The sequence below is a fragment of the Tiliqua scincoides genome, chromosome 11 (genome assembly GCF_035046505.1).
Source record: "Tiliqua scincoides isolate rTilSci1 chromosome 11, rTilSci1.hap2, whole genome shotgun sequence".
Taxonomy (NCBI): domain Eukaryota; kingdom Metazoa; phylum Chordata; class Lepidosauria; order Squamata; family Scincidae; genus Tiliqua; species Tiliqua scincoides.
This window is the reverse complement of record NC_089831.1, coordinates 10,362,615-10,425,246: the sequence shown is the minus strand read 5'-3', so window position 1 is coordinate 10,425,246 and position 62,632 is coordinate 10,362,615. Positions and strand designations below refer to the sequence as shown.

The 62,632-nt window shown below is 46.6% G+C and overlaps 1 pseudogene; it reads right to left on the bottom strand.

The window, feature by feature from the left end:
• Nucleotides 1–26,520: 26,520 nt before the first annotated feature.
• LOC136662810 (5S ribosomal RNA) lies at nucleotides 26,521–26,637 on the bottom strand (annotated as a pseudogene).
• Between the last annotated feature and the right edge of the window lie 35,995 nt (nucleotides 26,638–62,632).

Below are 62,632 nucleotides of genomic sequence, written 5' to 3'. Positions count from 1 at the left end.
GTCAAGGGGGTGGAGACTCAGGACTCAACTCAAGACTCAAGAAATTAGTCTGGCACATCCCTGTGGATAATGAGGTCCGACTGTGTAACATCAATTTCCATGTCCTTTACATACCTGAGTGGTACAGTTGTAGTACCTGAGCCTTGCTGCCATAAAGTGTGGTTCCAGGCTCCACAGGGGTGAGGCAGCCTCTCTACATGACATCATTATTGAAGCATGGCACATGGATGGTGCAGTGGAAACAATGCTTCGTCTCCACTGGTCATCACAGAAGAAAGGCGACAATCTTCAGTTATGAGAAGCCCACATGATTTTGTTTTCTGGATAAAAGCAGGTGGAAAAGCATCAAAGCAGAATCATATTTTTCCATCGTGGAGGGATTTGTCATGCAAAATGTGGATCACGGCTGAGTTCCTGTGCCATAATTTCTCGAAAGAAGAGGCTTTTTATGCTTCTTCGGTTTGTCTGTGCATGATTCAATATTTTACGTGATCGTGACACGTCTTTCCAGCTCACGCAAGGTCTGGAGCATATCACCACCACTGACAGCTGTTTGCAATGTTTCTGCACAAACCCATAGCTAATTACGCTTTTAAAAAGCCAGCATGTAATGCTTAACGGGTGGGGGAGCCATTTGAGCGGCTCTAAGTAATAGCAAGTCACCGTTTGAGGAAACCAGCCTAGATGACGGGGTGGGGGATGGAGGAGAAAAAAAGATAGCTATACTTCAGATTATTACCCTTTTCCCCATGTTCAAAGATGTTGAGGAACAAGGAACAGATGTTCAGAAAAGAACCGATTCCTCTCCCTAATTTAAGTATAAGTCTCTCTGGAAAGAAATTCACTAAGGGCCAATTAACACAAGTTCATTTTTTGTTGTTGTTGTTGTTGTGGTTGCCATGTGAGTTATCTGGACCTTTCCCAGCTCGATTGCTTATATAGTGGAATGCAATTTTGGAACCAATGGCTCTCTGATCTAACCCGCAGCAATTTGTCTGATCTGCATAGCTTTTTCGCATTTCACAGGCAAAGAAATGGTAGGGAAACTCACGTCCCATATTCTCATAGCAACAATGACTGCCCCAGCCACCTCGTCCCTCATTAAATGTTGCTGGAAGACTGATTCTGGGTCCTCTGCGCCGAATGCCTTTATTCCACAGTTGCTTGACCTGAACCGTTTGGAAGACCAAGAAGTCATCTCATGTTTAGGACAGGGCCGGCCCATCTAGAAGGCCAACTGAAGCTGCTGCCTCAGGGATCTGATTGGTGAAGGGTGCTCTTTTCTGCTCACCTTCATGCCTCCACTGCTTCTCCTTCTACTTCCACAACCCCACCCCCAAGTTAGAAAGGAAGGGATGGGTGGAGAGAAAGAGGAAGCATGGAGAGGAGAGAGCACTGAGCTGGAACCTCAGAAAGTGGGAGGAGGAGAGGCTGGCACTGGTGGCATGTCTTACTGCCCCAATACTCGGAGCCATGATGTCACAGTGTCATGCAATGTCATGATGTCACTTCTAGGTTCTCCCTGAAGGATGGACTTCTTACTGAGGCCTTTCATGTCCCACTGCTTCTCCTGTGAAGACTCCCCTTGAAGCCACCAGTGCCTCCTCCTCCTCCCTCATTAGTAGTAGTAGTTGGCAACCTTCAGTCTCGAAAGACTATGGTATCGCGCTCTGAATGGTGGTTCTGGAACAGCATCTAGTGTGGCTGAAAAGGCCGATTCGGGAGTGACAATCCCTTCCACACTGGGAGAAAGTGCAGTCTGTCCCTGGTCTGTCTCCCTGGCTATGGGCCTTCCTTCTTGGCCTCTTGGCCTCAGTCTGTTGACCAAGTGTCTCTTCAAACTGGGAAAGGCCATGCTGCACAGCCTGCCTCCAAGCAGGCAGCTCAGAGGCCAGGGTTTCCCACTTGTTGAGGTCCACTCCTAAGGCCTTCAGATCCCTCTTGCAGATGTCCTTGTATCGCAGCTGTGGTCTACCTGTAGGGCGCTTTCCTTGCACGAGTTCTCCATAGAGGAGATCCTTTGGGATCCGGCCATCATCCATTCTCACAACATGACCGAGCCAACGCAGGCGTCTCTGTTTCAGCAATTCATACATGCTAGGGATTCCAACTCATTCCAGGACTCTGTTTTGTGACTGCCTTGTGCCACTTGCAATGCAAGCAGTCTCTTTTGGGTTCTTTCCATAGGAGACGGTGCTCACCTAAACAGGAGCGTCCACAGGAGACAATTAAACAGACAGCAAAGGTCTCCAGAACGCCTCTGATTTTTTCTTCTGTACGGTGGTTTTGCCTCTTGGCCTGGGTGCTTAGTGCTGAATGGTAGCTTGTGAGCAAGCATCAGTATCAGTGTAGTGGTTCTGAGGTTAGACCTGGAAGACCCTGGTTCAAATCTCCTCTCAGCCACAATGTTTTGTGGGTGACCTTGGGCCAGTCACTCTCTCTCAGCCTCACCTACCTCACAGGGTTGTTGTAGGGACCCAAGGAGGGAAGGAACCATGTACATCGCCCTGGGCTCCTTAGGGGAAGGGTGGTTATAAAAAAAAGGTAAACAATTTACATTCTTAAATTGCTATCATGCCCTTTTGCACAAACCTTCTCCTATGAGCATTTTGAGTCTCCATGTACAAGTGCACATGGGTTCAAGTTACACCCCTTAGACCAAAATGGGTCACAGGGACTACTATCTTCTCGCGGTAGTCCACTCCTCTGTTTTTCATTCCTTCTGAGTCTGACCGCCTCAGTTCTACTTGCTGGTGAATTCTACCAGGTGAATGCAAAGCTGTCGGCGCTTGGATGGCTTTTGCCATCAGTCAAAATAATTTCACGATATTGACAGCAAAGGCAAGCTATCTTCTATGCATCCAAATATGTTAGCAAAGGTTACAGAAACATTTTTGACCATCTTTGAATGCTTGACCATCTTTGAATGCTCGTATAATCCGGTGGTTCCCAAATGTTTTAGTACCAAGACCCACTTTTTATAAATGACACTCTATCAGGACCTACCTAGCTTTACGAGACTTAAAAAAGAGTTTCACTTTACTAGCTACTCAAGCCTCTGTTTTTATCCTTTTTACTATGGTGGGGAGGTTCCTTCTGGAGCATTTGTTGAGCTCCACGTTCATTGGATCAAGACCATTCTGGTGGCCTTGCGTTTCCCTTTGTCTGGCCTTCGATAAAAACCGAGAAACGGTTGCCTACTCACGAGTGAACACACTAGTGTGGCTCAGTTTTGCTTTCTGTAGGGCTCAATACATTTTCCTTGTCAACTTGGAGGGGCCTGTGTTCGTCAGATTGGGGCCATTCTTGTGACATTGCATTCTCTCCCCGGCCTGCCTTTTGAAGTGGCAAATTTGCCTACGCATGAGTAAACGTAAATGTGTTGCTCCATTTCACTTTCCATAGGACACAATACATTTTCCTTGTCAGCTCTCACCTTGTCAGTTTTGAGACTTACCCCCCCCCCCCACAAAAAAGGGTCATGAAGCATTGGTGGGACCCACAGTTTGGGAATCACTGCTGTCTTCTCTACTTCAATGTCTGTTACAGTCCAGAAAAAGTGTGAACGCTCTTATTATAATAAATAAGGAATCTCTCGACTTGGACCCCCAACTAGACCATTTTGCATTTCGCTGCAGGAGTGTAATACATTGTGTTAACGTACTGAGCGAGAGCAGTTCAGTCTCTGTTCATGTCCTGATTTCCCCTCCACTCTCAAGTAATTATTTCCTCCCAAATGAGATTTATCTAGTTGATCTTCAGAGTCACTGGGCTGTAGGATGGGCCTAAGCAGAAGAGACATCTCATATGCTAGCACATTTCCTTGGAGGAGATCTCCCATTAAACTTTGATAAGAACAGCTTGTTGACATGGTTAGCCACTCTGAGGAGTGAGGATTCTGCTATCAAATGCTGCAGTCACCTTCACCAGGGTAAGGGATGATTTTTCACAACAGAATGAGGATAGTCTGTTAGGGAATGTGTCCCATCAAAACCTTTCTTTAGAGATCTTCTGCCCGCTTTAGATTAATTATCCTCCCTTCCTCCTCCCAAAATAGCCCTAGTTATGTGAAAGGTACATCTGGACCCCGCCACCGGGGTAGCTCACCTGTTCAAACTACAGAGGACCTTCTTCCTCCCTGCTCCAGTCAGCATCTTCTCCAGCCACAGCAGCAATATCTCAGCTCTCAGGAACTCCTGGGCAAGGCAGCCACACACCAGTCCATCCATCCATCCATCCATCCATCCATCCATCCATCCATCCATCCATCTAGTCAGTCTGTCAGTCCTTTCGTCTGTCCAACCTTTCTCCTTCTACTCCCAGCGTTCTCTGGCAATGATTCTTTCACCTTTATCCTCAAGGTCCTCATTCTCCCTACAAGGCTGCAACTGTGAGCCACACTCATGTCAAGCCAAAGTTTTAACCCTATACTTTCCAGACCTGTCAACACAAGGGGCCCCTCCTGACACCACACACTATCTCCTTGAGGGATTTCTTCCACATTTCCACTACAGAATGGTACGCCTGCATCGTAGCACAGGAATATGAGATTTGGGGAAGGTGAAAGGAGCAGAACATCACAAGAGCAGAAGAACATGCCCTTAGCAAAGAGCTACCTCTGCTTTCAGGATCGCCAACTCTCCAGGATCATCCACTATGTAGCACATGGATCAAGCAGCAACATGGGCACATACATTATGTGGAGGGACCCAAAGCAGTTAATAACCTCATAGTCTTTAATCCAATATGTACAAAAAACCTGACATGTACAAAACATGACATGAACAAAAAGTTCATGTCTTCTGGAAAGTTCAGAGCCATTCATTTATTACCATATCATTTATATCCCTAAAACCAGGGATATCAAACTCGTTTCATACAAAGAGTCGAAGAAAGCATTCATGGTGCCTGCTGAGGGTCAGAAGTGACATCATTAAGCAGGAAGTGACATCATTAAGCAGATGGTGACTAGAAATAAGCACTTTATTCTCTCATAGAAACTCATTAGCAGATGAACAGCTGACAGAAGAAGAATTGTGCAAATCTTGTTCATATTTTCAAGATATGAGAGAGCCAATTATCATGCTGGGAGAGCCCAGTTATGACAGGGGTTGGATAAATTGCTTCTGAGGGCCACATTCGGCCCATGGGACTTATTGACACCACTGCCCTAATGTGTTAGGGACCAGAATATTTGAAGGAACATCAGTCCCCATATGAAACTCCCCTCCCACTTCATAAAACATCTGAAGCCCTGATCTGTGTTGCTCTTCCATCTGAGGCACCATTGAAAGGGGGCCACATGGACAGGGCCTTTTCAGTTGCAGCCCCCAGACTGTGAAATCCCCTCCCTTTGAGACCACTCTGGCTCCCTTATTGGTGATTTTTGGCAGCTTGCTGAGACTTGTCTGTTTAAACCAGGGGTATCAAACATAAGACCCGGGGGCCGGATGTGGCCTGCAGAAGCTTTTTATCTGGCCCTCAGGATCTCAGCTGCTGAGCAGTGCTGAGATGTTACTGCTGTAAGGGCAGCCCACATGAAAATTGGGCTCATCCATATCTTGAAATATGATCAAGATTGGTGTATTTTCTCTTCTGTCATTTGCAGCTAATGAGTTCCTAAGTGAGAATAAGTGGTTATTTTTGATTATGACCTGTTCAATGACATCACTTCTTGCCTAATAACATCACTTTTGGCCCTCAGCAGGTATCATGAATGCTGTTCTGTCCTAGGTATGAAACAAGTTTGACACCCCTGGTTTAAACCATCATTCTGGTTGGCTTCTTGCCCAGGATTTTGATTGGATTATGCTCCCATTTTCACTTGCCTCATTTGTTGTTTTGTAGCTCTTGTTTGGTTTCGTAAATATCAAAATGTTTTTAATCATGTTTTTAGATACTGCTATGTAGTGAGGTGTCTTGGGTAGCTTTAGGGAGAAGAAAACCAGGATATAAATCCAGAGAGAGAGAGAGAGAGAGAGAGAGAGAGAGAGAGAGAGAGAGAGAGAGAGAGAGAGAGAGTTTTTGATATCTTTTTGTTCCTACATATAAGAGATATTGCTCTGATGACACTTAAAATAGTCATTGAATCATTCAGCCTACCCTGGAAAGAAAACTGTCCAAAAATTTCCATATTATAGCTTTTGAATACATTTTAAAAATTGGCTTTCGAGTCTAAAGCCAGTGGGAGACATGGTTCTCTGTGGAATCATTTTTGCATGTATTTGCAAGTTGAGTGAATTCACCCTCCCCCTTTTAAATTTCTCTAAACTAAGAATGACACTAGAGAGTCCTCCCTCCCATCATGACTGAAGCTGGCATTTAAAGTAGTATGAGCATCTGTGGCATATTAAAAAATATTATACAAGAGCATTAGTGTCTAATAACCTATGAGAGCCATTTCTCCCTAGATTATAAATTAGAGCGATCACAGAAAGGAACGTGCAATAAACCTGAGGAGACGTTTGTAGATTGCACGAAATGAGCAGCGGGACCATGAATTACATCAAAATGGTCACCAGTGGCTATAGTCTTCACAAGGAGAGCTGCTCGCAGAATAAGCGATTCATAAATTTGAGGGCAGGGTAGGCATCAGCCAGGATAGGGATTGAATATTTTCAATGAAGGGTGTTTTCTGTGGTTCATTGACAAGGCCAGAGGTGCTGGGCTTAAATCATAAGAAAATAAGAAGATCCCTGCTGGATCAGTCCAAAGGCCCATCTAGTTCATCTTCCTATATCTCACAGCAGCGCACCAGATGACTACAGGGAGCACACAAGACCATAAGATACTTCCATCTCGCTGCCATTCCCCTGCATCTGTCATTCTATTTACCCTTGCACCCCATTTGTTGACACTCAGTGGTGGATAACTGAAACAGGCTTGCCCTTTCATGATAGGACATTTCCAAAACATCTGGCCCCAGCCAGAGCTCAGCTCCTGTGACATCACAGAGTGTTATCGAACATTCTGATTGAAAATAGGTTTGCCATATGTCATGTAGAAAATTGACCCAGTGCACTCCTGGGCAAGGTGGAAAAGTTAAGCAGGATCTGCTTGGGTCTTGCCGTGGATGAGTAACTAGAAGTCGCTGGCAAGAGATGAAGGTTTGTGGAGGAGTGTGGAATGTGGAGGAGTCAGCTGGCAAGGAATGGATTACAACCTGAGAACTGGCCTGAGGCATGTTTTGCAGCTGCTTCTGGAAGCTTGGAAAGTGCACGAGCTGTGCAGCCAGGACAACATCTGCACTATGAAGGTAAACATCTGGAGAAAGGGAGGGTTCTATGAGCTTCTCTCACTGAATAACACTTGTAAGAACCCCATCTGAAGAAAGAAAGAAAAAAGGTTTATGGTCAGCCTGCCTGTGTAAACCTCCTTGATTCTGCAAGACTCAAGCCTATGAATCTAGGACAGGGGTGTCCAAACTTTTTGGCAGGAGGGCCACATCACCTCTCTGACACTGTGTCGGGGGCCAGGGAAAAAAAGAATTAATTTACTTTTTAAATTTAAATAAATTTACATAAGTTTACATAAATAAATATATTAAAGATGAACTTGTATGAATGAATGAGGGTCTTGCAATAGATCTATAAAAGGTCTTGCACAAAGCAAGGCTGGCCTTTCCTTTGCTTCTGCTACTGCATCACAGACGTGAAACAGCAAGCAGGAGGAAGCCCTCATTCCACAGCTCATGCAAGAGGTCAAACAGCCACCCTTACGCTGAGAGCAGTTGCGTCGGGCCAGTGCAGGCTCCAACAAATTTCCAGAGGGCCAGAGGCTCATTGGAGACTGGGGGCTCCCTGAGGGCCGCATTGAGAGGCCTCGAGGGCTGCATGTGGCCCCAGGGCCAGGGTTTGGGCACCCCTGGTCTAGGAGAAAGGCAGGAGACAGGCATCCTGAGATATCCACAGATTTGTTACCCAAGAAATGCAGAATTGCAATATCCCTTTAACATCTCAGTCAATATGAACTGTTTTGGGGACAATGGAAATTGATGTACCATTGTGTACCACTGAGCTCAAAAAGAGTTGGATTTTCCCTGCTTATAAATGTTTCAATTTATGCCCAGGGAAAATACAGCCGGACAAGGGATGGATGGCAGCCACTTGAACATGTTGACAATCTCAGATTTATTTATTTATAACAGTGCAGGCATCTCCCACTATCTGGGGGGACGATGACGCATTCTTGGTCCCCCTGCAGATACCGGAAGCCATGGATAAGGGGTAACTCTATCTGCTTGCTATCTCCATGCCTCCCCCAGCTCCGCTACATTTGTTTATGTTGATTACCTTTTTCAAAGAAAGAATGCGACTTGCTTTAAACAAACATTATAAGCACAAAGCTTATAGCAAGCAGAGTAGGCAGGCATACTGCAGCCTAGAAGGGATACTAAGAGTGAAAGTTAACTTCCCGCTCCCTGTTTGCTCAGGTTGATGTCCTGGAGCACAATGTCCTGATATCCTGTAGCGCTCAGGCTGATGTTGCTCAGAGTCATGTCCTGGCAATGCAACGGGAGCAACTGTTTTTGAATTTAGACTATCAACAAGAATGTGGATGGGAGTGGACCTGTAGACAGTATAAATTTGGATCTGCCTACTTAGACAAAATGTATACAGCACAATGGTGCCTCTGAACATGAGCAGAGTGCATTTTCTTCACCATCGAGTATTCCCTGACTATCCTTGCAGCTAGGGGATTGGAGTCAGAGCTTTCAGATCAAATCAGAAGATCTCTCTTGCAAAATAAATTGCATGCAGCACCTCTCATTTCACAATTAGAAATTCATTTCCAAGGGACCGTTTGTTCTTGATGAGAGGGAGACCGTGACAAAACTGAGGTTTCTCAGAGGGAGAAAAGAGGACTTCGTTTCACCATGAGATTGCTCAGAACTGCCAGTCAAATTTTGATCTAAGAGGGGTATAACCTGGGGTTGAGGGGGACACTCCCAGCTCCTTGAAATCACACAATTAAATTCTTTTTGGCTTTCCTTCGATAGCTTTTAAGCTCCGTAAAAGAACATAAAGTTAAAAATTTAATGGCATTTCTTCAGCGCCGTTCTGAATTTTGTATTAGATCTCAATTTAGCCCCGGGTAAAGCTTTTTAGAAGCAAAAGGGGGAAAAAAAAGGAAAAAAAAGTTCTGATGGTTGAGAACGTAATAATCATACAGGAACCTTCCAAAGCCAGCATCAAATAGAATAAGATATATTTTATTAATGATACAATTCACAAAATTACCACTTCTGCCACTCTGTGCCCGCCAGAGACACGGACTGCCCTCCTCCTTTTGTTTCAGGGATATCAGCCAGTAGAGATTCTTCTGTTTGGTTTAACCTTCTGCCTGAAATGGTTACCGAGTGGGCAATTCACTAATGATCAGGCTCTGGCCATCATCTGGACACACCCACCAAGAATCAGTGATGCAAACTTGAATGGGGCAAGAGCTGGCAACATGAAGGATACCAGTGTGGTCTACTGAAGCTAGAGAAGGAAGGAGTGGCCATGTGCACCTGTGACAGACAACATTAGCAGTGCTTCAATTTATCCCCTGCTTCAACAACATGGTGTTCACCTTGCTACTCTGAGTAGCCTGATCTCTGCCTCCAAAGGTGCCTCTGAATTTCAAGTTTGCAATGGCAGTGAGATGCTAAGCACGTTTACTCAGAAGTTATGGTCCAACCCTCTTGGGTCGTCACACTGCTGGAATGTGCTGTTATGTTGTTGGTGCCAGGCTACATTCATCCACTTGACTTTTCCTGCTAAAAAAAGGGGGGGGGATTTTGTAAAACTTAAAATGTTGGTAAGGGGAAGTAGATGGAAAGATGGCAGGAAGCCAGGCTAGAGACCAGAGGACACAGCTGACAGACAATAGGTGGATGTGAGGATAAGATGCCAGATTGTCCCTGTCAATCTAAGGGTGCAATCCTAACCCCTTATGTCAGCACTGGCATAGCAGTGCCAATAGGACAAGTGCTGCATCCTTCAGTTGGGTGTCACTCACGGAGGCCTCCTCAAAGTAAGGGAATGTTTGTTCCCTGATCTCAGAGCTGCATTGCCCTTATGTCAGTGCTGGAAAGCACTGACATAAGGGGTTAGGATTGTGCCCTCATTCTCCTTACGATCTAAATCAGGGGTGTCACACTCATTTTATATAGAGAGCCAAATAACATTCATGATGCCTACTGAGAGCAGGAAGTGATGTCGTAAAGCAGAAAGTGATGTCATTCATCAGGTCATTAATGACCAGAAATAAGCACTTTTTTCTCACTTGGGTCCTCATTAGTTGCAAATGACGGAAGAGAAAATATGCAAATCTTGACCATATTTTCAAGATATGAGAGAGCCTGATTATTATGAGGGCTGCCTTTTCAACAGTGACAGCACAGCTCAGCAGCTGAAAGCAGCTGATGATACTGGGAGAGTCCAAGAACCAAATAACGAGCTTCTGGGGGCCACATTCGGCCCGTGGGCCGTATGTTTGACACTTCTGAGCTAAACTCTCACAGCAGAATTTGCTGTCTTCAAATTTGTTCTTCCATTTATTTTATGTAATGTATTTATACCCAGCTTCTCAGCCATGATTGGCTCCAAAAACTTCTTAAAATTAAAAGGCATATGGCAATGTGATAGAGAGCTATGGGCAGGATGCCCTGATGTCATAGCCCCAAAAGAGGACAAGACACCCCAAAATGTAGGACATCCAAGAAAAATGTAGGACATGATAAAATTAAAGCTAGAAACACTCACGTATACTGATTTCATGTGGTTTAATTTAAACACTATATTACTCATTAAATTTAAAACTATATTACATACAATTTATTAATTACAAGAAGACTATGCGCTGCCTGCAGAGGCCCACTTACAGGGAAAAGGAGGACATTTAAGTTATTTTCCAAGACACAAGGCTAAAAAGGAGGACATGACCTGGAAAAAGAGGATGTCTGGTCACCCTGGCTATTGGAGGACAACAACACGTTGCAGAGTGCTCTGATTTCTGACAGTCAATGGCACACTCCAGGTTCTTCTCTCTAGAACAGTCATTTTCAACCACTGTGCCATGGCACACTGGTGTGCCGCAAATGGTCTCCAAGGAATTTGGGAGAGGGTCATTTATCAATAGGACCATTGGGGTTGTGAGCCCCCATAGACAGCACAGTGTGCCTTGTCAATTGTCAAAAAGCTGTTGGTATGCCTTGACCATTTTAGTGCCTTGCCAGTGTGCCGTGAGATGAAAAAGGTTGAAAATCACTGCTCTAGAAAATGAAGGCAGGACAGAGTCAGGCAGTGCCTGATGGCCAAGATTCCAGTCCACAGAAAGGATCTCTTTATCTTCAGGTCCTGCAGCTGTTGCTGCTCAGGAGAGAAAGACAAATTGCTTGTCCTCTTGAGAATTGTGGATGCCTCTTTGTGACGTAAATAAGAACATAAGAACAGCCCCACTGGATCAGGCCATAGGCCCATCTAGTCCAGCTTCCTGTATCTCACAGCCGCCCACCAAATGCCCCAGGGAGCACACCAGATAACAAGAGACCTCATCCTGGTGCCCTCCCTTGCATTTGGCATTCTGACATAACCCATTTCTAAAATCAGGAGGTTGCGCATACACATCATGGCTTGTACCCCGTAATGGATTTTTCCTCCAGAAACTTGTCCAATCCCCTTTTAAAGGTGTCCAGGCCAGTCGCCATCACCACATCCTGTGGCAAAGAGTTCCACAGACCAACCATACGCTGAGTCAAGTAATATTTTCTTTTGTCTGTTCTAACTCTCCCAACACTCAATTTTAGTGGATGTCCCCTGGTTTTGGTATTACGTGAGAGTGTAAAGAGCATCTCTCTATCCACTCTGTCCATCCCCTGCATAATTTTGTATGTCTCAATTATGTCCCCCCTCAGGCATCTCTTTTCTAGGCTGAAGAGGCCCAAACGCCGTAGCCTTTCCTCATAAGGAAGGTGCCCCAGCCCCGTAATCAACTTAGTCGCTCTCTTTTGCACCTTTTCCATTTCCACTATGTCTTTTTTGAGATAGTCCCTGAGTTTGGGGAGAGGTTGCTTCTCAGTGCTTATTCCCTGGTGAGCGAGGCACACGTTCCTTCACACGGGCCTGTTCGAGTGGTTTGCAGCAAGGGATCCGCAACCGGTACAGGGAATATTCCAAAGAAAGAAAAGAGAGTTGATCGGTCATGGTGCTGAAGATCTGATGTTGGACCTGACCCAAATGGCATCTTTACAGCGACCTTCAAAGCTCATGCTGCTTGCTTTGAAGTGCATCGTGCTACTGTATCAAATAGCGCTTTTTCTATTGAGCAGAGGAAAGAGGACATGCTCCATGATCAAATCTGCACTGGTGATCACAAATGGCAGTGGCTAACCTGGCACAAAAGCATCAAGAAGGGCATGCAGGAAACCATTGTTTTTGTCCTGTCAGCTGGGGAGGATAGCCCTTGCTTTCCCAGTAGCAAAGTGGCACAGGAGCGCAGGAAGACAGCACAAGAAGCCGGTGATCCCAAACAGAGCCAAAGGAGCAGACACAGGCTTGTTTGTTGCAGAAGCAGGTATTGGTAAAAGGAGCAGGCAGAAGAGTAGTCAGTCAAATGGTCCAGAAGTCAGGGATACAGCAGGTCACAGTCACGAGAAGGCAGTCCAAATCAGTACACTAACCAGCAGCACGTCACGCGGAAACTCCACCACAACAACCCACACCTTGGTGTCTGTGCTTGCCCCATATATACCGGGGCCAGCCAATCAGAGTAGGGTGACCTCATAGTCACAAGACAGTCTTGCGACCCTCTCTGATTGGCTGTCCAGTGGTGCCTTGCACCACTCCACCATAGCCTACATGACTCTACTCACATCTCTCCCCAAGTCACGTGACTCCCACCTGCAACAGGTGCAGCTGATTGCCAATCAGCATACATAGACACAGTGCTGCTGTCTCTTTTAATTTTTATTTCACACCAGGCCTGGACATCAAGGCCCCTCCTGCCTCATCCTGGGATGCCAAAGGCCTGACAGTTTTGATTCATGGCCTCCCACAGCCACAGGCCCTGACACATGCTTCCAAACTCCGTCGCGAATCCCAGCAAGCACGGAGGAAGCTTCAGCCTCACCATTCGACCCCATGGCGATCCATGTTGACATGGAAGTGCCAAAGCACTGCATCAGGTGCCTCGGTTTCAAGGCTGATGCATTTGGAACAAGGCCTACGGACTTCAAAATGACAGCTCCTACCTGCCCGGCATCTGTCACATGCACCTTGTCCTCCAAGGCTAGGTCAGCGTTCCAGAATAAATGGATCTCACACTGAGTTGTACTGCCACATAAATGGCATATTCTATATTGGAAGCCGTCCACCCCGAGAGTTTTGATTTAATTATCAGGATGAACACTGACTGAATCCCAGTTGTTTGGGGAAATGACTTCACAGCAGTGCCGGATTCGCTATGAGACACTCGCAGCCTCAGCAATAGGCTTGATCTCAAGGTGTCTCCCTCCCCCCTTCCCCCCCCCGACGCACAATTGCTTGCCTGCCATGGGAAGCTTTCCAGGCATCTCGGAAAAATAACTGGCGCTAATCACAAAGCACATGGTGCGCTTCAAGTAAAACAGAATCAGACTTTTAGTAGCGCAGAAAGTCTGTCATTAGCAGCGGCATCTGGGTGCCACTGACTTGCCAGGTATTAGTTTTGCATCTGGTATGGTTTTTGACAACCCTTCAGCGCATCCCTGATTTGGTAACCAGATTAAAAAGCATTGTGATCTGTTGCGCCTTTACATGAATATTTGTTCCAACAGACAAGGGCAGCCTTTTTAGATATTGCTCCCAGCTACTGGGATTCAGTGGCATACAGAAACTGAAGGTTCTGTTAAGCCATCACAACCAGCAGGCATTTGCCATAGAGGGGCATTCATAGTTGGCCTTGCAGGTCAGGCACTGACCAGGGTCCCATGTACATCAGAGGGCTCCACCAGCTAACTTTGGAACCCCACACCACAGCATTGATAGCAGTGATGGTGTGACTTGACCGAACGACTTGTGCTGCTACTGCACTCGGCACCCTTATTTATGAAAATGAGCATGCCCCAAGCCCCCTGTGGGATCTCAACAGCAAAGTTCTTCAACCTGTGGGGTCACTCTCCCAATGGGGTCACGGCCACTTTTCAGAGCCTTTGCAAGAGAGGGCTTGCACCTAATCCAGTCACGGTACTTACTGCCTTAGCAAAGCTGAGTTCTTGATATAATCCTACAGGTGACGCATTGGGCTCCCACACAGGGGAATGCAAACCCTAGGGATGCCACTGTCTAGTACCGTTTGGGAGAACAGGAGTCCAGTTGAACATAGGAGACCAATACAGAGCTTTGTACCAGCCTCTCCCCCCCCCACAGACACCTCCCAAAGACACCCCCCCTCCCCAAAGACACCACAGCCTGGTGCTGACTTTCCTCCAATATTGATTGTCCTCCAAGCTACAAACCATCTTATGGGTGGCAAACACCATGGATTAATTATGCAGTCCAGGATGAAAGCCTCTCCTGCAAAAATTCATGGTCACGATGAGCGCATAATACGCATTATCCTCTATTTGTGGAGGCGAGTTACAGTAGCAAGCCGATTCCGAGGGTTGCAGCCCAGTGGATTCGCCTGCAATATCCGTGCTCCAGATTGTGTGGGACCCGCCTGACATTTTAAAGAAAGATTACATCATGCTAATTTTGCAATGCCGCGGCTTAGCAAATGTGCATGGCCCACACTGTAAAGCAAATGTACCGGTACATTGGATGGTGACAGAATGCTGTTGATATCCTTAATAATCGTTCAACGATGAGAGGAAATTTGTATTGGAACTACTTGGAAAGAGGGAGACCGATTACACAGAGCAACAGACAGATGGTATTGAAAGACATTAAGAGGAGGTCCAAGAAAAACTAGTTATTTCATTATTGGGGCTGCCACTCAGTCATTGGTTAAATCTCACTGAAACCTGTCATGCCTCAGCCCCCAGGCAACAGGGCAGATGCTGACAAACTGGAGAGTCAGCGCAATCGGCGCTAGAAGGGAATCCAGGCCAGGTTGAGCAGATGCGAGGAAAGTATCTCTGGGCTTTCAACCCCGTGTAGATTCTCCTCCTGCTTCAGAAGGCAGTGATGATGAAGAAGCTCCTGGTCCTAGTTGATCCACAGAGCTATTGCCTCTCCCTTGCACTCAGAATACACCCCATCACCGGATAGCAGTGGTGTCGCTAGGGAGGGTGCGGGGGGTGCAGGTTGCACCAGGTGACGTGAACATGGGGTGACGCCGCTAGTGGCCAAAATGTTCAAATCTTGGTATTTTCAAAGAATCAGTATTGGCAACCTTCAGTCTCAAAAGACTATGGTATCGTGCTCTGAAAGGTGGTTCCGGCACAGCGTCTAGTGTGGCTGAAAAGGCCAATTCGGGAGTGACAATCCCTTCCACACCGGGAGCAAGTGCAGTCTGTCCCTGGTCTGTCTCCCTGGCTATGGGCCTTCCTTCTTTGCCTCTTTGCCTCAGACTGTTGGCCAAGTGTCTCTTCAAACTGCACAGCCATGCTGCACAGCCTGCCTCCAAGCGGGCCGCTCAGAGGCCAGGGTTTCCCACTTGTTGAGGTCCACTCCTAAGGCCTTCAGATCCTTCTTGCAGATGTCCTTGTATCGCAGCTGTGGTCTACTTGTAGGGCGCTTTCCTTGCACGAGTTCCCCATAGAGGAGATACTTTGGGATTCAGCCATCATCCATTCTCACAACATGACCGAGCCAACGCAGGCGTCTCTGTTCTAGCAGTGCATACATGCTAGGGATTCTAGCACATTCCAGGACTGTGTTGTTAGGAACTTTGTCCTGCCAGGTGATGCTGAGAATGCGTCGGAGGCAGCGCATGTGGAAAGCGTTCAGTTTCCTCTCCTGTTGTGAGCGAAGAGTCCATGACTCACTGCAGTACAGAAGTGTACTCAGGACGCAAGCTCTGTCATTCTGGATCTTGGTATGTTCCGTCAGCTTCTTGTTGGACCCGACTCTCTTTGTGAGTCTGGAAAACGTCAAATAATACCATCGAGTTATATATCATTTGATGCATAATTTCATGCAGAATGCAAGGAAACAAACCATGCTGGAATATCCCTCTCCTATCAAAAGTTATAGCCGGAAAACCAGCAGGGACGGGGGCAAAGGTGCATCACCACACCAATCGCCTGGGACATTGCGCTGCCCACAGCATGGGAGGAGGTCCATCATGGGAGTGATGTGCTGGCCTCCCACACAGGGTGATGCAAAACCCTAGTGACGCCACTGCCAGATAGCCCTCAATTATAACATCATAGGACATGTGTGGAGGTTCTCCGTTATCAGAGAAGTTCACAGCTCCATGCAAGGACTTTGCCCTTTATATGCTCTACAGGACAACAGGTAGAAGTGGAACCCACCTCATTTGTTCATCAAAGCTGAAGTATGGCTAAGTAAAGTATACCCACCTGAATACGTCCCACAAAATGGTTGGCAACCTTCAGTCTCGAAAGACTATGGTAGAAGCCTACAGCACCCGGTATTCCCAGGCGGTCTCCCATCCAAGTACTAACCAGGCCTGATCCTGCTTAGCTTCAGACAAGAGCAGATATCTGCCCCACAAAAGCACCTGCGCCATTCACTTAAGTCAGGGGTCTCCAAACTATGTCCTGGGGACCACATGCACTCCCCCAACATGATTAGATCTGGCCCACAGCGACTTAAAATATTTTTATTGCTAATTTTTTTTTTGCTAACATTAGATATTTTTTACTGATTCTATATCATTTCTCAGTTTAAGAAATGATAGATTAAGAAATGGCATTCCTCTTTTGTTCCAAACATGGCATGCTGATTACCAGAAAGAAAGAGCCAAGTAAAACTTGTTCATTCTTTAAATTTCATTCATTCCTAAATAAAACTGATTTGTTTTTCAGTCTGCAAAAATGTGTAAAATACAGGACACGGTCCGCGAACTGAAAAGTTTGGAGACCTCTAACTCTAGGTCACCATGCTGGATGATGCCATCTTTCTGCTCACTGTGAAGATCAAAATGGCATCCCTTCCCTCGGTAGCGGAGTCAGAGGGGGGAAGGAGCTATAAGTCCCACATGGCTCCGAAACGTGCCCCTCCCCTTCACTCTCGGTGCCTGCCCAGAGGCAAAAGCTATACAGAAGAGATACCTCCATGCTGCTTCCGCTCCTTGGAATGGCCCTGAGAGTGAGTGGAGGGGCAGCTTACACAACGAGAGCTTTGGAACCTTGTGAGACTTACAGCTCTGCCCCTCCTCTGGCTCCGCTAATGCCTTCCCTCCCTCTCATTTCCATTCCCCCCCATGAAAAACACACATCCAGTTCTTTTCCTTATTTCAAATCTCTCCCATCCTTTTTATATTACAGTGGACCCTTAGTATCCATGGGGGATCTGTTCTAGGACACCCCCATGGATACTGAAATCCATGAATAAGGAAATCCATGGGGGGGCCATGAGGCACCACAAGTACTTACTTGGGTGCCATACCTAGCCCTTCTGAAGTTGCATATGGCCTCTCACCCTCCTCAGATCACCTTTAGACATGAATGGAAGTCACTAGTCCAAACTGGAAGATGCTTCCGGTCACATCTAGGTGGTCCTCCGAGGCCCTCCAGTCGCAAGTTTGGCATCCATGGATATTCAGTGGGAGGGCCCACTGCACAAAAGAAAGAGGAACAGTGCCATGGTGCCATTTTCCTGCAGGTAAGCCCTATTGAACACAACAGGACTTACTTCTGAGTAGACAAGTCTAGGATTGCATGGTTTGCTGCCCATTTGTCTTTTTGGCCTCCACCCATTTCCTTGTCTGGTTTCACCTTGCTTAGCAAACTCTCACTCCTCTGTTAAAGCACTTGCCCATTCCTTTCCTATATCTCTGTCCAGTGGGTCGCAGAGGCCGCTGCAACACCAAACAAACCATGCACAACAAATTTATTTATTTATTCCACATTTTTATACTGCCCTTTCGCATACAGGGTTCCTCCCCACCTTTTGTCTTCACAACAACCCTGTAAGGTAGGTGAGGCTGAGAAAGAGTGACTAGTCCAAGGTCACCCAAGAAATTTCATGACTGAGCAGGAATTTGAACCTGGAACTTCCAGATCAAAGTCTAACTCCCTAATTCTACCATGCCAGGAAATCATGTATTAGATTTCGTCTTGCCCATAAATATGCAATCCTAACTTGTGCTGGAATGGAGAGGCCGGCAGGCCTACTCTGTATCCAGAGTGAGTTTGAGCCTGCGGCCTGCGGCTCAGTCCAGGGCAAGGGGAATCGCTTTCCCTTACCCTGGGGAGAGCCACTGCAGCCCCAATGGGGCTACTCGAATCTGCGCCACATAAAGAGGTGGCACATATCCCAGCAGCCCAGAGCTGCTGCGGGCTGCTCAGGAATGGGGATAGGATCCAGCATAAGTGCCTGATCCTGGCCCACCTCCCACTCTACCACTGACTATCCATGAGCCCACTTGCTGCCCATCCCCCCACCCCAAAATGCCTCCCTTCTACCCTTCCCATGGCCCCCCCCCCAGACCCCCTGCACCTGCCTAGAAAGGTTGGAGTGAACTTACTGGGCCCGGGGCCTGTGTCGACACAGCGAGGCCAGTGCGCTTCCTTGTGGTGGCCTCCCTGACTCCCAAGTTGATGCAAGGGGTACAAGCCATGATGTGTATGCGCAACCTCCTGATTTTAGAAATGGGTTATGTCAGAATGCCAGATGCAAGGGAGGGCACCAGGATGAGGTCTCTTGTTATCTGGTGTGCTCCCTGGGGCATTTGGTGGGCCGCTGTGAGATACAGGAAGCTGGACTAGATGGGCCTATGGCCTGATCCAGTGGGGCTGTTCTTATGTTCTTAACTACAATTCCCAGGAAGCCTTGCAGGTCTCTTGTTATCTGGTGTGCTCCCTGGGGCATTTGGTGGGCCGCGGTGAGATACAGGAAGCTGGACTAGATGGGCCTATGGCCTGATCCAGTGGGGCTGTTCTTATGTTCTTAACTACAATTCCCAGGAAGCCTTGCAGGTCTCTTGTTATCTGGTGTGCTCCCTGGGGCATTTGGTGGGCCGCTGTGAGATACAGGAAGCTGGACTAGATGGGCCTATGGCCTGATCCAGTGGGGCTGTTCTTATGTTCTTATGTAAGGGATGTGCGCCAGCCCAGCACATTCTTTGGATTGCGTTCTCAATCATTAAAGTCCATTAAAGAGAAATTTAAATTCCCTTTTGTAGCCGCCTTGGCTCCCTCGAGGAGAAATGCGGGATATAAATAAATAATAATAAAAATAAATAGTAATAGAAAAGGGGCTACAATTATTATTTTTTTTCTTGCTGAAAGCTCCCCAAAATTTATAATTTGTGATTTATGACTGATGTAGGTCTGACTAGTTTCCAAGTTCTCCAGTCACTCTTAGTTTCATTGGAGCCTTTCTGCAGAGGCCTTGTGAACATGATCTGCGCTGCTCTGAAGCAGTTCAGGGCTATAGCTTGATATTTCTCTGGAACAATGCCAGACAGCTTATGTAACAAACAGATCATTTACATTCAAGGTACACAGGAAACTGATTTGTACTGACCCACTCTATTGAGCTCAGTATTGTTAACACTGCCTGGTAAGAGCTCTCCACAATCTGCCTCTGCACCTTCCTGGGGATGTTGGGGATTATACTTGTGACCTTCTGCATGAAAAGCAATTTCTTTAGCACTGAGCTATGGCCTCTCTCCCATCACAGGAGCCCCAGGAAAATCAGCATGGCCCAGAAGAAGTATTGTATGACTATGCATCACCCCAAAAGTCCATGGTCTAACACAGGGGTGCTCACACTTTTTTGGCTCGAGAGCTACTTTGAAACCCAGCAAGGCCCGGAGATCTACCAGGGGGGAAGGAAGCGTCTGACAGACACCCCCTTTAATGTATGGAGCCCCTGCTGGAGTCTAGTCAGTTTCGTCAGTTTTGTTGCTGCATGCCTGAAGAGCAGCTAAAGTGTCAGTTTCAGTTTAGTGTCAGCTAAGTATGTCAGTTTCGTCTAGTCACTAGACGAAACTGACATATTAACAGTTTGGAGAGACAGGGCTCCGCGATCTACTCATTTTGCCTCGTGATCTACCGGTAGATCGCGATCCACCTATTGAGCACCCCTGGTCTAACACCATTCCATCACAAATGCAGAAAATTCATCACATTTATTCAGTCGCTACCTGACCATTGACCTGTGCCAGACATGTAGATTTTAATCATCTTCAAGGGTATTATATACCATTGCATTTTCAGGTGGTTTCCCCCAAAGAGTGAACTAAGAGCCCAATCCTATCCAATTTTCCAGGGCTGGCGCAGCAATACCAATGCGGTGTGTGCCGCATCCTGCAGTGGGGGGACAGTCACATAGACCTCTTCAAGGTATGGGAACATTTGTTCCCTTACCTCAGAGCTGCATTGCAGCTGCACCAGAACTGGAAAGTTGGATAGGATTGGGCCCTAAAGCAGCAATCCTATAACACTTTCCTTGGAGTAAGCCCCACTGAATCCAATGAGTAGACATGCACTGCAGTGGTGTCACTAGGGGGTTCAAGGGGTGCAGACTGCCCTGGATGTCTGGTGCAATGGTGGTGCAGTGTCTGGTGCAATGGTGTCACCCCCCCTCAGGGCGAGGTGACACCACTGGAGGCTAAAGTGATTAAAACCTTGGTATTTACAAATAATACACTGCTCAAAACAATAAAGGGAACACTTAAACAACACAATGTCACTCCAAGTCAATCACACTTCTGTGAAATCAAACTGTCCACCTAGGAAGCCACACCGATTGACAATCAAGTTCACATGCCATTGCACAAATGGAGTAGACAACAGGTGGAAATCATAGGCAAGTAACAAGACACCCCCAATAAAGGAGTGGTTCTGCAGGTGGTGACCACAGACCACTTCGCAGTCCCTATGCTTTCTGGCTGATGTTTGGGTGACCTTTGAATGCTGGCGGTGCTGTCACTCTAGTGGTAGCATGAGGCGGAGTCTGCAACCCACACAAGTGGCTCAGGTAGTGCAGCTCATCCAGGATGGAACATCAATGCGAGCTGTGGCAAGAAGGTTTGCTATGTCTGTCAGTGTGGTGTCCAGAGCATGGAGGCGCTACCAGGAGACAGGCCAGTACACCAGGAGACGTGGAGGAGGCCATAGGAGGGCAACAACCCAGCATCAGGACCGCTACCTCTGCCTTCGTGCCAGGAGGAACAGGAGGAGCACTGCCAGAGCCCTGCAAAATGACCTCCAGCAGGCCACAAATGTGCATGTGTGTGCTCAAACGGTCAGAAACAGACTCCATGAGGGTGGTATGAGGGCCCGACGTCCACAGGTGGGGGTTGTGCTGTCAGGCCAACACCGTGCAGGACGTTTGGCATTTGCCAGAGAACACCAAGATTGGCAACCTCGCCACTGGTTCCCTGTGCTCTTCACAGATGAAAGCAGGTTCACACTGAGCACATGTGACAGACATGACAGAGTCTGGAGACGCCAGGGAGAACGTTCTGCTGCCTGCAACATCCTCCAGCATGACCGGTTTGGCAGTGGGTCAGTAATGGTGTGGGGTGGCATTTCTTTGGGGGGCCGCTCAGCCCTCCATGTGCTCGCCAGAGGTAGCCTGACTGCCATTAGGTACCGAGATGAGATCATCGGACCCCTTGTGAGACCATATGCTGGCGCGGTTGGCCCTGGGTTCCTCCTAATGCAGGACAATGCTAGACCTCATGTGGCTGGAGTGTGTCAGCAGTTCCTGCAAGATGAAGGCATTGATGCTATTGACTGGCCCGCCTGTTCCCCAGACCTGAATCCAATTGAGCACATCTGGGACATCATGTCTCGCTCCATCCACCAGCGCCACGTTGCACCACAGACTGTCCAGGAGTTGGCGGATGCTTTAGTCCTGGTCTGGGAGGTGATCCCTCAGGAGACTATCCACCACCTCATCAGGAGCATGCCCAGGCGTTGTAGGGAGGTCATACAGGCACGTGGAGGCCACACACACTACTGAGCCTCATTTTGACTTGCTTTATGGACATTACATCGAAGTTGGATCAGCCTGTAGTGTGTTTTTCCACTTCCATTTTGAGTATGACACCAAACCCAGACCTCCATGGGTTAATAAATGTGATTTCCATTGATGATTGTTGTGTGATTTTGTTGTCAGCACATTCAACTATGTCAGGAACAAAGTATTTAATAGGAATATTTCATTCATTCAGATCTCAGATGTGTTGTTTAAGTGTTCTCTTTATTGTTTTGAGCAGTGTACAATCATACATCATTCAATAGGCGATTTAATGCAGAATGCAATGAAACAAACTGCATTGAATGATTTTTCTATCAAAAGTTCTGGCCAGTTTACCAGAAAAAAAACACAACTGCCTTATGTAACAAAAAGTGAATTTCCGTAACTTAAAACTGACCAGTGAGACGGATTGTTCTGAGAGCCAATGAGGTGTTACTACAGCACAGCAGGAAACCAATATGGCATATGTATGAGTCAGAACTCATTTCTATGCCTTGGAGCTCATATTAGAACTCTCAGGTTGCAATCCTATCCATCCTTTCCTGGGAGTAAAACTCATTGAACACAATGGGACTTACATCTGTGTAGACATGCCTAGGATTGGGCTGTTAGGGCCCAATCCTATCCAGTTTTCCAGTGCTTGTGCAGCCGTGCCAATGGGGTGTGCACTGCATTCTGTGGTCATGGAAGCCTTCTCCAGGTATGCGAACATTTGTTCCCTTACCTTAGGGCTGCACTAGTGCTGGAAAGTCGGATAGGATTGGGCCCTTATTCAGTTGCGTGAGTGCCAACAAGTTGGCTACTGGTTCTGATTGGTTGGGTGCTCTGTACTGTTCTATACAAACAAAGTTAATGTGGGTTACACCAACCCTAGTGATACCACTGCATTTAGGCTGTGTGTATGATACTGTAATTTATTCTGTGTAGTCTGGTATGGGAGGAGCACCATCATGGGGACGTCTTGCACCAGGTTATGCAAACCCCAGTGACCCCTCTGCTGCACTGTCATGGATTGCAGGATTGCCAGGACTCAGCTGTAACAGAACAAGGAGAACCCATCTTAAATCACAAGAAGTCCAGATTTCTGGTGGAATTATTTGTCCCAAGTCTCTCATCAGCTTTGATAGGATTTTGTTGGATCTGTTGCACAACTTATTCGCAGGTAGCATGTCTTTGAAAAGGATTTCATCTCTGTTAATGGCCCATTTTCCATATAAGGTGGAAGCTGTATGTAAATCATATTCCCTCTCCCGGTTCATAAGACAGATCGTAACTTGTAAGCTCTGAAACAGAGATATGGGGGATGTTGGAAGGGAGAGGGGGAAATAGAATAATCAGTGAAAGAATATGAGTTCCAAGCATACAAGACCCTTTGCAAAGGCATAAAAGCCAGGCTGCCACTGCATGCTTTCAAACTACTGCCACAAATGGGCAGAGGTGGCTCCAGGATGCCCAACTGGTGCTGCTATATTGGCAGCAGGGGAGAGGGAGATTCAGAGGTGCTCTGGGCTAGTGGGATCCCAGTGGCAGCGACATGTCCCAGGATCCATCCCCTCTTCCCAGGCCACATAAGAACATAAAAACAGCCCCACTGGATCAGGCCATAGGCCCATCTAGTCCAGCTTCCTGTATCTCACAGTGGCCCATCAAATGCCCCAGGGAGCACACCAGATAACAAGAGACCTGCATCCTGGTGCCCTCCCTTGCATTGGCATTCTGACATAGCCCATTTCTAAAATCAGGTGGGAAGCCAGCCCTGTTCAACCCACCCCTGAAACTGGTGCAAAAACACACCATTGGCTGTGATGCAGAAATGCGGGAATAGCCCATCTGTTTGAACGTGGGTAAGTCCACACCTGGTGCCCCCCTTCAAGCGGTGCCCAGGGCAGATGTCCCCATTTGCGACACCCCAGATACACCCCTACATTGGAGGCAATGCATGGCCCACCAGCCCAGCTGCAATGTGGACAATGGTAGGGGATAGAATTGGGCTGTTAATCATTTATTTTATTTTTCACATTTAACTACCACCGGGCCTCCAAGATACTCATTTTAATGTACATGGCCCCCATCAGCCCAGTATTTTTAGGGTGTTTTTGTTTCTTAACTAAATGGCATGTTGTGGAATACAAAACCATGCGGGGAGGGGGGGACATGGCTAGAGCCTTTCACAGTTCACTCCCACTACTGTTTTGATCTTGATCTCTCACAGTCAGAGCATTGTTTACATCAGGAGGAGAAAGAGCACCAGTTGGCTTTCAACTGAAGCTTTTCTCAGTGCATGGGGTGTGTGTGTGTGTGTGTGTGTGTGTGTGTGTGTGTGTGTGTGTGTGTGCCTGCTCTGGATTGGAGTTGTTGAAGACCCTTATTCCCTCACTGCTCTGGATCATATTCCCTATGTGCTTTTTTTTTCTTCTTTTTTTTTTCTAAATAATCCCCATAAAATTACAAGGGTCACATTTAAAGGAACTTGTTTTGGACTTTACTCTCTCTTACTCTCTCGCTCTCTCTAGAAGCTATATTTTTAAAGACTGAATCTTCTTCTCATGTAATTAAAAAATAAGGTGCACATTTTTCAATCGACTCTGCAAGACTGTTTTTTTGTGTGTGTGTTCTGTTAAAGGAGAAAAAAAATGCCCCGCTTAGGATGAAGAAGAGGGGGAGATCTGTGTGTTCCTTTTCCGTTTGTCCTTTTATCCCATACTAACCTTTCCTGAGCAGAGTTCGCTTCTACATCTCAACGTCCATATTTCATTGCCAGCCCGCTGTCAGAAATTAGATTTTCTTCTTGTTCGTCTCCTTAAGTCCTATTATGATTTCCATGTTTGATTTATTGCTTAGCAACTCTGTAAGAAAAGATTTCACCAAAGGGAGAGGGGGAAAAAAAAATGTCAAAATGTGCTGTTATTTAAATGGGAGGTAGAAACCTAAATGTGACTGATAAAGGTTTGACTACTCACTCGCTGGCATAATCCACCATTAGTAAAATGTCACTTTAATTGAGTGACTCTTTTTTTCCCCCCTCTCTCCTTCTTATGGAAGAAAGAGAGGAAAGGGAATGCAAGAAAAGAAGAAAAAAATGGAAGACGAAGAAGAAAAAGCAATTCCATTCTGCAAGAATAACTCCACTATTGTATATGCGACTGGAGATTGTAAGTGGAAGAGTGGAGACCTCCCATAAATCTTCCCTCTGTAGAGTCGCAGCCTGTGCTAGATAATTAGGTTCAGAGGCTTTTGGAAGCTGGGGCCATACCATTTCTCTGCAGAGAAGTGCATGAGAGAGAGAGAGAGAGAGAGAGAGAGAGAGAGAGAGAGAGAGAGAGAGAGAGAGAGAGAGGAGGCCGGCGCTTTTGGAAATGCAGATGGCAGGAGGAGACGGTGAAGTCGGGTTTGATTTGGCGCAAAGTGATATTTTAATACGTGAATGTATTTTACACATACATTTCTTTGAGGACTAGCTGAATCTGCAGACCACGGCTCACTTGTGTCAGACCCTCTGATGTTTCACAGGGCTTTTCCCCTCCCCCTTTCCAAAGTATACCCTGCTTTCCATTCAGCAGGGACAATAACCCAATGGAGCAGATATGCAAACATTGATGTCACATTAGCGCAGTGGTTCTTCAAACTGTGGGTCAGAATCCACCGGTGGGTTGTGGGTTGGTTTTTGGCTCACAAACAGGACCGCTGACCCAGAAGAAGCAGCAGCTGACTTTTGGCGGACCTCACACAAGGGCTGCTTGGGTGCTACCAAGAAGCCATGGCCAACCAAGTCCTAAGATAAAGTTGCAGGAAAGCGCTGGCCGGCAATGGCTGTAGTGCCACAAGGCATTCTGGGAAGCCACCTGGAAACCCCAAGGCGTTTTGGGGTGCAAGGTGTCCACCGAGACCACCAAAAGTGGGTCATGACACTAAAAAGATTGGGAAGCACCGCATTAGTGTAACATTGGCAGGGGGCATCAGGGTTGATTGTGCACTGGTCAAGGGGCCAGACTCAACAGAAGCTGACCAGGCCAACCTCCAACTGACCAGTTATATCCCTAAACCCTCTGCTGCTTCTGGACTTCCTGGAGGTTCCTGACTGGTTAATACTGGAAGCAGAACGGTGGATTAAATGGACCTTTGGTCTGATCTAGCTTATTTATTTATCTGATCTAACTCCCTTTATTACCATGGTCATCGTATCCATGGGTCCAATTGGCTCCCTCCTCTCCCTTTGATCAAGGAAGGTTCTGCTGTCTAGCCTTGAAATTCTGGTGCCCCCTGGTTTCCGTGGGGGATACATTCCTAAATCCAAAGATACTGGAAACCATGGATAAAGGGGAACCCTATCTCAGTGTTTCCCTGTGTGCCCCCATGCACCTCCTTACCTTGGTTTAGCTTCATTGATGATGATGATGGTTGGCAACCTTCAGTCTCGAAAGACTATGGTATAAGCCTACAGCACCCGGTATTCCCCGGCGGTCTCCCATCCAAGTACTAACCAGGCTTGACCCTGCTTAGCTTCCGAGATCAGACGAGATCGGGCATGTGCAGGGTAACAGTTGCTGTCTTACATTCCCATGAAGTGATAACATGTCTAGCTAACAAACAAACAAACATGTCTAGCTAGATAACAACAAACGCTATAAGCAGAAAGCTTATAGCAAGACAAGCAGGCAGGTAGCCTGCAGCCTAGAAAGGAGAACAAGAGCGAACGTTAGCTTCCTGTTTGCTCTTAGTTCTAGGTTGCAAGCCGCTTGCCTGCTTGCCTTGCTATAAGCTTTCTGCTTAAGCAAGCAAAACATGTTATCAGTTTGCGGGAATGTAATGAAGCTAAACGAGATAAAGGGCGTGTGGAGACCCTGCAGGGAACCATGGATAACCAGAACCGTGGATACTGGATCTGTGGTTAATTGGAGATGCCTGTATTACGTACAGAACTGCTGAGACAAAGTCAGAGTTACTGGTATCCCCTTTGGAAAATGCCTCTGAACACGGCTCAAGAACAATCAGTCATGACACTCGCAGAGATGGGGAGGCATCCTCTCCTTGACTCCTCTCCTTGACGACCACCCTCTTGCCTTCTAGCCAGTCATCTGTTTGCCTTTCGCCAAGCCACATATTCCATCATTGAAGAGACATCGTCTTGCGGTACAAGCTGGAAGAGAAACTGCAAGATGGTGTCCGACAGATAAGCTGGACCGTACGACGCGGCGACAACGGTCGCCATGCCTGCAACTATGGAGCTTTCCATCTAAGACAAAACTTCTTCTTTTCCCTATTTATTTTCCATTTCTGAGATACAAAATAAAGCCTCCTTTGTTTTCCGACTAATCCTTACGTTGTCTTGGCAAAGAGATATGTTATTGTCACTTCCTGGGGCTGATAAGAGTTGTATCAAAGTTGTGGGGGGAAAGAATCACCATTTTTCAATTTAAGTGACTGCTCCTATCAGCCAGCGTCTCAGTTAAACAAATCCCCAGCGAAACGAGTGATAAGGACCCATCTATTAGGATATTAAATCGAATTTCCCCCCCCCCGTATTCTGTGCACCAGAAAAGGATTTCTCCTGGTGTTTCCTGATAATTACTTACTAACGGGTGCAATTAATATGCTCTCCAGTCAATTACCCTGACACAAATATTTGCTCTGGTGTACATTTCTTGCATCGATGATGAACGGAGAGAGATGTCTCCAATGCTCAGGTCTCTATTGTGACTTCTCCATGTTCCAGGCAGGGCATGCACGAGACTGTGGGACTCATGGGGAGAGGATTTGCTGCAGGAGGCACACCTCCAACCCCACCCTGCGTGTATTCATTTGAAGGACAGTGCTCTCATGTTGGCAACCTTCAGTCTCAAAAAACTATGGTATAGTGCTCTGAAAGGTGGTTCTGGAACAGCGTCTAGTGTGGCTGAAAAGGCCAATTCGGGAGTGACAGTCCCTTCCACACCAGGAGCAAGTGCAGTCTGTCCCTGGTCTGTCTCCCTGGCTATGGGCCTTCCTTCTTTGCCTCAGACTGTTGGCCAAGTGCCTCTTCAAACTGGGAAAGGCCATGCTGCACAGCCTGCCTCCAAGCAGGCCGCTCAAAGGCCAGGGTTTCCCACCTGTTGAGGTCCACTCCTAAGGCCTTCAGATCCCTCTTGCAGATGTCCTTGTATCGCAGCTGTGGCCTACCTGTAGGGCGCTTTCCTTGCACGAGTTCTCCATAGAGGAGATCCTTTGGGATCCGCCCATCAACCATTCTCACGACATAACCGAGCCAACGCAGGTGTCTCTGTTTCAGCAGGGCATACATGCTAGGGATTCCAGAGCCCACAAAAACCCAACTGTGTGCAAGGATTCTTTCCAGACAATTGTCAGCTGTGCTTCTTCAGAGTTCCCAGGGATGGTGTTGTCATGATGCAAGCTTATGCAGTCTCCCCAGGTGGCAAATAAACTGAGGATAGGGTGCTACTTGATGCCCTTGTGTCACCTGCTCTGCCGCCCACCACTGCCTGGTCATGGTAGCCATGTAACAAGCTGCTCTTCCTCTTCCTCCTCTTCCTCAGTGCATTGGATTTGGAAAGGAGGAAGGGGGTGAAGTGAAAGAGGAAGTGGTGGAGAGCACTGGTGGCTTCAGCTATTGCGGGCAAAAGCCTGGTGAGGATCCCCAATGGCATACTTTGGAAAGCATGTTTGTGCATAACATACTCCCTCATGATGCTCAGAAATGGACAGCAGACAAACACAAGTCACAGAATTATATAATTGGGATCCACAAGGTCATCTAGTCCAAGCCCTTGCTGGGTCGCTTGACTCCTAAACTAGCTGTCTCAGAGGAGCTGCTCCAGCAATTTGGGGGCCCTGAACAAGAGACCTTCCGTGGCTTATTGCCTGTTGTCCAAGAAAGACACCAGTTGTTCACTAGCAAGAGTGTACAACTTACTACTGCAATTCTTACACTCCTAGGCTTGTGTACTGAGAAGTCCCATTTTCTTCAATGGGACTTACTCCCAAGAAAGTGTATATAGGACTGCAGCCTTCATCCACCCTACAGAAAGTTCCCCAAAATGTCAGATAAAAAGGAAGTTAGCTTAAGGATTGCACTGAATCTTGGTCAGGGTGGCTTGGAGGACCCTTTAAGCATCAATGGATTTCGGCCCGTAACCAGCCATCCACTTTCTCCAGCTGGTATACAGGCGGTTGATCTTTTGTCCCGCACCTTGCCTCGTGCAGTCATCTGGGTACAGGGTGTTTGATGACTCTTGCAGCATGGAAAAATCACAGGCATTCAATTTCACAGTTGTGAAACCAAACATAGAGGTTGCTATCGTCCCTCCGAAATTGGGCAGTTAAGTGTTTCCACTGGGAACAGGGCATGTGTGTGTGCGGTTTGAAAGAAATGGAAGTCAGAAAGAAGGAAAAACAGCTGACATCTTTACTGCCACTGGCTTCTCAGATGGCTTCATAAAAATGGAGGGGATGAAATTGCTGAATAAAGGGGAGAAGAGGATCCCACTCACATAGTTTAGAAATGGTTTAATACGTATATTGCTAAGTTGTTTTTTAATGCATTATAAATAGCTCCTTGGATTTTAGCAGATATCACACTTTTTGTCCAGTTAGGGACCAGAGTATGGACGAAAGTCCAAAATGGACAAATGTCAAAGCATAGGCTTATTGAGCTTGCAAATTTATTGTGGCTGCCCCCCCCCCCCCAAAAAAAAAATGTAAATAGCTACATAATACATTAATGCGTGTGAAACTGAAAGAAACAGAAATAAAATAAAAAAAGATTGACGGACATTGTAGAAGTTTGGATGAAATGGGAAGGAAGAGAAAAGCAAGGGGCTGAAATTTGAAATGGGGCTAAAATAAAAAATGGCTGAAAGAGCAAAGTGATGATAGTTAAGTGGATGAATTCAGATTCCCCCCCCCCCCCAAAAAAAACCCCTAAAATACAACCTAATAAAATTGTCAATAGAAGGGGAGGGGAAGTAGTTTTGTAAACAATGAATCCAATTTTACATTGGTTTCCATCCAGTGCTATAACACTGTGTACATTTTCAGTGACTCTAAGGAAGTGCCTGAATTATTAACTGCAATATATTATTTAAAGTTCATGGGCTGGCTCAAGTAGTATTTATTTTTAGAAATGGAACGGATCTGATCCAGGACACAAGTTATCCTTTCTATATCCCTTTCTCTGATTAGGAATAGAAGAATAGCAGACTAGTAGCAGCCCCCACAACTAACTAAGCAATGGCACACTTTTCAAAGTGGGATTCTCATATATTTAGCAAGGGGAGAACAACTGTCTCTATCCAGCACAGCATCTTTTCCAGTGGTTGGTGCTCTTGTTTCTTCTGTGTCTTTTTTCCTTGTTAGATTGTGAGTTCGTTTAGGCCAGGGGTGCCCAAACCCTGGCCCGGAGGCCACTTGTGGCCCTCAGGGGCTCCCAATCAGGCCCTCGGGACCAGTCTCCAATGAGCCTCTGACCCTCCAGAGACTTGCTGGAGCCCATGCTGGCCTGATGTAACTGCTCTCAGCATGAGGACAACTGTTCGACCTCTCACCTGAGCTCCACAACCTCCAGAAGTTGCTGTCCAGAACCCTCCATTACTTGCTGTTTCACATCTGTGATGCAGCAGTGGCAGAGAAGGAAAGGCTGGCCTTGCTTTGTGCTAGGCCTTGAGCTATTGCAAGACCTTCATTCATTCATATAAGTTCCATCTCTAATAAATTCATTTATGTATATTTATTCAAATTTTAAATGTAAATTTATTCTTTTTTCCCCCGGCCCCCCGACACAGTGTCAGAGAGATGATGTGGCCCTCCTGCCAAAATGTTTGGACACCCCTGGTTTAGGCCATCTCTCAAACTTTCTTTTTAATTCATTTCACTTTGTATGAAACGCTTTGACACCTTTTGACCTGAGAAGTGGTGTGTGGGAGTTGTCTCAAAAAACCTACACACATTTTAATCTGCTCCAATTCATACATACATTGTAGAAAACCTGCATCACTTGATCATCTAAGGCAGGGGTGCCCAAACCCCGGCCCTGGGGCCACTTGTGGCCCTTGAGGCCTCTCAATGCGGCCCTCAGGGAGTCTCCAGTCTCCAGTGAGCCTCTGGCCCTCCAGAGATTTGTTGGAGCCCACCCTGGCCTGACGCAACTGCTCTCAGCATGAGGGCAACTGTTTGACCTCTCGTGTGAGGGCTCCCTCCTCTGCTTGCTGCTTCACATCTGTGATGCAGTAGCGACAGCAAAGGAAAGGCCAGCCTTGTTTTGTGCAAGGCCTTTTATAGGCGTTGAGCTATTGCAAGACCATTCATTCATTCATATAAGTTCATCTTTAATATATTCATTTATGTAAACTTATGTAAATTTATTCAAATTTTAAATGTAAATTAATTCTTTTTTCCCCCGGCCCCCGAAACAGTGTCAGAGAGACGATGTGGCCCTCCTACCAAAAACTTTGGACACCCCTGATCTAAGGGAAGCCACTCAAGAGACATGTGGAACCAGCCCAGCACACACGTTGGTGGATATCTGCTGATCCCTTAGCCGACAATGTCAGTGGTGTATAGATGCCAATGGGGAACAACCCAAGTACTTGGTCTAATAATTCATTAAGGCCCAAATTCTAACCAACTTTCCCACACTGACATAGCTGGGCAGTCACAGAGGCAAGGGAATGCTAGCTTCCTTACCTCAGAGCTGCATTGTCCTGACCTCGGTGCTAGAACTTTGGTTAGGATTGCGCCCTAACTAAATTAACTGGGTCAAGCAATTGCTTTTTTGTTTACTATATACAGTATGTGAGTGAAATACATTGGCATCCTTCAGTCTTGAAAGATTATGGTATCGCACTCTGAATAGTGGTTCTGGAACAGTATCCTCTCCAGTGCACAAAGCCTGGGTAAAGTAGATATGGAGGATAGACTGTTACCCATGCAGCAAATCCTCCCTCTCCACGTCGCTGAAATGGTCCAATGGAAAGGCAGAGGCCAATACGGTTGGTTCCAGCGGCGTCGCAGGAGTTGCCAGAACGTGACTGTGTCCAGCCATGAACTGCCTCAGGGACTCCGACTCCGGATTTTGCCTCGAGGTTGACTCCTGAAGCCTTTTCCATAACTGGATGTAGCCACAAGGCAGTGGAGGTTTGGGATCAGAGTTTTCCTTCTCTCAGATGAGCTGCCTTCCCAGGCTGACGAGTCCCATCTACCTGTTTAGTCGCCTCTTACGACAAGTACAACCAAACTGAGGGCCTATTCTTATCCCCCAGCCCCCAGGGGAAGTGAGTGAAATATAGTATCATAATATATGTGTGAACTATGGCATAATAAATTTGACACTATAAATTGTGTGTACATTTTCTTGAGATGGTTTGTACACACACACACACACACACACACACACACACACACACACACACACAAGGTTTAAGGAATCAATTTCACAGTGTGGATGCACCCAAGAGAAAGGGTACATCATACATATTGGTATGAAGGGGAAAATTTTAAGGTCTTGTTATTTTTAAAGGAATACTGTAGTCAATTGACTGCAGGGAAACACCATTCTATGAATGTTTTCTTTGTCCAAAAATCAGCAGACAAATAATCAGTCAAAATTTCCTTTGGGGGGGAAAAATTCTACGCATTACAAAATCAATCTCATAAATACTTATAACACATTAAAAAATTCAGAAGGGTTAATATTTACTTTAAGAGGTATGATTGCATTAAAAACACAAGAAGATCAGTTTTATCCAAATGTTTCAAACTGTATCTTCCCATTATTCCCACCCGCATATTCTGTTGATATCACTAGTTTTGCCAATGACCATGTGTCAGGGTTCTGGGGGTAAGATCCCCAAGGTAACTACCTCACTGCCACCAGCCCAAGAACCAGAATCACTAGAAGGATTCCTTGGGCTAAATCCCCCTTCCTTGCAATATAAACTATTTGATGAGTTCTCTTTAATTCCTCTCTTTTAGTCCCTATAAGGGCAGAGAGTCATGGTTTCCAGATACAGACCTAGACAAAAAGGAATAAGGAACACAGAGTTTATTAAAATCCATTAATTATTACAAACAAAAAAAGGACTTTGCACAATTTAGATAAGTAGTTGGCTAAAGGTACAACATTTATAAGAAGCTCCTAAACCTATAGGACTCTTCAAGGCAGAACCTTTCTGTGAAAAACAACTACAAAGAAAAATAGAACCCTAACACAGTAACTAGTCTTCTAGTACTACTATTTCTAGACTAGTAGTGACTAGTCAGAATTAACTTCTCTTATTTAGTCATGACACCAGAATGAGGCTAACTCTTCCTAAGATCTTATTCACCAGGAAGACAAAGTTCCCTTCTGTAAAGGTTTTTACCCTCTTCGCTAATGAACCCAATCATCCTCACCTGAATCTTTCACACCCAAGGAGTCCCGGTTTCTCTAACACCAGTACAAGAGAAATTAAGAACCCACATGAAACAACTGTTTCATGACCATGACTTGCTACACTGGTAATGCAGAACTGGGTCAATCAGAATCACACCAATATTTGAATATCAATAATGTAATATGCCATACATTTGATAATGAGTTGATAATACAGAATATTCCAAGTAAATTTTTTTTAAAAAAGTTTCTCCTATCAACTACAGCTAACACTGTCACTAAATTGCAGAATTTTCTGCTAGATGAGACTTGCCAACTCTTTTCCTGCCTCCTGCTCTTCTGCATTTAACTGCAATTTGATCTACAGTCATTGGCAAGTGAGGGCCCAATCCTATCCAACTTTCCAGGGCTGATGCAGCAAGCAATGCAGCCTCAAGGTAAGGGAACATACATTCCCTTACTCTGAGGAGGCCTCTGTGACTGACTCCCCACTGTAGGATGCAGTGCTATTAGGACAGCTGCATTGGTGCTGTAAAGTTGGATAGGATTGGGCACTAAATCTTTTCACGGCATGGAGCTAAGTATTGTGTCTTCCTAAGGTCTGCAGATCAGGCTTGTTAGACGCAAGAGCGGGAGTGGGGGGTTGATAAAAAGGTTTGCAACCCAAGCAGCCCTCTCCTGCACTGAAGTTGTTCTTTTTAACCAGAGAAAAATTAATTACGCATTAATTAATTAAGCATTAAGCATCAATTAATTAAGCATTAATTAATAGAATGAAGTGGTAATTCCACCTAATGAACTAAAGCAGGGGTCTCCAAACTTTTTGGCCCGAGGGCCGCATCAAATATCTGGCGTGGTGTGGAGGGCCGGAAAAAAAAATTAAATATAAAATTTAAATAAATAAATTAGAGATGGAACTTAGATGAGTGAATAAATGAATGAATAGGCTCATTCATTCAACCTCTCTGGCCCTCAGAACACTCTCTAGACACAAACAGAGCATGGTTCTGGTCATGTTCAGCTGAGTAGGCCAGAGGCTTTCAGGGGACAAGAGGTTGGTCGTGGGCCAGAAAGAGGCTTGCTGTGGGCTGCATCTGGCCCCCGGGCTGGGGTTTGGAGACCCCTGAACTACAGGCTCAATGCTCTTGAGTAGAGTTCGATGTGCCTGGAATGACATCACCATGGTAGAGAATGGTTAATGAACTTGATGGGTGCATGACTGCTCAGAGCCTGCTCATGACTGCTCATGACTCCTCAGTGTGCTACAGGGAGGAGGGGGCATCTGTAAGACTCCCTCATAATCTTCAGTCTCTGAGACAACCTTAATATACCAGGAACTGCCCATCTTGATCAAACAAGGAGAGGAACCATAATCCTGAAGAGCAGTGTTTCTCAACCAGTGGTACTTGAGGTGGTGTCTGGTGGTACTCACGGGACGCTGGACACATGCCACCCAGCAGTGAGGCCAGGAATGTGACACAATAAACAACGGTTGAAGCATGTTTTTCTACGCTTGAAAAAGCCCTCCTGTCCACCCTGAGCCTCTTACTGGTGTTTGTTGTGTCACATCTGGTCTCCCAACCCAGAAGCAACTGGTGATGATGTCATCGCCACTTATATCCGGTGGTATTTTGAATAGGTGGACTCTGTGAAATGGTATCGCAGAGGACAAAGCTTGAGAAACACTGCTGTAGAGCTCTCCCCAACCATTAAGCAGACACATTCCTGAACATGAGAATACTGAGACTAAATGCGAGGGACATTTTTCAGACAGAATCAGAAATCAAAAGAGTACGAGTTTCACAGCCTGAAGCAGCCGGCGTCAAACAGGAGGACTGTTCTGATCACTAGGCCAATGGGAGATGGGAACAAGCCGTGGAGAACATGAGCTGTTGACCCTGAAACCAGATTTGGATGGTAAGACAAGTGGAAGGCTGATCTCTTATCTCTTCTTCTCTTTCAGCCGTTCTCCTCTCTAACGTAGGGATAAACAGATCTCTCTGCCCTACAAATCAATTGCTGCAATGAGACGTCGCAAATCAACACAGTGAAATACAGGGATACATTTTTTTTCCCCACCCACAATTGTATGGAATGCTTAGGATCTGTAGACATGGGCAGCCCGATTTAGACATTGACTTGAGCTGATGCGGCCCCCACCCACAAACATGTCTGTTAAAAATGTGCCAGGCGAGGCTCATGCCAGCCAGAGAAGGTGAATTTGTGCTGAGTGATGCAGGGGGGTGGTGGGAGGGCCTTTGAGGGGTGGAGAGGGGCATTTCTGGGTGGGGGAAGGTCAGAATGGGGAGAGGATTGGGCTCAGGACAGGGTGGGATTGGGCGTGGCAGCACATGTGGAATTCTAACCCCCACCCCTGAGCCTGGCATCCTTACATGGGCTGCTCAGATCTGTGCCAGCTAATAAGCTGGCACAGATCTGAGCAGCCCCATAGGGCAGGCTGGGGTTTGACACAGGGTAAACAGAAATATATTCCCTTACCCTGATGTGACCACCCATCTGCTCCTAACCTGGGCTGGATACAGCACAGGCCACTACAGCCTGGCTGTACTGGTGCAGGTTAAGATTGCCCTCTAAATGTGAAACGCTGGGGAGAGGAGGCGTCCAAAACCGTTTCCCATCACAAGAAATTGGCCGCATGCCTCCTCTAACCCAGATAGTTATGGGTAATCGTTCCTCTCTTCCCTCTACATTTTTGGTGAGATTGTTTCAACGCCAGATCTCCATTGTGCTACTTAAGCCTTCTCCAGTCAAACTGCATCCTAGGAGTCAGGTAGTAATTAAATTCCTCCGCATCGCATTGTAGCCTAATGTGTTAATAAAAAGTAATCGTACCTTCTTTGTTGCAGCAGGTTTGCCTTAATTACGCAGCCGTTATATTTCTCTCTGTGCTTATTCTCTCCCAGCAAGGGCTTCCCTTACCATCTGCTGTGATTTAATTAATATATGTTAAAGATCCTACTACATTATTAAACCTCATTAGAAACCTTCTTCAGATCTAGATCCAGCGCTCCCCGTATGGTGGACGACGAGAAACACGGGTCCCTCGTGTGGGATTTTCAAAGGTGCCTGGCTGATTGAACGCCAAAAGAAGATATGTTCCTACATTGATGAGAAGCAAAAGGGACACATTAGGAATGAAAGAGAGAAAGATTTGGGAATGTTCTCACCATTTCCCCTCTCTCGTGCATGTACACATTCTCAAGAACAGCCCTGTTCAGGTTTTGTAGCATTGTTAAACACTCTTGCAATATTGGCTTGTTGGGCCAAAGCACAGATATAAAAATAGATTTGATTATGACATTCTTGGCACCCATTCCACCATGTTGCAATAATTATCTATAGGTTGTTGTTGGCATCCTTCAGTCTCGGAAGACTATGGTGTCACGCTCTGAATGGTGGTTCTGGAACAGAGTGTCCTCTCCAGTGCGCGAAGCCTGGGTAAAGTAGGTATGGAGGATAGGCTGTTCCCTGTGCAGCAAATCCCCACTCTCCTCATCACTGGAATGGTCCAATGGAAAGGAAGACACCAATATGGTTGGTTCCAGCGGCGTCGTAGGAGTTGCCAGAACATGACTGTGTTCAGCCATGAACTGCCTCCGGGGCTCCGGCTCCGGATTTTGCCTCGAGGTTGACTCCTGAAGCCTTTTCCATAACTGGATGTAGCCACAAGGCAGTGGAGGTTTGAGGTCAGAGTTTCCTTCTCTTAGATGAGCTGCCTTCCCAGGCTGACGAGTCCCATCTACCCGGTGGCTGTTTAGTCGCCTCTTACGACAAGTACAGCCAAACGGAGGGCCTATTCTTATCCCCAGCCCCCAGGGGAAGATGGTGTAGTGATGGTGTAGTGATTCTAGTGATTCAAATTCTTGCTCAGCCATGAAGCTTCCTGGATGACCTTGGGCCAGTCACTCCCTCTCCACCTCACCTACCTCACAGGGCTGTTGTGAAGACAAAAGGAGGAACCATGTACACAACCCCAAGCTCCTTGGAGGAAGGGGTGATATTAAAATGTGACAAGTAAATAATGTATATTCCTCTTCACACTGAAATGATCACCTGGGCAAATTATCAAAAATTAGGAGGCAAAGTTAGGAGATCACCTTCTAGCAAGATAAATCTTTGGCTTGTCTAGTTACAATGATTAGTAGCAGCTCTTCCAAGGTTTCAGCAAGGGAACTTTCCCTGCCCAGTGTGAAAATGCCAGGGATCGAACATGAAATTATCTCAGTGAAGAGCATTATTATTCCACAGTAAAGATACATATCAAGAAAATAATCCAAACAGAAAAATAAATGCTAGGTATCAGCTATTATAAGGCAGGAGGTTTGGTCTAGAGGGTTGAGCCTCCATTTGCCTGAAGATAACATCTGAAGGTCGCCAGTTCGAGGCCACCGGCACCGTGCGACCTTGAAGTAGCTGACAAGCTGAGCCGAGCTATTCCATCTGCTCTGAGCTTGGGAGGATGGAGGCCAGAATGTGCGGCCAGATCAAGAAAGAAACATCTGAATGTTGTGGTTTCTTGAAAGATAGAAACCTTCTTTCAAATTGTAAAAATCCCTATGGGGATTTAAATTTGCCAGCCTATGTAAACCGCCTTGAATAAAGTCTAAGGAGAAATCTGAGGACCAAGAAAGGTGGTATAGAAATATCTGTATAAATAAATAAATAATAAGACTATTCCTCAAATATAAATGTGCTCTAATGTGAGTGCTATATCATAAAATTGAAAAAATATAATCCTATTGAAACCATAGATATCAGGTTTACAGGAAAATAATAATAATCTTAATATAAGCAATCCAAGCTAAATAACTAAAAAACAACAAAAAAAAAACTACCAACGATACTCGCTAGAATGAAAATAATTTAGGAATGACAGTCCCAAGGGAGTGAAAAACGTTTTTTTGATAAGATTGTTTTCCTTGATATATATGAAGTTTGTTTCATACTTGTATGCACAGGTGTCTCCCTCTATCTGCGGATCCGGTATCCACTGTTTCACTTATCCATGGATCTGGGGGGAGGCCCACATACACCCCTGCACCCATTACAATACCTTTGTTTTTCCGTAGTAGGATTGAAGCATGGGTGTTTCTTGCTTTTAACAGAGGAACATTCTTGCTTAACTAAAGAGCAACAAGGAAGACTAACAAGGAAGAGAAAGAGGAAGACTAACCGAATGTTCAGGATTAATGTTAACATGCCCCGTATCCAGAGTGGGATTGGGGCTGCTTGTGGCTCAGCCCGGGGCAAGGGGAATTCCATCTCCTTGCCCTGGGTAAAACCACAGCAGCCCCAATAGGGCTACTCGGATCTGCACCACCTCAAGAAGTGGAGCGAATCAGAGCAGCCCGGAGTTGCACTGGGCTGTCTGGGACCACGGTTAGGATCCAGCACTTGTGGACTTGCTCCCCACTCAACCCCCTCCTGCCACCTGCCCTACCCTGCCCTGAAATGCCCCTTTCCTGCCCTCCCCATGCCCCCCAGGCCCTTGATCAGCCTGTCTTGGCTGGCCCTGCGGTGCTTGAACTGGTGTCCGGAGGCCAGCACACGGGCATGCACCAGCCTCCATGCTCTCTCAGTGGCGCGAAAGTGCTTTTTGGCAGTTTTGTGGCACTGTTGGGTCTGCACAAGGGACTTGTGCCGGCTCAAGTCATTTCCTGGATAGCGCCCTGAGTCTATTAAGGTCTATTTATGTCCCAGCCAGCACTGACAGCTGCGGAAGATGCATCCACATTCTGTTACCCAGGTGGCTTAAGTACAAAGAGACTCATCTGATTGCCAGAGGGATATGATGGATGGATGGACATGACACATCAGCACTGTGAATCCGATTGGTTAATAATCATACCCTTCAGGAGGAGCGGTCCTCTGAATCCGATGAGCAGTGACAACCTGTGGAAGACAGCGGTTCATCCTACAACACCGTGCGGTCCATTGCCTTGTTCGATGCTGAGTTACATTTGGGGAGGGGGGCTTCTGATGACTTTGCTGTGGAGGCTGGATGCTGTGCCACTAGGAAGGTCATTATTCTGCCTTTTCCATGGCGGAAAGATGGGCAATGTTGAGCGAGCAGATGGAAGGGACTCGACAAGAAGTGCAATTGTGAAAGCAGAGGGCTCTCGCCGCTCTCTGGCTGAAGTTAATGAAAAATAAGGGATGATTCACAGCAGCATTTTCTTGGGTTTGCTGCGCTCTCCGTAATTCCAGCCATTCTTCTTTGTGTGCATCTGGCTACAGCTGTGTTGGGGATCCAAAGGAATTCTCCAGTGTTCAGTTCCACATGTTCTCTCATTAGCAAAAGATCATGTTTAAGAGATACTGTCCACTTTGAAACAAGGACGGCTCTGATTGCTATTGTTGCTTTGCACAGCTCATCCTCCCCACCCTCTGCCCCACAACCCCACAAGCAGTGAGCCGACAATTGCTACTAATGAAGAAATGCAACTCCCAAAATGCACCTCCCGTAATGCTCAACTGATTTCTGCTTTTGGAGCTCAGTTAAATAAAAATGTCCAGAGATTGCATTTGCCAGGGAGAATAATAATAATAATAATAATAATAATAATAATAATAATAATAATAATAATAATAATAATACATATGTGTTGGCAACCTTCAGTCTCGAAAGACTATGGTATCACGCTCTGAAAGGTGGTTCTGGAACAGCGTCTAATGTGGCTGAAAAGACCAATTCGGGAGTGACAATCCCTTCCACACTGGGAGCAAGTGCAGTCTGTCCCTGGTCTGACTCCCTGGCTATGGGCCTTCCTTCTTTGCCTCTTAGCCTCAGGCTGTTGGCCAAGTGTCTCTTCAAACTGGGAAAGGCCATGCTGCACAGCCTGCCTCCAAGCGGGTCGCTCAGAGGCCAGGGTTTCCCACTTGTTGAGGTCCACTCCTAAGGCCTTCAGATCCCTCTTGCAGATGTCCTTGTATCACATAATAATAATAATAATAATAATAATAATAATAATAATAATAATAATAATAATAATAATAATACAGGTATTTATATACCACCTTTCTTGGTCATCAGATTTCTCCTCAGACTTTATTTATTCAAGGCAGTTTGCAAAGGCAGGCTGTTCTAAATCCCCGTAGGGATTTTTACAATTGAAGAAAGATTCTATCTTTCAAGAAGCACAACATTTCAGGTGGATCTTTCTGATCTGGTATCACATTCTGGCCTCCAGTTTCCTCCCACGCAAGCTGACAAGCAGCTCCTTCATCTCTCACATGGAGGGCAGCCAAGACGCTTCTTCGCTCACACCAAAGAGCAAGTGGAATAACTCGGTTCAGCTTGTCAGCTGCTTCAAGGTCTGATTCACGGTGCCGGTGGCCTCAAACTGGCAACCTGCGGATGTTATCTTCAGGCAAATGGAGGCTCTACCCTCTAGACCAGACCTCCTGCCCAGAGGTGAAAGAGAATTGAGGACAGCATTCTCACACATGGATTTCCCCTGAGGGTTCCCACTACCCCTACCTTAGCACGATGAGTTTGGGAACCTTCATCGTGTCTAGTTGTGAAGTGGCCGGAGTGGGCTGTAGAAACCTGATTAATGTAAAAGCCAAGGGTGGTCAAACCTGGTTAATGTAAGAGTCGCATACAATAAACTTCAGATGTTTGAGAGCCGCCATATTGAAGAAGCATTTACGTTTCTAAATATATTTACTCACCATGAACATTATACTTATGTTTTCATCCAGTGGACTCTCAGGATGTACCCAGCAAATCATTATAAAGCTTGAAATTTTTTTTTTAAATAATAAAAATGTTATTATTGAAATTTTTAATAGTTTTTACATTACTTGTGATGCTAAAAGGAGCTCAGCTGACATATTTCCATGAGACGCACATTAGATGTCAAAGACCTACCTGTAGCTCATGAGTCATAGTTTGCCCCCCCCCCCGAGATTCAGGAGTCAGAGCTGAGGAGTCAGGACTGAAAGCAACCAAGGATTAAGCTAGGAGGTGCAGAAGGAGCACATCAAAGTCAAGGTGACCTTGTTACCTATGTAAAACTGCAGCCCAAACCAGTGGCATAGCTAAGTCAGGACTGGGGGGGTACATTGCCCCCCTGTGGCAGACAACACTTACTAGAGGTGCATGGCAAATGCTGCAAAATCAGCCCTCCTGCCCACCCTCATGGGTCCAAATTGAGCTGTTTCCAGGGCCGAGGCTGCACATGCGTGGAAGGGGGGTGATAGCACAGGTGCGGGGGGGTAATGCAATGATGCAAGAAGGGTCATTGCATCACCCAGCCCCAGATAACCCCCCCCCCCATCTATGCAATTGGCCCAAACAGGAAGTCCTTCATAATCCTTCCTGTTCTAGAATGGCCAACCACAATGGGCAGGTCCAGTCCAGAGCCAGAGAGCACTTTACCCCTGCAATGATTCTGAAGAACTATTGACTCAGCACACGGGCCAGTGGTTTTCAGACCCTGAGGCTACAATCCTGTCCACACTTACCCGGCAGTAAGTCCCATTGAACTCAGAGATACTTCTGAGTAGGCGTGTGCAGGATTGGACTGTAAAGCTTTCCACCATACTCTGGGCAGTTCCTGATGTTAAGCAGAGGAGCCAGTCGGAGGTATGGCTTCTCCTAGGGAACTGGAAAAAATCAAGATCAATCACACTGCATGTCAGCAGAACAAATAGAATGGTGGCCTTGGCGGGATCAAATTTCTGTGTCTCAATCTTCATTCCTGTCTCAAAACAATCATGTGGGGGATGGTTCACATCACATCTGTACATGACATCATATCACGGATCAATGTGCATCTATTCTATGGAGGTGGTGGATTCTGCCTCACCAGAGATCTTCAAGCAGAGGCTCAACAGATGGCTGGAGATGCTCTCTCTAGGAGTGTTTCCTGCTATAGGCAGGGGGCTGGACTAGATGACCTTGTGGGTCACATCCAGTTATATGATTCTATGTTTTGCTGTGTGTGTTCAGGTGCCGGGAGCCTATCACCAAACAGACAGTGAGAATGCAGCCACTTCCAGGTTGCATGCCTGCAGAACACCAGGTAATTACCACATCCCTTATTTCAAGTGTGGAAACATCTGTCTCAGCCTCGCAACCAGTCAGCAGCAGGTTCAACAGCTCATCCCAGAGCACTCTGCTTCACCTTTGAGGGATTCTCAGTTCTACCTGCATCTTTTAAAGTAGGGTGGGAAGCAGTGGCATAGCTAAGGGGGTGCAGGGGGTAGTAGTTGCACTGGGCATCAAGCTTTAGGGGGCAACAAGCTGAGCTTGACACTAGTGACCAAAATTGTGAAAATCGTGGTATATATGATTAATACCATCATGTTATATATCACTGGAAAGGTAATTTAATGTAGAATGCAATGAAACAAACCCCATTGGAATATCTGTGGAGAACTTGTGCAAGGAAAGCGCCCTACAGGTAGACCACAGCTGCGATACAAGGACATCTGCAAGAGGGATCTGAAGGCCTTAGGAGTGGACCTCAATAGGTGGGAAACCCTGGCCTCTGAGCGGTCCGCTTGGAGGCAGGCTGTGCAGCATGGCCTTTCCCAGTTGAAGAGACACTTTGCCAACAGTCTGAGGCAAAGAGGCAAAGAAGGAAGGCCCATAGCCAGGGAGACAGACCAGGGACAGACTGCACTTGCTCCTGGTGTGGAAGGGATTGTCACTCCTGGATTGGCGATGTCATTAGCTTTGATGTCATGGCTGGAGGTGACACCATCAATTTAGGTTTCAAAACTAAGCCGCGATCAGCCAAAGGTCCCATTCCACAGCGCGCTTGTGCTGTTATTTTGCACAGCTCGGAATTCAAACATCCCAACTCAGAAGTCAAAGCAGAACATAGACTTGGACCCTTCTCCAACCACACAGCCCTCCCACCGTGTCCACTGTTCAGGGCAAAGCACTAGGCCTCTCTCCCACCCTGCCTGGCAGCTCTGTGCCCTGTATTTTCAGCTCTGTATTTGCAAGGGCGGCTGAGCTAGGCGCTACGCCACCCACCTGAAATTGGCTCGTGACCCACCTAGTGGGTCTCGACCCACACTTTGAGAAATGCTGATGTAAATCATCGTGAGAAGCTGACCTTGACCATCATATTGTAAACTGCATTCTATAGTAGGAGAAAACAGAAACAGAGTGAACTCAACAGCAGCTGTAACACTGGTTGACATGACATGCTGTCTTTTAACAAAATTGGAGGCGAGATAAATACTCGCAATATAAATACTGTATCTAACACAGCTGGGTTTTTTTGTTCTTTTTGTCTCTGAAAGCCCATAGGAAGCCATTGGGTATTTAATCCTTATTGTGTAATTTGTTTTATTGCTGTTATTTTTCCAAGGCCATTTCATTTATCTGCAATCCCAGAGAAAAAGGCATTGCTTTGATCTGCTCCCACTCTCAGAGCCATTACATTGATGATGCTTATTTTCCTAGAACCGGCATCAATGGCTGAAAATTAGGAAGGTGAATTTGACCTTATAAAGGAGGTGGTTTATTTTATTTTATTTTTTAAGGAAGTCAACCCAAATGCAATTCCATTCAGTCGAAATGTGACTGTAAATATCAGGTCAAAGTCCCGCAGCAATGAAAATGGCAAATTCACTGGCAGGTTGAAATCATCAATGACAGACGACCGTCATTGTCAGAAAAGAGATTGATAAATAATACTGCCAGCCAGAAACAAATGCCATTTTATAAATCTAAGCATGCCAGCAAACATCTTCAAGTTCGGGTTCGGACAACAAATTTGGGGGTTCAAAACTGTTCAAATTTGGGGTTCAAAATAGTTTCCTGCTCCAAGAAATGAGGATCTCATTTCTCTTCCCTGCTCCTAAAACATCTTCTTCACCAGCACCCCATTGTTCAAACACATTCACAGACATACACATCCAGAATTGTAGTCAAGGGGGAATGAGGGGTCATGGAGCTCTCGGACTTCTCCTAGAGCAAAAGTGGTGACATCATCAACAGGATGGAAAGGCTCAGGCACTGCTCTGAAAGGACATGAGCTGAGAAAAGGGATCGGGTTCAGCAGAAGGCCAACTTAGTAATTTGCCTAGGGGTGCCTCTTAATGAGTAGGAAGTCCTAATGAACAGAGGTGTGCTGGAGCCACTTCCCTGAGTCTTGAGTTGAGTCCCCAATCTCCACCCCACTTGACTCAAATGGCCCATGAGTCATGACTCATCCTGAGCCGTTGTTTGAGTCATTTTGACTCAAGATGGAGTCTTTTCGAGAAACAAGTTGAGTCTCAGAAGCGGTGGGGACAAAAAAGCAAGAAAACACACACACTAAATAGAGTCACAAGCGCACATAAAAGTGCATCTTGATTCCATCTGAGTCTTTTCATTTTTAGGGTAAAACCCCTGAAGCAGCACCCAAATTTTTTGACACACGAGACTCAAGTCGGTACGAGTCTCAAAAACTCATGTTTTCACAACTGAAGTCTGTGCCTAGATATATAAAGTTTTATAACCCACCTCTCCTTGTAAACAAGGCATCCAAGGCACTGTACAATAAAATACAAAATAAAAATCAATCAATAACATGCCGTAAAACCAGAAAAAAATAAAAGGTCTAGTGGAACAGCATAAAAACAGCATTGGTGTTTCCTTGTTGCTGTTTTTGCAACACCAGATATGGAAAACAAGAGTCAGAAATTGAACCAAAGGGACAAAATCAAAAGGACAAAGCAAAAGCAGAATAAAAGCAAAACTGGAAACGAACGAAATGCAAGCTGAAATAGCCACTGTTTTAACACCCCATTGGAAGGCAGACAGGGAGGGTCAAGCTCCTAATTCCAAGGGGGAGCAGCTCCACAACTGTGAACTCCCATTTATCCATTTTGATAGATTTGTTCTCAGTTATTGCAACCCACTCCCAGGAGTTTGGGTTGCAAAGTTGCTCGCTCTTTCAATGAAGTGCATTACCTTTCCATGTAAGCGTAAGTAGCAAGAGAAGAAAACACTCTGATCAGGACTTTAGGCTTGATCCTGCTCATTGGAGAGGCTTAGGAGGACGTGAAAATGGGAAGTGTTATGATGAACCCCTGGGACCTCCAAATTTACTGCTATACCTCTGTTTATCCCTTTCCTTAACTCAGTTGTCTTCAACCTTTTCTGTGCCGTGACTCAACAAATAAGTAAATAAATACATAAAATATGAAGCTGGGGACCCACCACCCATCCTGCCTCCCTCCTGGGACCTGATCCATCCACCTCCAACACCTGCCTATCCTGTTTTCCCTACCTCTTGTGTCTTCACAACAACCCTGTGAGGTACACCCTGAGCAGGGCCGGCCTTAAGAGCTGCAAGGCAAGACAAGCAAGAAAAAACTGAGCAGGATTGCATCAAGAACTAACTTGGTTTTTGATAAGATAGTCCTATGATTGGATTGGATCCCAGCCCTCTCTTGCTCAGGCTTTGAAAGGTTGCCATGATCCCCCAAAGGAGGCTTTGGGACCCCATTGGTATCGTGACCCACAGATTGAAGAAAACCACCTTAAATTATAGGCTACCAGGTGACGAGCGGAGCAGTGGTGACAGTGAGCAAAAGTGTGTGTGGGGGCGAAAATTTGTAGGCCTCAATACACAATGCCACAAGCTTACACACAGAGGGCGTGGTGGGGTCCTTTTGTTTTAAGATCCTTGCCAAGTGGTGTTCCTGGGAGGGAGAAATGCTAAGTTTTTCAGGTGCCTGAACACTCGTGTAAAGCACCCTCCTCCCCTTCAGAACCATTTGCAGCTATGCAGCAGGTTGAAGGTATCACAACTCTAAATACAAACTGCAGGGGCTCCCAAATGGGATGACTCTCCACCTTAGGCCAGGTGATTCTGCCTTTCCATTGAGATCTTCTGGACAAACTCTGCTCTGCTCCATGGAGTACAGCTTCTCTTTGCGCTGGAAAGGAAGCTGGAAAGGAAGCTTGAAAGGGTTCAAAATCCCCTGCTACATAATGGCTGCAATCCAGATTAGTTTCCATTTACATTCCCACACACATGCATAGATATGTAGTCCCCAACCTTGCAATGGGCATATTTTCTCATTGGAACCTTGGAGATTTGGTTTTTGGTCATCCTTCCATGTTGCATCTGCTTAGTTCTCCAGTTGCAAGCACAACGTGTGACATTCCACAAGAAGTGAATGCATCGCCTCCCCCCTTAGCCATGAACTCTTCCCTCCCAGACTCACGTTCAACATGGGCTTAGATCGTTGTTGTCCTTCAGATTCCTGCCCTTGGTGCATCCCAGAACAAAAACATTCTTAAATTGGATCCCGTTTCTGTAAGCTCAGCCTAAAAAGTCAATGGCTATCCTTTTCTATCCTCCATCCTAAGTTCTGATTAGGTTGCAAAGCATACTTTAAGTTAATTAACAGAATCGCTTAATTACGTTGATCAACTTAACCTGTAAATTCTGAGATGGTGCTGGAATATATGCACACCAGAAGCTTCAGGCTACCATTATAGCCCATCTGTGAACCGGAGCCCAAAACCAAGGTGACACTTAGACTATGCAGTGCCTCGAGGGGAGGGGGTTATACAGCTCCCATCTCCTTGCTGCTAATGGACTCACCTAAGACCCAGTGGCACAGCAGATGGAGAGCAGAGAGGTGGTATGTCCTAGGTACCATGCTGGAGTGTCATTTGAGGGCAGCCATATGTGGCCCAGCCAAGATGGAGACTGCCATCTCTTAGTGTTTCAATCCTGATCAGGGATCACTTACAAACACTAAGAGGTGGTGGTAGCATGAAGAAGAGGGAAGCATGGAAGGAGAAGGACGAGGCAACGACAAGATTGCCCCACAGCCCCCTTTCTTTTCCTCCCTTCCTTGCACCACCACTTCTTAGGGTTTCGATAACTTCCCAGTGGAGAAGTTGCCAAAACACTCAGCTGCAACATCAGCACAATCTGCCCGCCACCCCCTTCCGAGACTCACCTTGCACCTTCAAAGGAGGAGGAAGGAAGCGATGGCCAGATCACGGAGATGTCACATGTTCCTGTTGTGGGAGAACTCAGAAGTGACACTGTGGCATCATGTGACATCATAATGCCACTACCCCAGATTCTGGGACCCATAACTATACTGCTGTTTAGACCCATTCCAGGAGGCCAAGATTTTACTGTTGTTGCGTACTGTTCCTCCTCAGCGCTAATCATATAGAACTCTGCAGAATGCATGACTGTGCAAAGCAACCAAGGGCTCTTGCACGACTACCCCAGCCTCTTGTGAGCTCTCACCATGGCCAGAAGAGGGTCATGGTGTCTCTGTTACTGCAGCAACCAGGACTTCATTGCTTCCATTTGTTCTAACCTTGGTGTGGACAGTCACCTTGCCTTCCTGCTGGCACTGACCCCTTTGGAAACACTCCTCCACGTCCTTCCCAGGTGGGGTGTCTTGCAAATTGGCCAAGAACCGACCGAAGGCAGGCCACAGGGGTGATCCCAGGCAAATGAATCAGGGCTGGCCCAAGTTCTCCTGGTGCCTGAAGCGGTGTGAAAAATGCTGCCCCCTTTCTCATCAGCTTCCACCTCTGCCTTTCCTTCGGCTGCGTCCTCAATTCAAAACAAGGAGCGGAATATGACGTGCAAAAGAGAGGAGGGCCACTTGCGTCCCACCATGTAGGCAATGCTGAAGACTGCATTGGATCCATCTGGTTTCCCCATTGCTAAGTGGAAGAGCTCTGTACGGTAAGCATGAATAACGATGCCGACTTTCCAGGATTTGTTGGTCTTAATTACCGCTTACTGCATTGCACACAGAGAGGTAGGCACACAGGCCCTGGCGCTAACACACCACCTGCATCCTATCAGAGCCTCCCACTTTCCAAAGCATCTCTTCCTTCCTTGCAGGGAACGTTTTGCAAACATCTTGATTCAATTATCTAATCGCAAAGAAAAAGATGAGGATTAGCAGCTGATTAACATGCTTAGGGAAAATAGATATGATTAAGTGGAATAATCCCCAGGAAAGCAAACTCTGCCTTCGATAAATTCCGCCATGCCAATGCATCTTTTTATTTAAAAAAAAAAATCAATGCATTTTTTTTTTGGTACAAATCAATGGTAAGGCCACACCTGGAGCACTGCAACTAGTTCTGGTAGCCACATCTCAAGAAAGATAGTGTGGAACTAGGAAAGGTGAAGACGAGAGCGACCAAAGTGGGGCACCTCCCTTATGAGGAAAGGCTACAGGGTTTGGGGCTCTTCAGTCTAGGAAAGAAGCCCCTCAGGGGGGACATGACTGAGACACACAAAATTATGCAAGGGGTGAAAAGAGGGAGGTTCTCTTGTCTCGCACACAACACCAAGAAGCAGGGGACATCCACTAAAATGGAGTGTTGGGAGAGTAAGAACAGACCAAAGAACGTATTTCGTTCCCCAGAGTGTAATAAGTCGGTGGAACTCCTTGCCACAGGATGTGGCTATGGTGTCTGGCCTAGATGCCTTGTAAAGGGGGATCAGAGAGATTTCTGGAGGAAAAGTCCATCGCATGTTATAAGCCAGGATGGGCATGTGCAACCTCTTGGTTTCAAAAGTAGCCTACTTTTATATGAAGGCCAGATGCAAGGGAGTGGCACCAAGATGCAGGTCTCTTGTCTTGTGTGCTCCCTGGGTCATTTGGTGGGCCACTGTAAGAACATAAGAACAGCCCCACTGGATCAAGCCATAGGCCCATCTAGTGCAGCTTCCTGTATCTCACAGCGGCCCACCAAATGCCCCAGGGAGCACACCAGATAACAAGAGACCTCATCCTGGTGCCCTCCCACCTCATCCTGGTGCCCTCCCAGGAAGAGAGATTCCTGTGAGATACAGGAAGCTGGACTAGATGGGCCTTTGGCCTGATCCAGCAGGGCTCTTCTTATGTGCTTATGTTCTCATCAGCCAAAATATCTCTCTCTCTCTCTCTCTCTCTCTCTCTCTCTCTCTCTCTCTCTCTCTCTCTCTCTCTCTCTCTTTTTGCTGCTGTTGTTTTTTTTCCAGAATCCAGCACTTTACTAGGATCTCCACATTTGATTTTGTTTGCTTGGCTTCCTCAGTCCTATAGATTGGAGGCATCAAAGCCATCCACTGGATGTTTTTCTTTTGCGGCTGTTTAATGAGCGAAACAGACATTTCCAGAGTATACACCACTGTGTTTATGATGCAGAACTTTCCAGGAGGTGTTTTATTAATTAATCTTATTTATCGAACCACTGAGCCGCTGTCCTCCAGGTCACTTCCGTTCACATTTTAATGGGAGGCTTGTAATGTGGTGCGCATTTTCGTTTTGCTGTCCAAACATTCCTACAATTAGTGGAACTGGTCTTGGTGGTGTTTCCAAGCTTCAAAAGTGGGATGCTCAATAATCTCCCTGTTTAAAACTACTACAGGATTCACATCCAGCTTTTCAGCTCCAGGCTGGCCCAAGGCACCCTCCTGCCTGAGGCCAAATGCTTCCCCCCAACTCAACGATGTGCCAACCTCTGCTTCTTCCACTCTCCGATGTTCTTGCTCAGCAGTGACCTTCCCTCTCCTTCCTCTTTGTCCCCTTCTTTCTTTTTCAATCCAGAAGGAGGATAAGGTGCAGTGGAGGCAAGAAACGGGCACCACACTCTCCGCTGATCTGCTACCTGAAGCGACTGCTTCAGTTGGCCTCATGGTTGGGCCAGCCTTGTTTCAACCAAAAGTTCACAAAAGCTGTTTACAGAGCAAAAGAAATGAGAAGGTCCGCCCTTGTCTCAAAGCAGCTCTCAGAATGTAAAGGGAACACTAACAAAGAGCTACTTCCACTAAAACTGGAAGGCAGTAGCAGAGCCGGGGGGGGGCGGAGTTGTAAGTACTGCATGGATCCAAAGCTCACCATGTAAGTTTCCCCTCCCTCTTTCTCTTGGAGCCATTCCAAGGAGCAAAAGCAACATGGAGGCATCTCCTCCACGTTGCTTTGGCCCCTGGACAGGCTCTGAGAGCGAGGAGGAGGGACAGCTTACCCGAGAAGTTTCAGATTCATGAGGCACTTAGAGCTCTGCACCCCTTCTGGCTCTGCTACTGCTGGAAGTACCTTTCTAAGGCCTTTGGCAGACTTTCTCTGTCCCAGGGAGGCCACCCCATGCCCTCAGACCACTCCCAGGGTGTGTTCTGGACATCTCGCCCTTGGGGGAATGGTAAATCCTGGGGGTGTTAATGTTACCCCTGGGGGCTGGGGATAAGAATAGGCCCTCCGTTTGGCTGTACTTGTCATAAGAGGCGGCTGAACAGCCACCGGGTAGATGGGACTGGTCAGCCTGGGAAGGAAGCTCATCTGAGAGAAGGAAAACTCTGATCCCAAACCTCCACTGCCTTGTGGCTACATCCAGTTATGGAAAAGGCTTCAGGAGTCAACCTCGAGGCAAAATCCGGAGCCGGAGTCCCTGAGGCAGTTCATGGCTGAACACAGTCACGTTCTGGCAACTCCTGCGACACTGCTGGAACCAACCGTTCTGTTCCATTGGACCATTTCAGAGTCGTGGAGAGGGGGGATTTGCTGCATTGGTAACAGCCTATCCTCCATACCTACTTTACCCAGGCTTCGCGCACTGGAGAGGACACTCTGTTCCAGAACCACCATTCAGAGCGTGATACCATAGTCTTCTGAGACTGAAGGATGCCAACAATTGGGGGTGTTAAAAATATTGCCCCCCAGGTGCCAGATCCTTAGCTATGCCACTGATAGCACCAATAGAAATGGATCAGGAGGGAGACAGGAGAGCAAGAGTTAAAACCATAGTAAGGTATCTCATCATGTCTTAGTTATCCTTATTAAAAAGGATTCAGGACTCCCCAAGCAAGCAGAAGTTTGATGGCTCTCAAAAAGGATGGCTACTGGGTTCCAGGCCCACCCAAGGACAATGCAATTTGACTTCCCCTCCATTAAAATCACCAAGCTAGCATAAGGATGCTCTTTTTTTCTGCTGGGAACTAAAAAGCGATGCAGCACCTCCAGCGCTCAGCAAAGTGGAGTGAAAATTTCACACACCCCCAGGTGTGCAAATCTTCTTTGTTCTTTGCTCCTGAATGCAGAGTCCAATATCGACCTGCACCGTGCTGCTAGAGAAAAGAATTACAGGGATAGGAAATGGCCAGACTGGTAGGATGGGAATAGAAAGGGGATCGAGGAGGAGGGGAGAGAGAAAGGAAGCTCACAGGAGGCTCACAGAACTCCTCCCTGGTTTTGTTTGCAATCTGTGGTTAAAACAAATCTAACGTATTTCTTATTTCTCCATGAAGGTGCTCTCCATTCCCCCTCCCCCATGTATTTTCTTTTCGATGCAACCAGCTGTCTTTCCAAACACCTTTCCAAAGGTGTTTAAAAAAAATTGGTGCCGTACAGAAGCGGGCAGCCAAACAGGCCGGCCATTCAGATCCCGATGAATCATCCTGCAATTCCATAGGGCCGGCAATTGCGCCTCGTATATTTTAATACCAATTTCCCAAGAAGAAACGAGTCAATTCATTCCTTTACAGCTCCCCATCATTTGGCCTTGCTCGTTACTCGTACAGGAAATGGACGGCGGTAGGAAGCTGGAGAGTCAGGCGGAGCTTCCACTTTTGTACAGTCTGGGAAAGACCAAAAGGCACACCACCATTTCAACAGCTTAGATGCTGAACATTTCCAGGGCTATTTTGCAATAGTTTTTTTTTCTTATTTTGGGGGCTTGGTCATGCATATTTGATGTACCAGTGAATACTGAGAGTGAAGAAATGAAATTATATAACACTATGGAGCCAGGATTGTGTAGAGAGCCAGGATGTTGCCTGAAGCCATGAAGCTACCTGGGTGTCCTTGGGCCAGTCATGCTCAGCCTCACCTACCTTACAGGGTTGTTGAGAGGATAAAAAGAGGGGAGGAATCATATACACTGCCCTGAGCTCCTTGGAGGAAGGGTGATATAAAAATGTGAGTGAGTGAGTGAGTGAGTGAGTGAGTGAGTGAGTGAGAAAGGAAGAAAGAAAGAAAGGAAGAAAACGAAAGGAAGGAAGGAAGGAAGGAAGGAAGGAAGGAAGGAAGGAAGGAAGGGTTGGAACAGAGCAGAGCATGGAGAAATGTAGTGTTTATGTGCACAGGCGCTGAGCTTAGCCTTGGTAACATGGCAACCGGCAGGCAGGCAAATCTGCTGCCCCCCCACTCAGGCACACCAGAGTGGGCCAGTTGCGAAGGCTGACGCCCAGTAGCCGGTAAACAGAGGATGTTATGAAGAAGCGCTTATCTAGAAATGTATTGCGGTCAAGCCAGAGCCAGCAGGTTGCTTAGTAGTGCAGATTTCAGCAACCTTCAGTAATTTTGCCTTTTGCATAGCTTTGCATCATGTGTTTTGAGAATGAATAAAAGTCTGAGGAAGCTAGCCGGGAGGACGGACTTCTCTCTCAATCTCATACCGTCCTACTTCCGGCTCAGCTCTCCCTGCATCAACCCTCTGAATGTCTGCTGTGTCTCATTCATTGCTCTGACTTCTTGCTGCTCGAGTTCTAGCTTTCAAACCCACAGAGTGCTTCTGCTTTTAGCACTCTCCCTCAGGCACCAAGGTTCTAAACCCTGGGTGCTTCCCAAGTAGCGTTTCGCCACTACAGAGAAAGTCCCAGGTTCAATCCCTGGTGTTGACACATACGACTAGAAAATACCTGTCTGAAATGAAGTATAGTGAGAAGTAATGGTACAGCTTTAGTCAGGCCCCAGCTTGAATATTGTGTCCAGCTCTGGGTGCCACAATTTATGAGGGATATTGACAAACTGGATCTGGTTCAGAGCAGTGCAATTAGAATGGTGAGGGGGCAGAACCCATGCCCAAAGAAGAAAGGTGGCAGGAGCGTGTGGCCTGGAGGTTGAGCTGCCACCTGCCTGAAGAAAGTTAAGCAGGAGTCATTCTGGTCATGCCTTGGATGGGAGACCGACACTGACAAGTCATTGTGAGAGAACGGAGCTGTGGGGAGTCACTGTGATAACCCACCATGAGAGGGTGAAGGAGTCACTGTGCTAAACTGCAATGAGAAGGCAGAGGAGTGTGAAGGTCAGCTGTCCAAAATGAATAACAGCCTGGCTGATTTGTAACTGCATGTGTAGCAACACCACTGCTGATACCTGAGGGGCTGTCACGTGGAAGACAGAGTGGATTTGTTCTCAGTTGCTCAAGAGGATGGAACACAAATAAATGGGTTTAACTTACAACATGGGAAATATTGAATGAATGTTACAAAAAAACCTCCTGATGGTATAGACTGTTTAGCAGTGGACCTCTCTGGGAGGTGATAGACTCTCCATTGTTGGAAGTTTTTAAGCAGAGGCTGGATAGCCAGCTAGCAGGGATGTTGTGGGTGAGGACTACCTGCATGGATAGGGGTTGAAGCCCCTTGTAAGCCCCTTCCAAATCTATGATTCTATGAACCATGGACAGCCACTGCTGGTGTACTGTAGACCATCGTAGATGGATGAATGGCCTGACTTAAAAGATAGCATTTAAAAAGGGACCACACCTCTGCGGTACACAACCTGTATTGCCTGTGAGAGATTCCAGGAAGGGCAGAGAAAAATTCCTGTCTGAAATCCTGGAGAACCTTGGGCAGCCAATGTTGGGTGAGACAGATGAATGGTCTGACTCAGCAGAAGGCAACTTCATATGTACAATCCAAATTTCCCAATGACTATCTTCCGAACATTTCAAAACAACTGGACGCAAATGACTCCATACTTATTAATTGACAAATAATTGATTCATTATCTAACGCAGATGCTTAGATTTTTCAGGGCCATATGGAACTTCGGCATCTTGGAATGAATTCAGCTGCTTATGAGTCATTGGAGCCCATTTGCAGACCTGCTTTGTGGTGGTGATGGCAGGGAGGTACTCCTTACACCCTGCCTCAATTTCTGTTGTGATGCCCGGTGGAGCTACCAGGTGGTGAGGGACCTATTTACATCCTGGGTCCCAAGATGCACCAATCGAGCCATCTGTTGCTTCCTGTGAGTTATTTGCCAGGCGTTTTTTTCCCCCCCTGATAAAATCATTCACATCTGTTCCAGCTCGGATGTCACATTGTTCCTTATACCAGGAAATTCAGTTCTTGCATCCCAATCTGATTATTGCCCAAATGGGACCACCCAGAAAGGAGATGGAGGAATCCAGTTTACATACTGAAATGTTTTGCAGAACTAAGAAACTTTGAAACACAAAGTGGTTAACAGAAAAAAAAAAAGCAAAAAATGCTTTGCTTTTAGGGGAGTCTAAGAGTTAATGAGATAGGTAGGGGGCTCAAATACCCCAACTGCCCTACTAATAATAAATGACCCACCCCAAAGTCCTGTGGCACACCTGTGGACCATCTACGGCACACCAGTGTGCACAGTGATCAAAAATCACTGATATATATATACACTACCTGCTAGTGTATGACTGAGTAAGGAAAGGATAATTTAGTAGTGCACCTTGGTACTCTGCCTCAGGTGAAAGAGGTTTTTTGGCCTCCCCCCTGAGGGTAGTGGACAGAGAAGGCCTTGGTCCCCAGGTCTCTAGACCAATCTCAGGAATTTGTGTTGGTAGCACATAGGTCTAAATCCATGGTTCCCAACCTTTTAGAGCCTGTGGACCACTGAAGCAAAAATTGGATTTGTCGTGGACCCTATGCAAGCCCCCACCCCCTTCATGCAAAAAATACTATTAAATTTATAATAATTAGAGAAGATTTATTGGAGATTATTATTTATAGATATTATTTGTGGGTTGCTACTTTTGTTGCCAGCTGCAGACGGTCTATTCTTCACCCTCTCTGGTGATCTATGGGAAGTGTCTCCCAAGCAAGAGCTTCCCCACAGACCACTAGAGACTGCAGTACCAGCTGTGGCTGCAGGTGGTCCACTCTCCACCCTCTCTGGGTGCCTGTGGGGGAGTGCTCCCTTGGCAAGAAGCTGGAAGAGTTCAAAGACAATCTTCTTTTTTTCCTGAGACTTTACGGACCACTTTGAAGGGTCTTGCAGACAACCTGTGGTCCATGGACCACAGGTTGGGAACCAGTGACCTCAATGAACCAAACACGGCTCTTCATTTTAAATTACACTGTCCAAGGTGCCTCTGGCACCTATAGGCTTGGAACGAAAGAAGACTTGGGGATATTAAACACACTGTTTTAATGAGAAGCGTCTGCAAGTTATCAGTCCAATAGTCCGTGTTTGAGGCTGAAAGGAAACAGATTGCTCCGCCATTCAAAAATTCTGCATTTTCACTGCTTTTGCAAGATTCCTTCCAGGAAGGACAAAAGTCATGTTTCAATCCAGGGATTATAGTCTTTCTCTCCGAGTCATAAATCAAATTATCAACACCATAACCTGCAATGCACTTTTGCCGCATTAGTCGTGTCACTTCTCTGGTTATCTCCATGGTAGGCTCTTGTACACATGCAAAAATGATCCGTTCAAAGATTGTGAGGTAGTTGCAGCAAGTAAGGGGCAAGGGGCAATATCTGGAATTAATTTCAGAATTAATTTTGGACATTTCACTTAACGGGAGACGGGAGGCGGGTAACCAGGGCACGGCAAAATCGTGAACGGATAATGGAATTGAGCCAGGGAAATCTGCGCATCCATAAGAGACACATTAGAATGTATACTCTTACAACTTTAAAGCTGCAATGTTGCATTAAAGCTGCAATGTAACGCTTAAACAAACTCCATTGGTATCACTGCCATATTTTATTGTTGTTGTTTTAAATCAGTGGCATATGAAGAGGGTGGCTGGGGGGGCTGGCCCAGGGTGCCACCCCAAGGTGGTGGCAGTAGTGACTCTCACCACAGTCTCAATTTGACCAGTGCTGGCTGCAGTCACCCACAAGAGAAGCATGTTTATTGCTGTGATTATATATACAAAGTTACAAAGTTATATATAAATATACAAGTATAAATATAGAAATTTACAAAGTTAGTGCATCTATACAGGTGTGCATTACTTAACAATGGGGATATGTTCTCCGATCCCCATTATTATGTGATTAGGTCGTTAAGTGAACATTCAGCTCATTCAAGTGCCTTTGTTGTGTGAACAGACGTTCCCTGGCTGCACAGGTTACTGGAGACGGTTTGCCTCTTCTTTACATTAAGAGCTTCTTTATTGTGTAAATAAAGACACAATTGCAGCAGACATTCTGCTGCAGGCTGTGGAAGACCCAACCGCCTCATTAAGAGCTTCTTTGTTGTGCTTTGTCCACTGTTGTATATGTGGTCCGTTGTTAAGTGGAAGGTCTTTAAGCAACACACGCCTGTATACTCAAAGTTTAGTAAAAGAAAATGTTCACTGTCTGTGCTTCTTCTCTGGCCATTGTGATTATTCATGTCATGTCACAACAATTAATGAAAATAATTTTGTCATGTGGGCTGCCAAAAATTTATGGGTGCCAAATGACCTTGGTAGGCCACTGCATGCCATCTTCCTGCTGTGAGGTCCTGCAACAAATCATCAGGTGTGCATGCGCCATTGTTCACCAAAAGTCCCTCCCCGATTTTACCAGACCCCTGACGATAAATAAGTTCTTGCCCCCACAATCCCATGCTTTAGGGGTGCTTGTGCCATTGTTCATTGAAAGCCCCTCCCCAATTTTACCAGAACTCTGCCGATAAATCAGTTCTTGCCCCCACAATCCCATGCCATCTCTCCATCACTTCCTCCTGTCTGTGTCGGTTGGCCAGATCAATCTTTTTCTCTGCCCTCCTGTTCTGGATTGAACCCACTGTTGCCTTTCGCTGCATGTCCCAAATTGATCCCTCATGGCGGAGAAAAGTTGCAGGCAAAGGGGACTGGAAGCCGCGTAAATCACAGCCCAAAGACCGTGATATTTAACAGCCAGGGCTTGCAGCCGTAAAGGGCAAATTCACAGGTGTCTCCAGGTGCTTTCATAGCCCACAGGGGGGCCTCCGAGACAGGCGGCTTTCCGCCAAGTACAATGGCGTGAGGTGATCGGCAGGTCACTTGCACGCGGCTTCTCTTGATGGATTGCAGAAACTTTCCCTTGTACTGATCTTAGCACATCCTGGCTGCCTGTGATTGCTGACAGTCCTTTCCCTTTTGTCAATAAGGACTTACACTCTTTGTTCCCTATCCTTTTTCAAGGGGGTTGCAGAAAATTCCCCATGATCAGGCCCAAGACTGCCAGCGATGGCTTCCTTTCTCTTTCCTCTCAACTCGGTCAGGGTGTTGGCACTCAGTGACACCTAATGACACCTAATGGCGCCTAATGAGTTCAAGGTGGGTTCGGGGTCGCGTAAGGGCATGATCAGCTCAGTCTCGGAGCAAGGAAAATGCAAAACATATAGGCAGTGGTTCTCAAACATTTAGCACCGGAATCCACTTTTGAGAACGAGAATCTGTCAGGACCCACCAGAAGTGATGTCATGAATGAAAGTGACATCATCAAGCAGGGAAATTTTTAACAATTCTAGGCTGCAATCCTACCCACACTTACACAGGAATAAGTCCCATTGACTCTCGTTGCTAAAAAAATATACATAGTAGCTTGTTAAAAGCACAGGTCTGTAACATTTCCCCAAATGCAGTCACATCCCATGGGAGCATCCAGTCTAATATATTAAAAATAAAATACTGAAATGAATGGGGCACACCTGAAATTGGCTCATGACCCACCTCGTGGGTCTCAAACTGACCCACAGTTTGAGAAACACTGATATTATTAAGGTTTTTTTTTTTACATATTGCTATTTATTATCCTTGTCACTAAAAGCCTATATCATATATTTCCATATATTTGGAACGATGCACAGGCTGGTGTCACATCCCGCAGCTGGCAAAGTTTGCTTTGAACAGCTGATCGAGTATCATTGGCAATTAATTGTGTTTTTCAGGTTTATTTTTAACCAAAGGAACACAGTGTGGCTTGGCTTTTTAAAACAGTGTGGGGAAATGGTTGCAAAGTGAGCCTACCTTACACAGAGCAGATGGAATACAGCAGCGATTTTCAACCTTTTTTATCTCATGGCACACTGCCTTAGGCACTAAAATTTTCACCACGCACCATCCGTTTTTTGCAAACTCACAAGGCCCACCACACCGCTGGCACATTCCCAAAGGCCCTACTCAGTTACCCTCCCCCAAACTCCTATGACACACCTGCAGAGCATTTGTGGCACATTGGTGAGCCATGGCAGTATATATTGGCAACCTTCAGTCTCGAAAGACTATGGTATCGCGCTCTGAAAGGTGGTTCTGGCACAGCGTCTAGTGTGGCTGAAAAGGCCAATCCGGGAGTGACAATCCCTTCCACACCGGGAGCAAGTGCAGTCTGTCCCTGGTCTGTCTCCCTGGCTATGGGCCTTCCTTCTTTGCCTCTTAGCCTCAGACTGTTGGCAAAGTGTCTCTTCAAACTGGGAAAGGCCATGCTGCACAGCCTGCCTCCAAGCGGGCCGCTCAGAGGCCAGGGTTTCCCACTTGTTGAGGTCCATCCCTAAGGCCTTCAGATCCCTCTTGCAGATGTCCTTGTATCGCAGCTGTGGTCTACCTGTAGGGCGCTTTCCTTGCACGAGTTCTCCATAGAGGAGATCCTTTGGGATCCGGCCATCATCCATTCTCACGACATGACCAAGCCAACGCAGGCGTCTCTGTTTCAGCAGTGAATACATGCTAGGGATTCCAGCACGTTCCAGGACTGTGTTGTTTGGAACTTTGTCCTGCCAGGTGATGCCGAGGATGCGTCGGAGGCAGCGCATGTGGAAAGCGCTCAGTTTCCTCTCCTGTTGTGGGCGAAGAGTCCATGACTCGCTGCAGTACAGAAGTGTACTCAGGACGCAAGCTCTGTAGACCTGGATCTTGGTATGTTCCGTCAGCTTCTTGTTGGACCAGACTCTCTTTGTGAGTCTGGAAAACGTGGTAGCTGCTTTACCGATGCGCCTGTTTAGCTCGGCATCGAGAGAATGAGTGTCGGAGATCGTTGAGCCAAGGTACACAAAGTCATGGACAACCTCCAGTTCATGCGAAGAGATTGTAATGCAGGGAGGTGAGTCCACATCCTGAACCATGACCTGTGTTTTCTTCAGGCTGATTTTTGGCTTCTTCAGGCTGATTTTTGGACTGGCCATGGCAGACTGGTTGAAAATTGCTGGAAGGGAGCCTTCCAACAATGTGTGATGTTGAGGTGGGAGGGGGAGAAGTTTTTAGATGGTGATCCTTTGTGTGTGAATGAATGTGTTACAAGCTTCTCTCCGTTGTCATTTGCAAAATGGTGAATGGCCCAGCCAACTTTTATAAGCTGCTTTTATAAGCTTGGTACTTCATTACTTAAAAAGGGATTAACCTACAACGGGGTGGAGAGAGCTTACCAGCATCTGATCATCTGATCAACCTGCATTGTATTGAGTCTGGGGTTTTAAGGATGAAGGCCTGCCTGCCTGTCAATTTATTTATCAATTCCAGTATTTAGACTTGTAGACTCAAGATGGTTTACTTAGGCAGATTGGCCATGACCCTATTTTTCAAATGGGTTTTTTTTACAAGTGTTACTCTATGAGAAACGCATAGAATCCTCCATTTCTCCAGATGTTTACCCTTCATAGGGCAGTCTTGTCCTGACTGCACAGTTAGTGCCTTCCAAGCTTCCACAGGCAGCCACAAATCAAACCTTAGTCAAGTTCTCAAGATGTTCTCCATTCTTGCCAGCTGACCCCTCCACAGTCCACACTCCTCCATGTTACTTCATGGAGCGCCAAGTGACAGCTCAACCTTCATGCCCATATATCCCTGCCCTGTCTTTCCCCCTGAAAATATAAGGTACCCAAAGCAATCTTGACTGTGGTGGCCCAAGGATGTCTAAGAATGAAGCAATGACTCTGAAGTATCTAGCATGGACGGGTGGGACCAAAAGCTATAATATCTGCTTAGGATTCAGGAAGCACTCAGGAAGATGTTGTTGTCCCACATGGACCCAGTGGGAGAGGTTGAAGTGAGAGTACAAGGTCAGTCGTGCCCTCCATGTGCGGTCAGTGTCACAAAAGAAGTGGCTGTATGACAGCATCCAGGGTGAGGCAGAGACCTCATCTGCAGGAGACTGATGTGAGGGATGGAGACAGATCCTTGTATGGATACTAAGGCAGGAAGCTAGGAAATGGCAGTCCCAATCAGGAGACAGGAATCTTCTTGTTCGGAGGCCTGTTCTGCTACTTCCCTCTAATTCCCACCACCTTGACAGTCAGCATGTATGCACTGCTGAAACAGAGACGCCTGCGTTGGCTCGGTCATGTCGTGAGAATGGATGATGGCCGGATCCCAAAGCATCTCCTCTATGGAGAACTTGTGCAAGGAAAGCACCCTACAGGTAGACCACAGCTGCGATACAAGGACATCTGCAAGAGGGATCTGAAGGCCTTAGGAGTGGACCTCAACAGGTGGGAAACCCTGGCCTCTGAGCGGCCCGCTTGGAGGCAGGCTGTGCAGCATGGCATTTCCCAGTTTGAAGAGACACTTGGCCAACAGTCTGAGGCTAAGAGGCCAAGAAGGAAGGCCCATAGCCAGGGAGACAGACCAGGGACAGACTGCACTTGCTCCCAGTGTGGAAGGGATTGTCACTCCCGAATTGGCCTTTTCAGCCACACTAGACGCTGTTCCAGAACCACCTTTAGAGCATGATGCCATAGTCTTTCGAGACTGAAGGTTGCCAACAACAAAAGCCCCAGAAAAGGCCAGTGATTTCTCCTACAAAGGAACCCAGACATAGGGCAGTGCTACCTCTTGGGAACATTCTTGTTGCTTGGGGAAAGTACAAAGCAGCTACAAACTACAAGTATATTGCATGCAGTAGCTGATCATAGATAGCCACATGGCCATGGCTCCAAGATTCTACAGAACTCAGCCCACTCAGCAACCAACACCACCTCCCGAAACCAGGAAGGAAAGAGTTACCCAATCCGCTAAACAGGGAGCGGCAAGCTTTGATTTGTCCCCTCTCCCAGCTAACCCTTGGAAAACTTAGATTAATATAACTGACTGAAGTAATAGGGAGCTGTTGAATATTTTATAGGCCTATGGAAGGTTAGTCATTATGTACGTCCCTCATTGCGCCTTATTCACAGCTATTTACAGCTAATTGCTGCAGGACCTTGGAGAGCTAACAGTCCTTAACTGGAAGAAAGGCAGACAAACCCCCCCCCCCCCCCGGTAAATGTACACATGCTTGGAGGAAGAGATTGCCCTAGGCATTGCGCTCCTATGGAAAATGAGAGAGACATCATATTCCGATCCCAAAGTCTAATTAAAAGGGGGAAAATGCAAGAGGTCTCATTAGAAAAATGTGCAATGTTCCTGGCTTAAAGTACAGTGGCTTTTTCTTTAAAAGGAAAAAAGCCACTGAAAAGTTAGGCATTCACGCTCGATTTATGATATGAAATATCTGCTGTCCAGAGAGTCCTAGACAGAAAGGAAATGACTTTGAGACACTTGCAGTGGACCAGTTGGAATCCAGATTTTTCATCCACTGATAGCTGAAGATGCTGCAAGAAGCATTCATTGGATTTGGCAGGACACAATGCAAACCCGGTGTCAATGACTGTACAGGTAGAGCCCATTTATCCGCGTTAGTTCTGTTCCGTGACTTGGTGCGATTAACAAACAACGCGTTCTGCTAAATCCCATAGAGTTACGCAAATAGGCTACAGCGTGACACTTCCGGATGGAAGGAAACTAAGGCAGCTGTTTTCAATCCCCTCCCCTCCCCTTCCCCCGCCTCCCCCTCCTTCCCCTTTCACAGGTGGGATGCTGAGCTTGCTTGGGAAGCCTCGTCCTCTGTGTCCCAGGCAGCCTCCCGACAGCACTGCAGGTTCTCCTCCTCCTCTTCGCTGCTGCCGCTCCCGCAGCCCTCCCTGGCCTCTGCCCCAGAGAATTCTGGGACTTGTAGTCCATCTCTCTGATCACCCTTACCTGTCTCTCTAAGTCTTCCCAAGGCTTGCTTGGGAAGGCTTGCTGGAGCAGGAGAATCTGCATCATCTGGGGGGGGGGGGTTGGCAAACACTCCCTGGGCTTTTTAAAGCAATCCCCTCTCCTTCCCCTCCTGCCTCCCCCTTTGTACTCAGCTCTCCCTGTTGCCAGCTGCCCAGCTTCTTTCACAGTTGGGATGCTGATCTTTTAAGAGTCCAGCCCTATACATTTCTACTCAGAAGTAAGCCCCATTCCAGT